This window comes from Triticum aestivum, chromosome 3B (assembly GCF_018294505.1).
Source record: "Triticum aestivum cultivar Chinese Spring chromosome 3B, IWGSC CS RefSeq v2.1, whole genome shotgun sequence".
NCBI lineage: Eukaryota > Viridiplantae > Streptophyta > Magnoliopsida > Poales > Poaceae > Triticum > Triticum aestivum.
Genome location: NC_057801.1, coordinates 718,818,146 through 718,890,234, shown reverse-complemented (window position 1 = coordinate 718,890,234; position 72,089 = coordinate 718,818,146). Strand labels below are relative to the sequence as shown.

Here is a 72,089-nt window from a genome sequence, read left to right as displayed (position 1 = left end):
CATGTCTCAATCTTTTCAAAAAAGAGTGAGTCCAAAGATCCATCGACATGGAGCTTCTTCATGCGTTTTATACCAATATGACTCAAATAGCAGTGCCACAAGTATGTGGTACTATCATTACTATCTTATATCTTTTGGCATGAACATGTGTATCACTATGATCGAGATTCAATAAACCATTCATTTTAGGTGCAAGACCATTGAAGGTATTATTCAAATAAACAGAGCAACCATTATTCTCCTTAAATGAATAAATGTATTGTCATAAACATAATCCAATCATGTCTATGCTCAACGCAAACACCAAATAACAATTATTTAGGTTTAACATCAATCTCGATGGTATAGGGAGCATGCGATGCTTGATCACATCAACCTTGGAAACACTTCCAACACACATCGTCATCTCACCTTTAGCTAGTCTCCGTTTATTCTGTAGCTCTTTTATTTCGAGTTACTAACACTTAGCAACCGAACCGGTATCTTAATACCCTGGTGCTACTAGGAGTACTAGTAAAGTACACATTAATATAATGTATATCCAATATACTTCTGTCGACCTTGCCAGCCTTCTCATCTACCAAGTATCTAGGGTGGTTCTGCTTCAGTGACCGTTCCCCTCATTACAGAAGCACTTAGTCTCGGGTTCGGGTTCAACCTTGGGTTTCTTTACTAAAGCAGCAACTGATTTGCTGTTTCATGAAGTATCCCTTCTTGCCCTTGCCCTTCTTGAAACTAGTGGTTTCACTAACCATCAACAATTGATGCTCCTTCTTGATTTCTACTTTCGCAGTGTCAAACATCGCGAATATTTCAAGGATCATCATATCTATCCCTGATATGTTATAGTTCATCACAAAGCTCTAGCATCTTGGTCGCAATGACTTTGGAGAAACATCACTATCTCATCTGGAAGATTAATTCCCACTTGATTCAAGTGATTGTTGTACCCAGACAATCTGAGTACAAGCTCAACGATTGAGCTTTTCTCCCTTAGTTTGTAGGCTAAGAAACTTGTCAGAGGTCTTATACCTCTTGACGTGGGCACGAGCCTGAAATCCCAATTTCAGCCCTCGGAATATCTCATATGTTCCGCGACGTTTCAAAAACGTCTTCGGTGCGTCAATTCCAAACCGTTTAACATTACTGAACTATCACGTAGTCATCAAAACGTGTATGTCAGATGTTCGCAACATCCACAGACAACGTTTGAGGTTCAACACATCGAGCGGTGCATTAAGAACATAAGCCTTCTGTGCAGCAATGAGGATAATCCTCAGTTGACGGACCTAGTCCGCATAATTGCTACTATCAACTTTTAACAAAAGTTTCTCTAGGAACATATCTAAAACATTAGAACTAAAACACGAGCTATGACATAATTTGCAAAGACCTTTTGACTATGTTTAGGATAATTAAGTTCATCTAATCAAATTATTTGATGAACTCCCACTCAGATAGACATCCCTCTAGTCATCTAAGTGATACATGATCCGAGTCAACTAGGCCGTGTCCGATCATCACGTGAGACGGACTAGTCATCATCGGTGAACATCTTCATGTTGATCGTATCTACTATACGACTCATGCTCGACCTTTAGGTCTCTTGTGTTTCGAGGCCATGTTTGTACATGCTAGGCTCGTCAAGTCAACCTAAGTGTTTCACGTGTGTAAATCTGGCTTACACCCGTTGTATGCGAACGTTAGAATCTATCACACCCGATCATCACGTGGTGCTTCGAAACAAGGAACCTTTGCAACGGTGCACAGTTAGGGGGAACACTTTCTTGAAATTTTAGTGAGGGATCATCTTATTTACTACCGTCATTCTAAGCAAATAAGATGCAAAAACATGATAAACATCACATGCAATCAAATAGTGACATGATATGGCCAATATCATTTTGCTCCTTTTGATCTCCATCTTCGGGGCGCCATGATCATCATCGTCACCGGCGTGACACCATGATCTCCATCATTATGATCTCCATCATCATGATCTCCATCATCGTGTCTCCATGAAGTTGTCTCGCCAACTATTACTTCTACTACTTATGGCTAACGGTTTAGCAATGAAGTAGAGTAATTACATGGCATTATTCAGTGACGCGCATGTCATACAATAAATAAAGACAACTCCTATGGCTCCTGCCGGTTGTCATACTCATCGACATGCAAGTCGTGATTCCTATTACAAGAACATGATCAATCCCATACATCACATATATTTCATTCATCACATCCTTTTTGGCCATATCACATCACACGGCATATGCTGCAAAAACAAGTTAGACGTCCTCTAATTGTTGTTGCAAGTTTTTACGTGGCTCCTATAGGTTTCTAGCAAGAACGTTTCTTACCTACGCCAAAACCACAACGTGATATGCCAATTGCTATTTACCCTTCATAAGGACCCTTTTCATCGAATCCGATCCGACTAAAGTGGGAGAGACTGGCACCCGCTAGCCACCTTATGCAACAAGTGCATGTCAGTTAGTGGAACCTGTCTCACGTAAGTGTACGTGTAAGGTTGGTCCGGGCCGCTTCATCCCACAATAACGTCGATACAAGATAGGACTAGTAATGGTAAGCATATTGAACAAGATCAACGCCCACAACTACTTGTGTTCTACTCGTGCATAGAATCTACGAATTAGACCTAGCTCTGATACCACTGTTGGGGAACGTAGCAGAAATTCAAAATTTTCTACGCATTACCAAGATCAATCTATGGAGATTCTAGCAACAAGAGAGAGGGGAGTGTATCTTCATACCCTTGAAGATCGTGATGCGGAAGCGTTGCAGGAACGCGGTCGGTGGAGTCGTTCATGAAGCGATTCAGATCGCGGCCGAATCCGATCTAAGCACCAAACAACGGTGCCTCCGCGTTCAACACACGTGCATCCCGGTGACGTCTCCCGCGCCTTGATCCAGCAAGGAGAGAGGGATAGGTTGGGGAAGACTCCGTCCAGCAGCAGCACAACGGCGTGGTGGTGATGGAGGAGCGTGGCACTCCAGCAGGGCTTCGCCGAGCACTGCGAGAGACAAGGAGGGAGAGGGGTAGGGCTGCGCCAGGAGAGAGGAAAACTCATGTCCTTGGCATACCCAAAACCCCCACTATATATAGGGGAAGGGGAGAGGGGCCGGCCCCTCTAGATCCCATCTAGAGGGGGGGCGGCCAGGAGGGGAGGCTTGCCCCCCAAGCAAGGTGGAGGCGCCCCCTTCCCCTAGGGTTTTCAACCCTAGGTGCCTTGGGCCCTTGGGAAGAGGCGCACCAGCCCACTAGGGGCTGGTTACCTCCCATATTCAGCCCATCAAGCCTCCCGGGGCAGGTGGCCCCACCCGGTGGACCTCCAGACACCTTTCGGTGGTCCCGATACAATATCGATAACCCCCGAAACTATTCCGGTGACTGAAACTGGACTTCCCATATATAAATCTTTACCTCCGGACCATTCCGGAACTCCTTATGATGTTCGGGATCTCATCCGGGATTCCTAACAACATTCGGTAACCACATACAAACTTCCCTTATAACCCTAGCATCATCGAACCTTAAGTGTGTAGACCCTACGGGTTCGGGAATCATGCAGACATGACCGAGACAACTCTCTGGCCAATAACCAACAGTGGGATCTGAATACCCATGTTGGCTCCCACATGTTCCACGATGATCTCATCGGATGAACCGCGATGTCGGGGATTCAATCAATCCCGTATACAATTCCCTTTGTCAATCGGTATGTTACTTGCCCGAGATTCGATCGTCGGTATCCCAAGACCTCGTTCAATCTCGTTTCCGGCAAGTCACTTTACTCGTTCCATAATGCATGATCCCGTGACTAACCACTTAGTCACATTGAGCTCATTATGATGATGCATTACCGAGTGGGCCCAGAGATACCTCTTCGTCATACAGAGTGACAAATCCCAGTCTCGATTCATGTCAACCCAACAGACACTTTCGGAGATACCTGTAGTGCACCTTTATAGTCACCTAGTTACGTTGTGACGTTTGGTACACCCAAAACACTCCTACAGTATCCGGGAGTTACACAATCTCATGGTCTAAGGAAATGATACTTGACATTAGAAAAGTTTTAGCAAACGAACTACACGATCTTGTGCTATGCTTAGGATTGGGTCTTGTCCATCACATCATCTCCTAATGATGTGATCCCGTTATCAATGACATCCAATGTCCATGGTCAGGAAACCATAACCATCTATTGATCAATGAGCTAGTCAACTAGAGGCTCACTAGGGACATGTTGTGGTCTATATATTCACACATGTATTATGGTTTCTAGTTAATACAGTTATAGCATGAGCAGTAGACAATTATCATGAACAAGGAAATACAATAATAACCATTTTATTATTGCCTCTAGGGCATATTTCCAACAGATGACTCAACAAAACAGTAAATAGGTAGGCCCTTCATAGAGGGAAGCAGGGATTTGTAGAGGTGCGAGAGCTCGATTTTGACATAGAGATAAATAACATTTTGAGCGGTATACTTTCACGGTCAACATAACAACTGAGAGATCTCGATATGTTCCATGTTACACACATTATATGCGGTTCCCAAACAGAATGGTAAAGTTTATACTCCCGACCACCAACAAGCATCAAACCATGGCTTGCCCGAAACAACGGGTGCCTCCAGCTAACAACAATCCTACGGGGAGTTTTGTTTAATTATTTTGATTTGATTTGAGTATGGGACTGAGCATCCCGGTGACCAGCCATTTTCTCGTGAATGAGGACCGGAGTCCACTCCTCTTGAGAATAACCCGCCTAACATGGAAGATATAGACAACCCTAGTTGATACGTGAGCTGTTCGAGCATACAAAACATAATTTCATTTGAAGGTTTGGAGTTTGGCACATACAAATTTAGTTGGAACGACACGTAGATACCGCATATAGGAAGGTATGGTGGACTCATATTGAATAACTTTGGGGTTTATGGAGTTTGGATGCACAAGAAGTATTCCCGCTTAGTACAAGTGAGGCTAGAAAGAGACTGGGAAGCGACCAACTAGAGAGCGACAACAGTCATGAACATGCATTAAAATTAATCAACACCGAGTGCAAGCATGAGTAGTATACAATCCACCATGAACATAAATATCGTGAAGGCTATGTTGATTTTGTTTCAACTACATGCGTGAACATGTGCCAAGTCAAGTCACTCAAATCATTCAAAGGAGGATACCACCCTATCATACCACATCACAACCATTTTAATAGCATGTTGGCACGCAAGGTAAACCATTATAAACTCCTAGCTAATTAAGCATGGCATAAGAAACTATAACCTCTAATTGTCATTGCAAACTTGTTTATTCATAATAGGCTGAATCAGGAACGATGAACTAATCATATTTACAAAAACAAGATAGGTCGAGTTCATACCAGCTTCTCTCATCTCAATCAGTCCATCATATATCGTCATTATTGCCTTTCACTTGCACGACCGAATGATATGGATAATAATAATAGTGCACGTGCATTGGACTAAGATGGAATCTGCAGGCATTCAATTCAAGGGAGAAGACAATGTAATATGGGCTCTTGGTTAAATCAACAATAATGCATATAAGAGCCGTTTAACATTTTCATCATGGTCTTCTCCTCTTGACCCCCAAAGAAAAGAAAAGAAATAAAACTATTTACACGGGAGAGCTCCCAACAAGCAAAAAGAAGAACGAGAAACCTTTTTGGGTTTTCTTTTAATTATTACTACAAGCATGGAAAGTAAACTAGCTAAATGCTACAACTATTTTTTTGTTTTTCTTAAGGTTTATCAAACACATAAGAAGAAAGTGAGAAAAAGAAAATAAACTAGCATGGATAGTAGAATGAAAAAGTATGAGCACCGACAACTAGAGTGAGTGTGTGAACATGAATGTAATGTCGATGAGAAATACGTACTCCCCCAAGCTTAGGCTTTTGGCCTAAGTTGGTCTATGCCCATGGATGGCCTGGCCGATATCCGAAGTTGTAACTAGGGTCATACTGAGATCCAGCAGCCATTGCCTCACGAGCTGCAACCTGGAGGCGAGCTTCCTCCGTCCTCCTCTCATACCCGTTCGCCTCCTCCCTGGTGATAACATATCTTCCTTTTGCTTGATAGTCAAAGAAGGCAGGAGCAGGGAGAGTAATATGGACAGCGCGACATCTATCAAAGATTAGTAGATACTGGAGGATTTGTTCATTCCTCTCAAGACAATGATGATTAACCATGGCATTATAATCTAAATAAGTGGGAGGCAACTCCCTATCATTTTCATGTGTGGGTATACCAAGATAACTAGCCACACGGGTCGCATAAATCCCTCCAAACAAATCTCCATCTAAACCATTATTATGCAACCTACGTGCAACCATTGCCCCCAAGTTATATTGTTTATCACCTAATACAGCACCCTTGAGAACACTAAGATCCGGGACACACATGTGACAAGCTTCATCTTTAGCGTTAATGCATCTACCTATGAAGAGAGCAAAATAGTGTAAAGCAGGAAAATGAATGCTCCCTATGGTAGCTTGTGCTATTTCTCTAGACTCCCCCACAGTGATACTAGCAAGAAATTCTTCATATTCAGATTTACGAGGTTCATTGACACTACCCCATTGCGGGAGTTTAGAAGCAGTGGTAAAATCTTCTAAGTCCATGGTATAGGATTTATCATAAAGATCAAACAGGACAGTGTGAGAATTGCTCGAAAATGAAAAATTAAATCTTCTCACAAAGGAATCACTAATAAAGATCAAATCATGCAAGTTAGAGTCCAAAACAAGGGCAAAAGTGTTTGGAAAAGTAGATACGACGAGGACGTGTCATTAATAAAGATCGAATACTATAGAATAATCTAGGCCACTCGCGATCCGTGAGGCGGGGGCGGTGGAAACCCAAAGAGAAGGAACCATCACAAGATCATAGCTCCGGTCATCTCCCCAAAGAACCTGCCAGGTATTAGAGAACCTAACGTCCATAGCAGCCATGTAGCGACGGACGTGCTCGTCCTCCTCCCTGACACGACAACCCACCACCTCCGGCGGGGTCGGCTCCCTCCGCACCGAAAGCGGCCCAGGCGAACGCCACTAAAGGAGCTCAGGGACGACGACGGGACCCGGGGGCGGGTTCCTCACCAAATGGCGAGCCCCTAAAGGTAGCACCTCCCAGTGCCAGCCCAGCGGAGCCCAGTCCCGTACATGGGTCCTCTGAAGCAGGACGTCGTCGCAAACGGGTCGACGGCAACGATGCAGGCCGGGCATCGTCGAGAACAAATACTATACGCTGCAAAAGTAACATTTTTTAAATGATTGGATTGTGATTTCTTATATGGAAATTCCAAATTTCTATAACTAAAATTATAAGAAACTACAAAAACATCGATCATCGTCTAACAATTTGAAATTAATCAAATTCATCTAGCTAAAACTAACATTTCTAAAATTTCTAACGTTTCTAAAATTTCTAACATTTCTATATAACTAACATTCCTAACATTTCTATATAACAAACATTTCTATAACCTTAATATATCTAAAACTTTGACATTATACTATTTGAAATAATACCTTTGTATAAAAAACAGAAAAAAGCTTTGACATTGTATCTAAAATTTCTATATACTATTTGACATTAATCTAATATTATTAATTAATTCATCTAAAACCTTTGTATAAAAACAGAAAAAACTAAAAAAAACTAAAAACTAAAAACTAAAAATTAAAAACAGAATCTAGTGCAAAAGATGAACAAATTGTGTGTGTGTGTGTGTGTGTGCGCGCGCATGCGGGTGCACCTACGGCGTCGGCGGAGCGGCAGCTTTGATTGGAGGAAGGAGAAGGGCCGGGAAGAGGGGCTCACAACGCGGGCGAGGTCGAGGTGACGGCGACGGAGACGGTGACGTCCAAGGCGACGGCGATAGTGAGGCGAGGGGACAGTGACGGGCCAGTGCGGCGACAGGGGCGGTGCGGAGTCGACGGGACCGACGCGATGAGAACGGGGGCGGCGCAGAGTCGACGGGGACGACGCGACAGGGGCGGCGCGACGGGGGCGACAACGGCGCGGGACGGAGCGGCGGCGACGGTGCGGGCGGAGCGAGCAGAGAGAAGTGGTGAGCAATTGAATTTTTTTGAAGAGTTGTTTATATAGTTGGGACCTTTAGTACCGATTGGAGCCACCAACCGGTACTAAAGACCCCCCCCCCTTTAGTACCAGTTGGAGCCACCACCCGGTACTAAAGTGTGTGCGCTGGCGCAGTTGCGGTGCGGAAGTTTAGTCCCACCTCCCCTAGCGAAGAGCGGACACACCTGTTTAAAATCCCCGGCGCGGGCGAGGTATCGAACTCCTCCGTATAGTAGGCTTCTGGGCCTAACTCTGCCGATCTTCCCTGTGAGCCTATTGGGCCTTGCAGGCCTGCATCATAGCCCAACTAGAGGTGGTTTCTAGTCATATGCAGGCTGCTGTGGCCCAGTAGGCGGGCTTTTTTATTTATTCATTTCCTTTTTTCTTTTCTGCTTTCTTTATTTTCTTTTATTTATGTGTGAATTTTTTTCTGCTGTATTTAGAATTTATTTGTGAATAATTTTCTTTAGGTTCAAAAAATTACAAAATTTCTATTAGTGCCAGTAGTTTTCAAATTTGAATAGTTTAAATTTGAATTATTTGAAATTTGTGTGAATCATAGTCGTTCAACTGTGGTATAGGAGCATACCACATCACCTTGGCAGGAATCTTCTTCCTGGGGTGCTCGCCCTCGACAACACTAGGGTCATCGTTGCTGATCTTATAGCTCAATGCACCGCATACCGGGCACGCGTTCAAATCCTCGTACTCACCGCGGTAGAGGATGCAGTCATTAGGGCATGCATGTATCTTCTGCACCTCTAACCGTAGAGGGAAGACAGTCTTCTTTGCTTCGTACGTACTCTTAGGCAATTCATTGTCCTTTGAAAGCATATTCTTTATCATTACCAACAACTTTCCAAATGCCTTGTCAGATCACCATTCTCTGCCTTCCATTGCAGCAATTCCAGTGTGGTGCCCAGCTTTTTCTTGTCAGCTTTGCAATTCGGGTACAACAATTTCTTGTGATCCTCTAACATGCGCTGCAACTTCTTCTTCTCTTTTCACTTGTGTAGTTTCTCTTTGCATCGGCAATGGCCCGACCTAGATCATCAGCGGGCTCATCTGATGCCTTTTCTTTAGCTTCTTCCCGTATTGTCGGCTCAACTTCTTCTCGCATTGCCGGCTCAACTTCTTCTCGCATTGCCGGCTCAACTTCTTCCCCCATTGTTGCATCATCATACTCAGGGAACCCATGGTCAGGATAGCTATCGTCGTCCTCTTCTTCTTCATTATCTTCCATCATAACCCCTCTTTCTCTGTGCTTGGTCCAAACATTATAGTGGGGCATGAAACCGGACTCAAACAGGTGGACGTGAATGGTTCTTGAGTTAGAGTAATTGTGATCATTCTTACAGCCAGCACATGGACAAGGCATAAAACCATCCGCCCGCTTGTTTGCCTGACCCACAATCAGAAAAGTATGCACGTCATCAACGAACTGGGGAGAGCATCAGTCATCGTACATCCATTGCCGACTCATCTTCATTACACACCACCGAATAGACCAAATTAATACAAGTTCATGCATAAAGTTCACACATAAAGTTCATACAACACTTCAATGCAACATACAAATAACTCTCTATCTAAAGCATTTAAATGCAACAACAAATGCGATCAAGATTGCAACTAAGTTAACAATTGATCCAACAGCATAATGATACCAAGCCTCACTATCGATGTCATATTTTCTAATCTTTCTAATCTTCAACCGCATTTTCTCCATCTTGATCTTGTGATCATCGACGACATCGGCAACATGCAACTCCAATTCCATCTTCTCCTCCTCAATTCTTTTCAACTTTTCTTTCAAATACTCGTTTTCTCTTGCAACTAAATTTAACCTCTCGACAATAGGGTCGGTTGAAATTTCCGGTTCACATACCTCCTAGATAAAAATATCTATGTCTACTTGATGGGCATAATTTGTCATAAACACGAAATGCAATAAATAGTTTTAAAAGAGAATATACCACATCCGAATAATAACACAGACGAGGGCCGACGGGGACGGGTATCAAAACCATGGCACTATGTATAACAAACAACGTACGGGTAAGATAATTATACAAGTAACTATATATCTAAATCACACAAACATGATTTTTTTTTTATATAAAAAAGATAAGAACAAGAGGCTCACCATAAGGTGGTGCCAGTGACGGGTCGGTGCGGACGATCGAGGTGGTTACGACGGAGACGGGAAGACACTAAGTAAACCACACCTATATATGCAAACTAAGAGTTATTTTGAGCTCAAATTGCACATAAATGAAATAAACTACCACATATAATTCCTCCCAAATTACTAGAACCCACAAATTAATCACTATATAAAGCATTGCAAGAGCTAATCTTGCAATGAGAGATAAAAGGACAAAGTTGCTAACCTTTGTGATCACTTGAATGAATGGGGGCCTTCAAATCTTGACAAAATTTGAGCAAATGTGTGATGAGCTCGAGGAAGAGGTGAAGAACAGAGAGGGGAGGGGAAAGGGGAAGAACAGAGCGAGCTCGATGGCGGGTGGACGAAAGGTTTATATAGGATGACCTTTACTACCGGTTCGTGGCACAAACCGGTGCTAAAGATGTTGGAGGGGCTCCAGTCTAACAACATCCTGTCACCACTCTCTTTAGTACCAGTTCGTGGCACGAACCGGTGCTAAAGGTTCGCCACAAACCGGTACTACTGAGATCGGCCCGCCTAGCCATTGGAACCGCCATTAATGGTCACATTAGTGCCGGCTTAAATACAAACCGGGACTAATGAGCTGAACATTAGACTCTTTTTCTACTAGTGGCTGCTTCCTCCAGCTCTGTGTCCATTTTGGTCGTCAAGTTGCCGGGAGACGACTTGACCCAGCCGCTAAAGAAAGACTCCACCTGGATGTAGAGGTCCGACGGGTTGGAGTAGCAGAACTTGTCGTTGGAGTGAGGGGACACGAAGACCTCGAGGACCGCATGATAGGTGCTCGATGGAATAATCACGAGCTTGGAGCACGAGTCAGGTGAGTTCTGGATGCGAAACTAGTAGCCGATGTCGCGGGTGGCCTCCGAGATCGGCAGTATAAAGACCGCCAGCTGGAAGTATGACGCCGACAGTGTCAGCGGAACCACCATCGAAGGATGGGGCATTTACCTAGGAGAGGTAAGATGGAGTCCCATGAAACTCGAGGGAGACGGTGGCATTATACACGCCGGTGTACTAGTTGTTGACGAAGTTCTCGATCATAATGGAGAGAACATCGTCGGGCAGGGAGCGGAGGAGGGCGGAGTAGCGGGTGACTTCCTTGCGCACTGTCCCAATGGCGCCCTCCGATGGGCTTGGTGATCCTAGGATGAGCTAATGGCGCCATCGCCCCACAAGCCACCACCGCCGAGCTTGGTGATCACTTCGACAGCAACAAGGAAAGAGCGGGTTGGAGGAGAGAGCACGGAGGAGAGCCTGGGCGTCTGGTCCGAGCCCAGCTGGTCTGGTCCGACCAGGTGCTGGCTGGTTTAAGTGCTGACAATTTTGCAAAAAAAAACCTCAAGTCCATGCGTATTACAACTAATCAACTATCGTGTCAAGTCAATGCCATAGTGTATTGCTCAGCAAATATGTATCCAAAATTGTATTAGGGACAAGTTTAATGACTGTATTTCGAGTATTTGGAAGTAGAGAGACGAAAGTGGATTCCGGCGCAAGTTTTGCGACCTCTGGTGATTTTTTCTCATTACAAAATTACTTCATTTGGTATTTGTTCAGTTCTGCTTTGCTTCCGATTACTCGGTGTTTATGTCCACCTCTACATTCAGTTCTAAATCTTATTTATCCCCTAAACTTATAAAGGTATTTATACTCAACTTATTTATTTTGTAAAAAATAATAACTTGAATTTATCTTATTTTTCATTGATATAGGCTTTGACATAAAAAATCCTTTATTGTGCAATGTAAAACTGTAATGCACTGTTAAATATTTGTAAACAATTGATTTCACACAATTGCAATGCCTATTGTTGCAGATAAATCTCATCAAAATTGAAATCATATTTTCTACTGAATTGTATTCATTTATCTCAAAATATAAATCTCCCATCAAAATGAATTCATTCTTAAAGCAAAATAAGATAGGCAAATAACAATTTGCAAAGACTTATGTTGCTGGCTGGATGTAGCTAGTATGGTGTATTTACATGTATTTAGGTCCATTCTAGCATCCTTAAATAGCATCGGAGATTTTTTAACACAAGTATCATAGGAGATGATTCTACAACATATGAACAAATACCATGATTGAGTATAGTGTACTTAAATAGAGAGTTTTATATGTGGTGTTTGATGAGAACATATCAGCTACACCGAAAGCACTAGCCAAAAACACTCCCTGGGGATAAAAGAAAGGGATAATTGTTTACCCCTAGTTTCCGAAAACACTTGTTCCTGCCCAAACCACTTTGCTCCTCTTATGCTTTTGCCCTTTGACCGTTTGACCATCACTTTGAAAACTTCATAAAAAAATTATACTAACTCAGAAAAATTCAAATAAGATATCAAAATGTTCAGAAAAGCATCACCTATATGTGCATGTGATTTGCATTCATCAAAAAAGTGTTGGCCAGTCCCCATCTCAGTTTTAGCTCATATGATCTTAGCATGAATAGTACAATCTAAAAAAATTCTAAAAATTCTAAAAAAAATTGGTGGCAAACTTTGACCAATGTTTTGAGTTCTTGCCAAGTTTCATAAGGGAATGACATTCGTGGAAGTCTTGGCAAAAAAATGAAATTTTGGAGCATTGATTTTTGTTCTTCTGCCACGACTTCCATGAATGTCCTTCCCTTATGAAACTTGGCAAGCACTCAAAACATTGGTCAAACTTTGCCACCAATTCTTTTTAGAATTTTTTGATTTTTTTAGATTTTACTGTTCATGCTAAGATCATATGAGCTAAAACTAAGATGGAGACTGGCCAACACTTTTTTCATGAATGCAAATGACATGCACATATAGGTGATGCTTTTCTGAACATTTTGAGAACTTATTTGAATTTTTCTAAGTTAGTATGAATTTTTTATGAAGTTTTCAAAGTGATGGTCAAACGGTCAAAGGGCAAAAGCATAAGAGAAGCAAAGTGGTTTGGGCAGTGTATGATGTGGGAATTACGTGTTGTATTCCTCATGTGCAAACGCACGTATATATGATGTACACGAGTAGGCCATGACCTCAACTATACAAGGAAACTAGGAGGTGGGCCCAATACACAAATATGCACAACATATATACTCAACACCCCCCCCCCCCCCCGCAGTCGAAGAGGCACCGCGGCTGACGCAAAGACTGGACCGGAACTCCTCAAATGATGCCGTAAGCAAGCCCTTGGTCATGATATCTGCAAATTGTTGGGAAGTAGGGACGTGTAAAACACGAATATGGCCAAGGGCCACCTATTCCCGAACAAAATGAATATCCAACTCAACATGCTTGGTCCGTCGATGATGCACCGGGTTAGCGGAGAGGTAGACCGCCGAGATGTTGTCGCAGTAGACCACCGTGGCACGATCAACAGGGCAAGAGAGCTCCTGAAGTAGCTGGCGAAGCCACAAACACTCGGCGATGGCGTTGGCCACCGCACGATACTCATCCTCAGCACTGGAACGAGAGACCGTAGGCTGCGGCTTGGATGACCACGGGATGAGTGAGGGTCCAAGGTAGACACAATAGCCCGAGGTGGAGCGACGAGTGTCAGGGCAACCCGCCCATCTGCATCAGAGTAGGCGGTGAGGGCGGTGTCGGCGGAGGCGTGAAGCGTGACGCCAAGATCCATAGTGCCACAGACATAGCAGAGAATCCACTTGACAGCAGCCCAGCGAACGTCACGAGGAGCATGCATATGCAGACACACCTGATGCACGGCATACCGGATCTCTGGTCGAGTCAGACTGAGGTACTGAAGAGCACCAACAATAGACCGATAGAAAGCAGCACCCGAAGCAGGAGAACCATCCATGGCAGAAAGCTTGGCCTTTGTATCAACAGGCATAGCAGCGGGCTTGCAGTTAAGCATGCCAGCGCGCTCCAGGAGCACATGAGTGTACTTCCGCTGATGAAGAAAGAAGCCATCCGAACGGCGCACCACCTCGACACCGAGGAAGTAGTGCAAAGGACCCAAGTCCTTGATGGCAAACTCAGCATGAAGACGAGCCGTGAGCTGACTGAGGAGACCAGCCGTACATGCCGTCAGGATGATGTCGTCGACATAGAGCAGCAACTAGGCTGTGTGTCACGCCCAAGATGCGACCCTATCCTAAAGGAACTCGAAGGTCCCATCAAGGATAGAAGCGCATCTTGAAGACGCTTTTGCAAGGTGGATATCATTACATCAAACAATTACATAATAGTTGGGGATAAATACAAGAGGAAAACAATGCCACATGAATACATCAATACAACAACCATAAGATCAACATCTGACTACGGATGAAACACAAACAAAAGCTCAAACGACATCCACCCTGCTAGCCCAGGCTGCCGACCTGGAACCTATCCCCTGATCAAAGAAGAAGCATAAGAAGAACTCCAAAACGAGCAAGCATCGCTCTCGCGTCATGATCATCGCAAAACCTATACCTGCAACTGTTGTTGTAGTAATCTGCGAGCCACGAGGACTCAGCAATCCCATTACCATGGGTATCAAGACTAGCAAAGTTTAATGGGTATAAGAATGGATAAGTGGTGAGGTTGCAGCAGCGACTAAGCATATATGGTGGCTAACATACGCAAAATAAGAGCGAAAAGAGAAGCAAAGGAACGGTCGTGAAGCTAGCAATGATCAAGAAGTGATCCTGAACTCCTACTTACGTCAAACATAACCCAAAACCGTGTTCACTTCCTGGACTCTGCCGAAAAGAGACCATCACGGCTACACACACGGTTGATGCGTTTTAATTCGAATCTGGTGTCAAGTTATCTACAACCAGACATTAACAAATTCCCATCTGCCACATAACTGCGGGCACGGCTTTCGAAAGTTTAAACCCTGCAGGGGTGTCCCAACTGAGCCCATCACAAGCTCTCACGGTCAACGAAGGATATTCCTTCTCCCAGGAAGACCCGATCAGACTCGGAATCCTGGTTACAAGACATTTCAACAATGGTAAAACAAGACCAGCAAAGCCGCCCGATGTGCCGACAAATCCCAATAAGAGCTGCACATATCTCGTTCTCAGGGCACACCAGATAAGCGAAGCGTACAGGTACCAACATAACCCAAGTTGCTAAGGGACGGTCCCGCATGGTGCTCTAGTTTGGACCAACACTCGGAGGAGCACTGACCCGGGGGGTAAATAAAGATGACCCTCGGGCTCGAGAAACCCAAGGGAAAAAGGCTTAGGTGAGGCAAATGGTAAAACCAAGGTTGGGCCTTGCTGGAGGAGTTTTATTCAAAGCGAACTGTCAAGGGGGTCCCATAAATCACCCAACCGCGTAAGGAACGCAAAATCAAGGAACATAACACCGGTATGACGGAAACTAAGGCGGCAAGTTTGGAACAAAACACCAGGCATAAGGCCGAGCCTTCCACCATTTACCAAGTATATAGATGCATTAAATTAAATAAGAGATATTGTGATATCCCAACATAAACCTGTCCATCATGGAGCAATCTTCAACTTCACCTGCAACTAATAACGCTATAAGAGAGGCTGAGCAAAGCGGTAACATAGCCAAGCAACGGTTTGCTAGGAAGGTTGTAAAAGGTTAGAGGTTGACATGGCAATTTGGGTGGCTTGATGAAACAAGTGATAGGAAGCGCAGCATAGTGATAGAACGAAGCAACTAGCATAGCAATGATAGTAGTGAGATCCAAGGTGACGGTCATCTTGCCTGAAATCCCGCTAGGAAGAAGAACGAGTCCATGAAGATGATGAACGGGCGTAGTCGAACGAATCCTCACAATCGCAACGTTATCGGAACTATCAAGAAGAATCAACACCGGAAAGAAGCAAACAACAAGATAAACACACAACACATAGACATGGCATGATGCACAATCAAGTATGATGCATGTGCGGTTTAAAGAGGCATGGCATGGCAAAGTGCACAAACAAAACTACAAGTTAAGTGAAGCTCAACATGCAACGAGTTGCATATTGCCGAAACTTCACAACAATTATTTAGTTCTCTCTCGTTTAAACTACTCAACAATATTAAATGTTTGTTAACATGGCAAGAGGTGAAGCGTAATAAAACTACCTATCTAGGCAAGTTTAAATGAGGCCGGAAACAACAAACAACAATTCCAGAAAGTCCTCATATGCAAAATTTTAGAGTTGATATTGTTCTTCCCTAAACCATATTTTATTGTTGTTAAACAGAAAAATAAAGTGCACCAAGTTAATCTATGCATTTTTCTACCCCATTTACATATAAAGTTTATTTAAAACGGAGCTACGGTTATCTAGATATGAATGAAACCATTTTAGCATGTCATTTGAGCAAATTTAAACAAACAGCATTTTAAACATTCCAAACATAGATGAAAGTAGCAGATCATGAAACTAGATGAAGAACTAAGCATTTTACATATAAAGTTTGTTTAATTTGGATGCACAGTTGTGGAGTTATTAATGCATGAACAACATGGGGCAAACTGTAAATATGCAGTTTTTTGAACAACTAGGTAAATGCCCGTGCGTTGCAACGGGAGCATATATTATTATTCTAATGGTTTAACAACAATCGTATCTCAATGCTACTCTTCTTCTTCGCCCATTCTTCATATCTCCACCTCTGTCAATGACGCGTCCGGCTCTCGATCCCTCCTGCACCCCATCCAAACACACATTTTAATTTTTCTTAGATGACAGTGCCTCATATTTGCTTTCTATATTGGGCATCCAACCAAAGCACGTCCCTGTATTACCAAAAGGATCATATACGCTATATTTGCCACCACAAAAGGGGGAAATAATGCCATGGAAATCGACCAAACCATGGTCACATGAGAAACCATGTTCCAGTAGCTTAAAGTTTAACTGCTTGATTGAGTCATTTATTTCCGTTATCCATTTTCTTTAATCATGGAAGAATAATTAATTTGACCTTGCTTTTTAAGCAGAATCTATTAATTTCGGGAGAAAAAAAATGTACACTATGTTGGCATGCTTCAAGGTAGATTTATAACAGATATTACCAAAATCTGGTAATGTATGTAGATTTGTTCTGGGGATCGAAAAGTAGTAAAATATAAAGAATAAGAGAATCAGCATAGTAATACACATGTATGGAGTTGACATAAGTATTAGCGGTCTAACTCCAGTATGGAGGCAGCGGCATAATCGAACATTTGTGAGAAGATTGCACAATATTGTCAAGTTTCTTACGGGTCATATTAATTTGACCTTTCTTCTTGGTTTTACATGTTTATAAACTGAAACAACTTGAACATTTGTTTCAAATGCATGGTATTCGATAGTCTACTGGATGCACAACAAAAAGCCACATTATATCGTCAATGCACTTTGATGGTTACCCAAAAATGTACAATGGTAGTCTGAAATTGCATTGGCGTTCGCATCACTCAGCAAATCCATGTAGGGATCCATTGTTCTGCCAAACAACAAGCACTACATAACACATTAGAACTCTCTCTCTCTCTCTCTCTCCCTCCCTCCCTCTCTTCCTAATTTATCTCATCAGCAACGTAGCATAGAAAATGTCATTTCATCTCTCAGCCTGATATCTTTCTCACTTCCGCTGCTCTATCTCACAACAGTACAGTAGTAGTAGCTGGACGCACAAAAGAATCTCTCTCTCCGCTCTCCCTTCCCATTTCCAACGCAGCGGCGTTCCTGCCCCGCTACAACATCGTGCTGTCCTGCCCCAGGGGCACCCCGTATCCCTGTCGTTCCCCACTCCAACGCCGCCCACTATCCCATGTTCCCCGCCGCACCCGTTTGGCACCTACGTGTGCGAGCAAAGGAGTCAAGTACTCCAGCAACCACGCCACCATGTGCAGCAGCGCGGTGGCCTACCTCGGTCGCGTCCTTGTACGAGGAGCAGCCGACCCACAACCCCGTCGAGCTCCTACGGAGGGAGCCGAGCTAAGGGACAGAGGGAGCGAGTTGGGTGGCAACCTTCGTTTGGCGCAGCGGATGGCACCACCAAGGCGAAGCGACGACCTCGTCTAGGACACATCTTGGAGGCGAGGAGGCTGGACTGTAGCTGCAGGAACGCGATTGCTCCTGTCTACTCGCTCGCCTTGTGGTGTCATGGACAGAAGGTGTCCTCGAAGACAACCAACCGGGCGTTTGCTGCCGCCATACCCATAAACCGAGCCACCCTGGGGCACACTGGAGCAACATGGGAAGAGAGGAAGAATATGGCCACGTCGCCGCTAGATCCACAACAACCACCGATGTCTTCCATCATTGGGAAGAGAGGGACGGAGTCACGGAGAGAGAGTCGCTGGTTCGGAGGGGGGAGCGGCGGCGGCGGCTTCATGAGTGGGGTATGGGAGGTGTACTCGGATGGGTATATGTGGCGGCTGTGCTGGGGCGAGGAGGCTGCGCCTACGACGAAGATGGGAGGGAGGCCGTCGAATCAGATCGGACGAGAGATTGTGTCCCGATAATTTAGGACGCGGTGATTGTGCGTAGGAAAAACCGGACGAGAGGACGGACGAAGGGACGACGTAAGAGGGGATACGGAACCTTACGATTATTTTAAGTAGTAGAGATTAGGAAAATCGCAGCGCACAAGAAAAAACATATGCGGGCTGGATCGGCTGGGCGTGGCTGGACTGCTCACCATGGGCCGAGTCCGATGTGCGGGGAGGAGGCAGGCCAAAGCAGGCGGGCTGGCGGCTGGGCTCCGGGCAGGGACGTGGTCGCGGCCCATGTGGACAAGGAGGTCAAAGGGGTGAGCGGCTTCGCTCGTTTCCTGCTCGATGCAGGGAGCTGCGGGCAGTGTAGTCAACGTGAGCGCTGCTCGTTCATCTTCAACGCAGAGGAAGCAGGACTTGGCGAGGCGATGCAGATGGTTCGGGGCAGGACTTGGCGAGGGCAGGGCGTCGCGAGGTGACGTCGCAAGAGGAACCGGGCGGAGGCGACCCGATCCGGGGGCAGGGAGCTCCTGCAGGACAGGCAGGACGGTGGCTGCGGCCATGGGAGCTCCTGCTCTTGTTGGTGGCGATGAAGACAGGCATCGGCGCTCCTGGCAGAGGTGGGGGAAGTCCATGGTGCTGGAGCCTTGTTGGTTCTCGCGCACGACGCACAGGCAGAAGGTTGCAGCGCTACAAAGAGAACCGAGAGAGGGGATGTGATGTGAGTGGAGGAGGAGAACGAAGGATGGAGAAGAGCGCGCTGTGGGACAGCAGAACTGACCGGATCCAGGATGAGGACGCGATCTCTGGCGAAAGAAGGTGATTCCCGGCAGCGGCGAGCTCCGGTGGTGGTGCCACAGTCTACTGCTGCTCCTGCGTGAAGAACACATGGAAACGAGGAGAGTTTAGCACCGGGAGAGAAAGGTACAACGAGGGGGAGGCAAGGGACGGCGAGGCTTGGCCTGGTCGTGGTCGTGGCGGCCGGCGGCGGGGTCGCCGGAGGGCGCGACCTACAGGGTCGACGAGGCTCGGGCGCGAGGGCTCCTGCTCCGCTGCTGCGGGCACGGGGACAAGGAGGTAGGCTCTGGTTGGAGGGAGTGGTTGGGCGGTGGCGCAAATCGAGGGAGGTAGTCTGAGGGCGAGCGAGGATCTGGATCGGGTGCGGGCTCTGGTTGGAGGATTTTTGGATCGGGAGCGATCCCAAGGAAGAGAGTGGTGGGGGCCGACTTGGCAGGGGAAGGATTTGATCGATGGGACAGCACCTAGGGTTTGACTATATATATATATATATATATATATATATATATATATATATATATATATATACGAAAGGGGATGATTTGGATCCTCCGATCACGATCGGGCGGTCCGAAATAAATAGGTTAGGGAGTCCAAAAGAGAAACCAAAGATAACTAGGGGATGTTTGGGGATGATCCGGACCCAACGGCGATGACTGTCCGGGTCGGGTTCGGGGGAGTTCCGGACGCACGCGCGAGGGGACTGCGAGCTGGCAAGAGAGGGTGGGCATTTAGCCGAGAGGGGAAAACAAAGACAATGGGGTCTGACGAAAGGCCACGGGGACAAGGGAGGGTTTTATTGGTCTCGGAGAAAGAGAGAAGAGAGGGGTCCAAATAGTCTGAGAGAAGGACAAGCGGTCTAACAACAGGGAAACGAAGACAAAGAGAGAAGCGGTAACTACGAACTGCTACGAGGTTTTATGAAAACATGCGGATGCAATGCGGATGATGTGATGAGATGAGATGCATGACATGAACAAAATGCAAAACAAAGACAAAAACCCAACCACGGAGAAAATAATATATCACATAGCCGGAAATGGCAAGAGTTGGAGTTACAAATATGGAAAGTTACATCCGGGGCGTTACAACACTCCACCACTACGAGAGGATCTCGTCCCGAGATCTAGGATGGCACCGGAGGGGAAAAGAAGAGGAAGATAAGAGGTAAAACTAAGTTGCTTCTTCGACAAAAGAGTGAAACCAAAGAACCTTGAGAGGTTGAAAAGTTGAAAGAAAGAACACAACGGAGTTGAACACAATTAAGAGCACTGCGGTAGAAAATAGAAACAAGGAATACCGTGTGAACCTTGGAGGTTGCAAAGCTATGAATGACGAGTACAATGCCAAGAAGGAATTGGAACCACTCTAGTTGAAACAAGATAAACAAGGAACAAGGAAGATGAAATTCGGATAGCACTCCGGTAGAAAAGAGCTGCAAGACTTGATAAGATAAAAAGAACTTGAAGAGATGACACAACACTCCGGTTAAATGGATAAGCAAGAAAAGAACACGATCCTCACAAAACAAGGTGATGGGTGAAGAGCACAACATCACAATGCCTCAGTAACGAAAGAATAGAAGTTAGACCGTCGGGATAAAGGGACGGAGAAGAAAATGACAACTTTTGCCACAAGAGAACTTGGAAAGCACCCTTCCAAGAAGGTTATAATGGAGTTGTTGGAAAACCAACTACGAAACGAATAAGCTTGTAGTGGGCTTATGGAAAACTTCTCAAAATTGAGGCGATATTCTGCCACTACGGAAACAAGTGATATAATTGATAACACCAACGAGATGAAAAACTTCTTCACCGAGGTGAGAAGGAGAAAATTGGATCATTGACAAGCACCACAAATATCTACATTCCTTAGGGAAGGCTTTAGGTGAAACCTGACACAAGATGGCTCCAACGAAGAGATTGGTGGATTTAAAATATCTCATTCTTGACAACATGTGAATCATGAAACACGAACTCAAATTGTCAAGAATGACATAACACCACCTCAAATGATAAGGTAGAACGAATTGCACTTTGGAATGCAAGATGAAGAATACTTTAACTCCTTAGAAAAAACATGTGTTGGGCACCATGTTTATTTATTGAGTATAGCTTGGCAGATCTTAACTCCGTGAGAAATCTTGATGAACAATTGAAGAATGAAAGGAATCCTTGATGAACCACCATGTAGAGCCTCCAGTAAACAAAAGGATGAAAAGAATAGGATTCAAGCCTTGAAATGATTTAGATGGATCTTTGCGACGAGATAATGCGGAAAACTTGGAACTCCAGAAAAGAAAAGATGAAACACTAGAACCGAGAATTACTTCATCATGAACAATCTCCAGAAGAAAAGAATTGAATCACCTTGAGGAAATAAGAATAAGATTTATTGTATGCTTATCCTTCATCAAATTAAATTGATGACAAGCAATGGATTTGGCATACTACTTATTCTTCTTGAGGGATTGAAAAGAGATATAGTGCCAACTTGAAGAAGTTATTGATGGGACCACCGGTGGGATTTGAAAACAACGAATATTTGATATGATAACGAAGGAAGTGAAATCTTGAACGAACCACCGTAAGAATTGAAAATGAAAGTAGTAAAGGCACAATTCACCGGGAAGAATTGGAAAACGAATGAAGATACTTGAGGGGATTTAGATACATGAGAACGAAGAGATCATGAACTGATTAGAGGATATTTGAACGATTCAGCGGTAAGATTTGGAGAACATAGCTACATGCTGAGAATGAAGAATTATTACATGATGGCCTTCGGAGGAAAAAAATGGAAACAACTCATGAAATGCTCCGGATGGTAAGAAAAGAATTCTCACAATCGAAAACAATTATGAGAGGCTGGCATAAAGCTAGAACCATGAATATCTGGAAGAACGGGTAAGCATTTAAGAGGAACCCTTCTTTGGTCTTCAAAATCCGAGAATGACGACGCTAAACACCACCATGAATTGTTGAGACACTCCAGAATGAAAATTAGAAAGGTTGAACCAACGACGAAAGAATTTGAAAGATCTTGGAGAAAGACATTTGACTGATGATAATTCATTCTTACATCAAACTTTGAAATGAATTTGGGAATAGCTCCGGGAAAATTAGGAGAGTCAGCTAAGATCCTGGAAAAAGACCTGTGGGTTAGGGCCCACTCAAAAGAAAACACCGTTGAACAATTTTAAAGAGAGGTTGCACCGGTTGAATTAAATGGCTTGAGTGAGATAACAACCTTGAAATATCTTGAACGGATTGAGAATGGAAACACCGGTCTTGTGAGATATCTTCAGCACTCCAGAACAAATGAATAGGAAGAAGTGAATGATTACGAGGTGCATCGGCATGAGAAAGCATTAGAAACGAGGAAAGGAATATGATGAATATCGAAAGCTTGAATTGGATCCACAAGAGAAGAAACAATAATGAAGGATGATGAACTTGAAACTGTTGAGCATCTTCATGGGAAATCACCAGATAAGAACATTGAAAGAAAAGAATGAAGAGACTTCCCACAAATAAAAGGATACATGATTAAGAAATCTGAGTCCTTGAAGAAAAAGGGTGGGAGGGCGGGAAAACAAAGACAACTTGGGGACGGATGAAACGAACAACGTTGGGAAACTAAGAGGTGATCTTGCGAATGTTAAAATGATCGGATCCACTTGAAGAGAAGCATGCCGGTTGGAAAAAATTAACATGACAATCTCGATGATCAAAAGGATTAGTACTCCCATAGAAATATGAGAACACCGCTTGAAAGGTATGGAATCAACACTTGACATTGAAGCAACTCAAATACCACAACTCAAAACAAAACAAAGGATTGGCTTGTAGAAATAAGACGGAACAAATACATATGATAGAGATTTACCCAATCCCATATCAGGCATCTGTCGGAAAGATATTCTAGGAGCTACTTGAATTCCCACCTATAAACTCCCGAAACTTTCTGGTTATGCAATCAGGTGTTGGGGATACAGGGGAAGCAATATATCTCACCCAAACTAACAATCCCTACATCTAGCTGTATCCATCCGTCAACACATAACCAAGAAAACTCCAGAAATTGTGTACCTCAACCTTCGAAAAGCATCCATTATACGAGTTATGGCAATACTCCCGAACTCCCCAGTACTGGGTGGCGTCGAGGTTATCTCACCAACAACTGCATAAAAGAGATTTTCGATGTCGGCAAAACTCAGGTATTCCAGAACTGCAACGATAAAATTGTGATGACAACACCTCGGAGCTCAACTCCCCGAGACACTGCCACAACCCCTAAATGTCAGGAGGCACCAAGAACAATGTTCTTGTCACAAGAATATCGGAACGATCCCAAGATACCTGCGTGATCCTCAAAAAAAATAGTGAAATTTGAGGCGAGGAAAGACAAAACATCTACGTCAGGAGACCTCACCAGAGCGACGAAGGGACTGAGGAGTAATAAGAATCCTACTCTCTGATAAATATAATCCTAAGACTCAAAATAGTTTTTTTTCTAGACTCAACAACGGCCAACAATCAAGGGGGCTCCTATGGTCAGTCGAGGCTCTGATACCAACTTGTCACGCCCAAGATGCGACCCTATCCTAAAGGAACTCGAAGGTCTCACCAAGGATAGAAGCGCATCTTGAAGACGCTTTTGCAAGATGGATATCATTACATCAAACCATTACATAATGGTTGGGGATACATACAAGAGGCAAACAATGCCACATCAATACATCAATACAACAACCATAAGATCAACATCCGACTACGGATGAAACACAAATAGAAGCTCAAACGACATCCACCCTGCTAGCCTAGGCTGCCGACCTGAAACCTATCCCTTGATCGAAGAAGAAGCAGAAGAAGAACTCCAAAACAAGCAAGCATCGCTCTCGCGTCATGATCATCGCAAAACCTGTACCTGTAATTATTGTTGTAGTAATCTGTGAGCCATGAGGACTCAGCAGTCCCATTACCATGGGTATCAATACTAGCAAAGTTTAATGGGTAGAAGAATGGATAAGTGGTGAGGTTGCAGCAGTGACTAAGCATATATGGTGGCTAACATACGCAAAATAAGAGCGAGAAGAGAAGCAAAGGAACGGTCGTGAAGCTAGCAATGATCAAGAAGTGATCCTGAACTCCTACTTATGTCAAACATAACCCAAAACCGTGTTCACTTCCCGGACTCCGCTGAAAAGAGACCATCACGGCTACACACACGATTGATGCGTTTTAATTCGAATCTGGTGTCAAGTTATCTACAACCAGACATTAATAAATTCCCATCTGCCACATAACCGCGGCCACGGTTTTCGAAAGTTTAAACCATGTAGGCGTGTCCCAACTTAGCCCATCACAACCTCTCACGGTCAACGAAGGATATTCCTTCTCCAAGGAAGACCCGATCAAACTCGGAATCCCAGTTACAAGACATTTCGACAATGGTAAAACAAGACCAGCAAAGCCGCCCGATGTGCCGACAAATCCCGATAGGAGCTGCACATATCTCGTTCTCAGGGCACACCAGATAAGCGAAGCGTACAGGTACCAAAATAACCCAAGTTGCCAAGGGACGGCCCCGCACGATGCTCTAGTTTGGAACAACACTCGGAGGAGCACTGGCCCGAAGGGGGGTAAATAAAGATGACCCTCGGGCGCCGGAAACCCAAGGGAAAAAGTCTTAGGTGAGGCAAATGGTAAAACCAAGGTTGGGCCTTGCTGGAGGAGTTTTATTCAAAGCGAACTGTCAAGGGGGTCCCATAAATCACCCAACCGCGTAAGGAACGCAAAATCAAGGAACATAACACCGGTATGACGAAAACTAAGGCGGCAAGAGTGGAACAAAACACCAGGCATAAGGCTAAGCCTTCCACCCTTTACCAAGTATATAGATGCATTAAATTAAATAAGAGATATTATGATATCCCAACATAAACCTGTTTATCATGGAGCAATCTTCAACTTCACCTGCAACTAACAATGCTATAAGAGAGGCTGAGCAAAGCGGTAACATAGCCAAGCAATGGTTTGCTAGGAAGGTTGTAAAAGGTTAGAGGCTGACATGGCAGTTTGGGTGGCTTGATGAAACAAGTGATAGGTAGCGCAGCATAGCGATAGAAAGAAGCAACTAGCATAGCAATGATAGTAGTGAGATCCAAGGTGACGGTCATCTTGCCTGAAATTCCGCTAGGAAGAAGAATGAGTCCATGAAGAAGATGAACGGGCGTAGTCGAACGAATCCTCACAATCGCAACGTTACCGGAACTATCAAGAAGAAGCAAACAACAAGGTAAACACACAACACATAGAAATGGCATGATGCACAATCAAGTATGATGCATGTCCGGTTTAAAGAGGCATGGCATGGCAAAGTGCACAAACAAAACTACAAGTTAGCTGGAACTCAACATGCAATGACTTGCATATTGACGAAACTTCACAACAATTATTTAGTTCTCTCCCGTTTAAACTACTCAACAATATTAAATGTTGGTTAACATGGCAAGAGGTGAAGCATAATAAAGCAACAAGTTAATCTATGCATTTTTCTACCCCATTTACATATAAAGTTTATTTAAAACGGAGCTACGACTATTTAGATATGAATTAAACCATTTTAACATGTCATTTGGGCAAATTTAAAAAAACAACATTTTAAACATTCCAAACATAGATGAAAGTAGCAAATCATGAAACTAGATGAAAAACTAAGCATTTTACATATAAAGTTTGTTTAATTTGGATGCACGGTTGTGGAGTTATTAATGCATGAACAACAGGGGGCAAACTGTAAATATGCAATTTTCTGAACAATTAGGAAAATCGCAGCGCACAGGAAAAAACATATGCAGGCTGGATCTGCTGGGTGTGGCTGGACTGCTCACCATGGGCCGAATCCGGTGTGCGGGGAGGAGGCAGGCCGAAGCGGGCGAGCTGGAGGCTGGGCTCCGGGCAGGGACATGGTCGCGGCCCATGTGGACGAGGAAGGAGGTCAAAGGGGCGAGCGGCTTCACTCGTTTCCTGCTCGATGCAGAGAGTTGCGGGCAGTGCAGTCAACGTGAGCGCTGCTCGTTCATCTTCAACATAGAGGAAGTAGGACTTGGCGAGGCGATGCAGATGGTATGGGGCAAGACTTGGCGAGGGCAGGGCGTCGCGAGGCGACGTCGCAAGAGGAACCGGGCGGAGGCGACCCGATCCGGGGGCAGGGACCTCCTGCAGGACAGGCAGGATGGTGGCTGCGGCCATGGGAGCTCCTGCTCTTGTTGGTGGCGATGAAGACAGGCGTCGGCGCTCCTGGCAAAGGTGGGGGAAGTCCATGGTGCTGGAGCCTTGTTGGTTCTCGCGCACGACGCACAGGCAGAAGGCTGCAGCGCTACAAAGAGAACCGAGAGAGGGGATGAGATGTGAGTGGAGGAGGAGAACGAAGGAAGGAGAAGGGCGCGCTGTGGGACGGCAGAACTAACCGGATCCAGGCTGAGGACGCGATCTCCAGCGAAAGAAGGTGATTCCCAGAATCGGCGAGCTCCGGTGGTGGTGCCACAGTCTACTGCTGCTCCTGCATGAAGAACATAGGGAAACGAGGAGAGTTTAGCACCGGGAGATTGAGGGACGATGAGGGGGAGGCAAGGGACGGCGAGGCTTGGCCTGGTCGTGGTCGTGGCGACCGGCGGCGGGGTCGCCGGAGGGCGCGACCTGCAGTGTCGGTGAGGCTTGGGCGCCAGGGCTCCTGCTCCGCTGCTGCGGGCACGGGGATGAGGAGGTAGGCACTGGTTGGAGGGAGTGGTTGAGCGGCGGCGCAAATCAAGGGAGGTGGTCTGAGGGCGAGAGAGGATCTGGATCGGGTGCGGGCTCTGGTTGGAGGATTTTTGGATCGGGAGCGATCCCAAGGAAGAGAGTGGCGGCGGCCGACTCGGCAGGGGAAGGATTTGATCGATGGGACAACACCTAGGGTTTGACTATATATATATACGAAAGGGGGATGATTTGGATCCTCCGATCGCGATCAGGCGGTCCGAAATAAATAGGTTAGGGAGTCCAAAAGAAAAACCGAAGATAATTAGGGGATGTTTGGGGATGATTCGGACCCAACGGCGATGACTGTCCGGGTCGGGTTCGGGGGAGTTTCGGACGCGCGCGCGAGGGGACTGCGAGCTGGCAAGAGAGGGTGGGCATTTAGACGAGAGGGGAAAACAAAGACAATGGGGTCTGACGAAAGGCCACGGGAACAAGGGAGGGTTTTGTTGGTCTCGGAGAAAGAGAGAAGAGAGGGGTCCAGTTGGTCTGAGAGAAGGACAAGCGGTCTGACAACAGGTAAACGAAGACAAAGAGAGAAGCGGTAACTACGAACTGCTACGAGGTTTTATGAAAACATGCGGATGCAATGTGGATGATGTGATGAGATGAGATGCATGACATGAAAAAAATGCAAAACAAAGACAAAAACCCAACCACGGAGAAAATAATATATCACATAGCCGGAAATGGCAAGAGTTGGAGTTACAAATGTGGAAAGTTACATCCGGGGCGTTACACCGTGTCAGAGCCCTGATGATAGATAAAGAGTGAGGCGTCCGAGCGGGTGGAGCGGAACCCAAGCTGGTGGAGAAATGCCGCGATGCGCTGTTACCAAGCGCACAGAGCCTGCTTGAGTCCGTACAAGGACCACGAAAGTAGGCACACGTGGTTGGGAAGCGCCGGGTCAACAAACCCGGTGGGCTGCTGGCAGAAGACCTGCTCCTCGAGGTGACCATGGAGGAAGGCGTTGGAGAGATCCATCTGGTGCACCGGCCAAGCACGGGAGACCGCAAGGTGGAGAACCGTGCGTATCGTGCCGGGCTTGACGACCGGAGCAAAGGTGTCGGTGAAGTCGATGCCAGCACGCTGTCGGAAGCCACGAATGACCCAACGCGCTTTGTAGCGATCAAGGGTACCATCGGGACGGAGCTTGTGTTTGAAGACCCACTTCCCGGTAATGACGTTGGCGTGCCGGGGACGGGGAACAAGCTGCCACGTCCGATTGCGCAACAGGGCGTCAAACTCTTCTTGCACCGCAGCCATCCAGAGCGGGTCACGAAGAGCGGCTCGAACGGAGGATGGCAATGGCGACGGCTCAGAGGTGGACGCCGCATGGACGTAGTCATCCGAGGCGTAGCACGAGCTCGGGCGAAAAACGCCCGTACGGGCGCGGGTGACTAGACCGGCCACAGGCGTCGGGAGGGCCGTGGGCGCCGAGGGGGCCGCGGGGGCCGCAGGCACCGGGGGCGCCACGGGGGCCGTGGGCGTCGGGGGCGCCGCGGGGGCCGTGGGCGCCGGAGGAGCCGCGGGGGCCGCGGGCGCCAACTCGGGGGTGCCGAGGGCGCTAGCGCCGCGGCTGTAGGAGGCGCTGCATGCGAGGGGCGCGCCTCAAAGCCAGGGGTGGGCCAAGAGAGGCGCGCGAGCTCCCTGGGAAAGGCGTCGAGGAGCCTGCATCATCAGTGGAGGGAGGAACAGCCGGGGGTACCTGGTGAAACGGAAACACATGCTCATCAAAGTAAACGTGCCGGTAAGTGAACACACGGTGGGAGATGGGATCGTAGCACTGATAGCCCTTGGAGTTGGAGGGGTAGCCGATGAAGATGCAAGCGACAGATCTAGGTGCAAGCTTGGGAGAGGCAGTGTCGACAGTGCTGGGATAGCAAAGGCACCCAAAAATACGCAAGTCGTCATAAGACGGGGGCGTACCAAAGAGAAGATGGTGAGGTGCGTAGTTCCATCGTGGGCGGCAGAGTCTAATGTTAAGAAGAAGTGATGAAGTGGCGAGTGCCTCCGGCCAGAAACGAGATGGTTATGGTGAATACATAGATAATTGTATCAACTGGAAACCGTAATACATGTGTGAATACATAGACCACAACATGTCCCTAGTGAGCCTCTAGTTGACTAGCTCGTTGATCAATAGATGGTTATGGTTTTCTGACCATGGACATTGGATGTCATTGATAACGGGATCACATCGTTAGGAGAATGATGTGATGGACAAGACCCAATCCTAAGCATAGCACAAGATCGTGTAGTTTGTTTGCTAAAGCTTTTATAATGTCAAGTATCATTTCCTTAGACCATGAGATTGTGTAACTCCCTGATACCGTAGGAGTACTTTGGGTGTACCAAACGTCACAACGTAACTGGGTGGCTATAAAGGTGCACTACAAGTATCTCCGAAAGTGTCTGTTGGGTTGGCATGAATCGAGACTGGGATTTGTCACTCCATATGACGGAGAGGTATCTCTGGGCCCACTCGGTAATACATCATCATAATGAGCTCAATGTGACTAAGTAGTTAGTCACGGGATCATGCATTACAGAACGAGTAAAGTGACTTGCCGGTAACGAAATTGAATGAGGTATTGGGATACCGACGATCGAATCTCGGGCAAGTAATGTACCGATTGACAAAGGGAATTGTATACGGGATTGCTTGAATCCTTGACATCGTGGTTCATCCGATGAGATCATCGTGGAACATGTGGCAGCCAACATGGGTATCCAAATCCTGGTGTTGGTTATTGACCGGAGAACGTCTCGGTCATGTCTGCATGGTTCCCGAACCCGTAGGGTCTACACACTTAAGGTTCGATGACGCTAGGGTTATAAAGGAAGTTTGTATGTGGTTACTGAATGTTGTTCGGAGTCCTGGATGAGATCCCGGACGTCACAAGGAGTTCCAGAATGGTCCGGAGGTTAAGATTTATATATGGGAAGTCCAGTTTCAGTCACCGGAATAGTTTCGGGGGTTATCGGTATTGTACCGGGACCACCGAAAGGTGTCCGGAGGTCCACCGGGTGGGCCACCTGCCCCGGGGGGCTTAATGGGCTGAATATGGGAGGGAAGCAGCCCCTAGTGGGCTGGTGCGCCCCTTCCCAAGGGCCCAAGGCGCCTAGGGTTGAAAACCCTAGGGGAGGGGGGCGCCTCCACCTTGCTTGGGGGGCAAGTCTCCCCCTCCTGGCCGTCGCCCCTCCCCTCTAGATGGGATCTGGAGGAGGCCGGCCCCCTCTCCCCTTCCCCTATAGATAGTGGAGTTTTTGGGGCTGCCAAGAACATGAGTTTTCCTCTCCCTAGCGCAGCCCTACCCCTCTCCCTCCTCGTCTCTCGCAGTGCTTGGCGAAGCCCTACTGGAGTGCCACGCTCCTCCATCACCACCACGCCATTGTGATGCTGCTCGACGGAGTCTTCCCCATCCTCTCCCTCTCTCCTTGCTGGATCAAGGCCCGGGAGACGTCACTGGGCTGTACGTGGGTTGAACGCGGAGGCACCGTTCTTCGGTGCTTAGATCGGATTCGGCCGCAATCTGAATCGCTTCATGAACGACTCCGCCGACCGCGTTCTTGTATCGCTTCCGCATCGCGATCTTCAAGGGTATGAAGATGCACTCCCCTCTCTCTCATTGCTAGTATCTTCATAGATTGATCTTGGTGATGCGTAGAAAATTTTGAATTTCTGCTACTTTCCCCAACAACGAACACAGTCATTCAGAGTGCGAAGGACACGTTCGGCTCGACCGTTCTGATGTGAAGTGTACGAGCATGTGAGGCGGAAAATGTGCCGTGATGCGACAAAAAGGTGCGGAAAGCGAGGTTGTCGAACTCTTTTCCATTGTCTGTCTGAAGCGCAAGGATGGGACGCCCAAACTGCGTGCGGACATAGGAGTAAAAGGCCGTCAAAGTAGAGAGTGCATCCAACTTTCTGCGCAAAGGAAAAGTCCACACATAATGAGAATAATCATCAAGAATGACCAGATAATATAAATAGCCCGAGTTACTGGGAACTGGAGAAGTCCACACATCGCTATGAATCAACTGAAAAGGAAAAGAAGCAATGGTGGTGGAATTAGTAAACGGCAGGCGAACATGTTTGCCGACTCGACAGGCATGACAAGTGTGATCCTCGATCTTATTGCAACTGAAACTGAAACTCCTAAGAATATGACGAAGTGTGATGGGGTTGGGATGACCCAAGCGAGCGTGCCAGAGATCGACGCTAGTGGAGAGAGCAACTGGTGCGGTTGTGGTGGATGAAGGCGAGTGCACCGGATAGAGCTCGTCGGGGCTGTCACACCGGTGAAGTACCATCCTGATTCGAGCGTCTTTGACACAAAAACCAAGCTCGTCAAATTCAACGGTAACAGGATTTTCACGAGTGAAACAACGAACGGAAATGAGATTCTTAATAAGATGAGGTGACACAAGTATGTTAGACAAAGATAATGGAGTAGAAGTAGAAGGAAAAGAAGTGTGCCCAACATGTGTGATAGAAAGTGTGGAATCGTCGCCGACAATGATGCGGCGGCCAGTGGAGATAGGAGTGAAGGAGGCAAGGTTACCAGGATGAGCAAACATGTGAGCCGTAGCACCGGTGTCCATGTACCAATCACCACCTCCAGTATAGTTGTTCGGCGTAGGAGCGGCATGCAGCCCGGTGAGGAGCACTGGGTCCCAGGGCGCCGGCGGCAAGGCCGACGAGGGGGACGGAGACGCCATAGGAAACCCATAGCCGCCGCTCAACGGTGGTGCTGGGTACGCTCCATACAACCCCGGCTGCCCCGGCTGCAACTGCGGTGCCGGGTAGGTCGGATGGCCTGTCGGAAAAACCTGCGGGCCCGCTGACAGATACGACAGGTATTGGGCGCCGTCTGGCTGCTGCCCAGCGGGTGAATGCTGGTCCGCTGACGACCCCCACCAGTACCCGGGAGACTCGTACGCGGACGGAGCCCCGTATACAGGCGGAGACCCGTCCGCCTCGTATACAGGCGGAGACCCGTACGTGGATGCGGGCGGAGTCCCATATGCCCAGTACGTAGGATACCCGTACGTGGGAACGGGCACGTCGTAGGTGGCGGCCGCCCCGTATGGCGGCGGGGCGGCAGAGGCAGCGGCGGATGGGCCTAGTGACGTCATTGCGCGGTTGGGCGGCAGTAGCAGGAGGCTTCGGTCAGCAGCGGCTAGCGTGCGATGCGGTCCCGACGTGAGGCCAATGGGATGAGTATGGACTACAGGATGCAAGCACGGAACTGTAACCTTGCTACTAGACGCATGCAAGCACGTGAGTGCAAACTACAGGATGCAACCATGCATCAACCAAGCCATGTAGGGGCGATCGGGTCAGCGGCGACTAGCGGGGCGATCGGGCTAGCGATGGCTAGCGGGGCGATGCGAGGCTAGCATGCAGCGCTGGCGATGCGAGGAAAGCGTGGGCGGGCGAGCCGCTAGGCAGCGCGCGCAGGGAGAGGAAGAGCGGCGGCCGGCGCGGGCCGCCGGCGGCGGCACGGAGGAGGCGCACGGGGCGGCGGCAGCGTCGGCGGCACGGAGGAGGCGCACGGGGCGGCGGCGGAAGGCTAGGGTTAGAATCCGGAAACTGATATCATGTATGATGTGTGAATTACGTGTTGTATTTCTCATGTGCAAACGCACGTATATATGATGTACACGAGTAGGCCACGACCTCAACTATACAAGGCAACTAGAAGATGTGCCCAATACACAAATATGCACAACATATATACTCAACAGGCAGGAACAAGTGTTTTCGAAAACTAAGGGTAAACCTGCCGAGTGTGATCTAACTAGGGGCATAAAATCAATTATCCCTAAGAAAAAAGATGAAATGTGATGGAACGACCCTGTCATGGACTACAATGGACGTGCGTCCACGTACAACATGCACCCGGAAAAGAAGGATAGGAGTGCACCCTAGGTGATCGCCAAGGAGAGGTGAGCAGAGTCACAGCGATGGACGTAGTTGACTGAGGTGGACACTGGCCAAATCCAACCCTAGCACACGGTCACAAGGTCCACCTCATTGCCTCCCTCCACCGAGATCAACGTGGATCAACATCATAACTAGCTCCGACCATGCGGCGTTGAGCAGCAAAGGGCATTTGGTGTGGGGCATGGTACGGGCTGTCGTCAAACACATGAGAAACAACTTGTTTTATCTCGTGATATTACGGTGGGAGAGAGGTTATAGATCATATAGGAACGCCAACTAACTCTTTGGTTGGTTTGGGCACAATTTTTTCATGCATCAGCTCCAAGCATATCCGCTAGATGCAATTTCTGGATGTTTGGTTGCCTATATGAGCCCTTGATCTAGGCACACATACTGCTTAAATCAGGCCCCGAGAAAACAATCGATTCAAGTTGTTGAGTATTATGTTTAGTTAAGAAATACGAGATAGACTAGGATATGTTCCGGCTTGTCTTGTACTCTAAGTTGACCATGTACTTCTATATATATGTCCACGAAGCTCAAGCAATAAAACAATTATTTCACCAAACCCCTCTCTTCCTTCTAACATGGTATAAGCCTTATCTCGATCCTAAACCTTAGCCGTCGCCTCCGCACCCGCGCGCCGCCCCCGGAGCGGTCGGCCTTCATGACCGCCGCCGGGGATCGCGCCATCCATACCTCGGGTTCGTTCGCCGGTTGTGTTGTCGTTTTGATTGGTGTTTCTTTTTGGTTTTTTGATCTAAGATCGGTTCGCGTCGCTCGCCGCCGTTCGTCATCTACACTGTGCCTCTACTTCATCATCGGCGTTGACTCCTATCGACAGCTTCGTTGTCTCGAACATCACGCAGCGCGACAACAGTGCGAGTGTGGCGGCCGGGTGCGTTCTCAAGCGCGTCCCTGGTTTCCATCCAGGCATGCTTTGCTCACGTCCATGCACATGTGCAAGTGCAGTTTGCTGCACGCCACATGCACCGTCCTGGACGCATGACGCGGAAGCAGTACCGATCTGCATCACGCGCCGCACTCTCGCCTCTCTCCCTTCTAACACAAGTGTTCCCATTAAACTAGGCAAGTTCGAGCTCGGATGTTCGAGGCTATGCTGATGAAGGCTGGATATGGTGGGGAGCCGCACATGATACGAATTGTGTTGTGCCTTATTGCAGTGAAATACTATGTAACAAATTATCTTAGTGAAGATGGTTGTGTGTATCTGCGGGGCTAGGGGAAGCTCCCTCATTTTCATAAAGAATATTGCTCTAGTGAAGAATACAAACAAGAGGATTTCAATGTAGACATCGCTGTATAGCATTTAAGCTCGAAGTTGCATATCTTCTATGTCTTCGTCGTCGTCGTCTGTCGTCCTCACCGTCGCAGGCAGGCACGCAGGCAGCCTCCATCGACCGCCTGTCCCGGCTGCACGTACGGGATCGCCGTGGCCGTCGGCTGGGACGACGCGTCTAAGTTCTTCTACCGGAGCCGGTACCTACCGGCTAAGAATCCACCACACACAGTTGCTTTGAGATTCGCGGCCACTGTTCACGTATAAGCAAGCCAATCTCTTTCACACTTCAATACGTGAGAATACAAACCTACTGTGAACCCCTGTGCATGCCATGCAGCTTTTGTCAGGAATCTACATGTGGGTAGTAGTACGGCGGTTAAACATTCACAAGTCTCTCTTCCAAGGAAAGACTAGTATTAAATTTGATAGCCAAAATTTTGGAGATTGATATATTTTAAACAATAAATTTAACTGGTGATATTTTTATATATTTGAATTGCTCGAGGCAAGACCTTTAAAATAAGATCAAAATTGGATACTTTTCGACTAATTTTATTTCACAGATTCCAAAAAACATGTTTCACTCAACTAAACAAAAACCGATTTCACTTATCTTGAACAAGAAAACTGATTTGAAATGTTTAAGTATTTTCTAAAATATGATAGTGTATGTTTTTGAAATGATTGAAATCTTCTTTTGGAGAGTTGAAATCAGTCCTTTGACGGTTGAAATAATCAGTTTCAACCATTGTTGAGTTGTGCAAAAAATGTGAAACTGGTATTTCAATGTGTTGTTGCAAGTTTAGAAAATAGAAAAGTAAACAGAAAAAGTTCTGAAAATGCAAATAGAAAATTTTCAGAAAAAGAAATGTTCATGAATTTTACAGAGAAAATAATAAAGTTCATGACTTTTTTCGGTCAAAGAAAAGTTTCTGCAAAGAGTAAAAGTTCGTGAATTTTTTATTCATGATTTGCCGCTGCGTAAATAAATAGTTAGTGCTCTTTCACACAGGATAATAAAAGTTTAGATAGAATTAAGTTTTTAAGAGCATGTTAAAATGATTATTAAAATGAATATGATTATGTTATTTTTTGTGACCAACGTTGTTAATAACATGATCATGTTTTATTATTGAAATTTAAAGGTGCATTTATTTCTAATATTTTATCCAAAGGTAATATAGATTTAATTGCATAGATAACTGTATGTTTAATTTGACCAACGTTAGACTCATGCATATGATTGTTATACTGATGTCACTTAAATTGTGATTTCAGGAGGCTTTCACTTGATGAGTTGCCTAAAAGAAGTTCCGACACTCAGAGGTGACAATCACACTGAGTGGAGGAAGAAAGTTGAACTCGCATTTGTTTGTGCTGATCTTGACTGGGTTGTGGATGAACCACAGCTGGTCAGACCAACAGAGCCAGTAAGAGAGGCCACTGATGATGATGATGCATGGTCTAAAAAGAGGAGGGACTATGCTCCTTTGGAGATGTCCTACATCATAGAAAACCAAAAGTGGGTCAATGCAAACAAAAAGTGCATGGCATTTATAAAGAATACAATCGAGAGCACCATTGTGGGCTCTATTGCAGAGTGCACTTCCGCAGGGGAGTTGCTTTCAAAGATAAAGAGCCAGTTCACTGGCTCTTCAAAGATATATGCCACCCAGGTGTAGTCATGAAATAAGAGAGCACATCCTTAGGATGAGCAATATGGCAGCAAAGCTAAAGCCCATGGATGAGGATCTGGATATCAAACCAAAGCTCCTGGTCCACCTGGTCATGGCTTCATTGCCAAAGGAGTTTGAAACTTTTGTTGTAAACTATAATATGTCACATGTAACATGGGACATTAAAAAGACAATAGCAATGTGTGTCCAAGAAGAGGACAGACTCAAAGCCACACATGGTGGTTCACTCAACTATGTGAAGGATCACAAGAAAAAGAATTACAATCAAAACAACAAAAGTTCTCCTTCAAAGCATGGAAAAGCTCCCTATCAGCATCAACATCCGCAACAACCTGTCTTAGTGGACAAAGACACTTGTCTCCACTGCAAGCAGAAAGGGCATTACAAGAAAGACTGCGTTGTTTGGCTCAAGTCCTTAATGGCAAAGCAAGGTAACAACATTGTTTCCTTAGTTAATGAATCCTTGTACACACAGTTTTCGAAATCTACTTGGTGGATTGACTCAGGAGCAACTGTCCATGTTGCAAATTGTTTACAGGGATTCCATTCGACCCGGACTACGCTAAGAAGAGAAAGAGGCATTGAAGTAGCAAATGGAATTCAAGCGGAAGTTGAAGCTGTCGGTGACATCTCCTTGGAGTTAGCTAATGGATTCAAGCTTCTACTTAGAGATGTTCTTTATGTTGCTTCATGTAATAGAAACTTAATTAGTGTTTCATGTTTAGACAAAGATAATTATGAATGTTATTTTGGACATGGCAAGTGTGCCATATGGTATAATAATGCTTATGTGGGTGATGTTTTACTACATGATGAGCTTTATTTGTTATCACTTCGTGAAAAAGTGTATTATGTATGCAATGTGAATGAACATGTTTCCGCGTTGAATAAAGAACAAAAGAAAAGAAAGAGAACATTCGACTCATCGAAATTATGGCACTGTCGCTTGGGCCATATTTCAAAGGGGAGAATAGAAAGATTAGTCAAAAGTGAAATTCTTCCTCCGTTAGAATTCTCAGACTTAGGACAATGCATAGATTGCATTAAAGGAAAGTATATAAAACAAATCAAAAAAGGTGCAATTCATAGCATAGGCACACTGGAAATCATTCACACTGACATTTGTGGACCATTTCCGGTGAAAAGTGTGGATGGATATGACTCGTTCATAACATTCACAGATGATTACTCTTGCTATGGATATATTTATCCAATCAAAGAAAGATCTGAAGCATTGGATAAATTTAAAATATTTAAAACTGAGGTTGAAAATCAACATGATAAAAGAATAAAGATAGTCAGGTCCGACCGTGGGGGAGAGTACTACGGTCGGCACACTCCATATGGCCAAGTCCCTGGACGTTTTGCAAAGTTCTTGCAGGAGACTGGCATAGGAGCATAGTATTCAATGCCGGGCGAGCCTCGGCAAAATGGAGTAGCTGAAAGGCGCAACCGTACACTTATGGATATGGTGCACATCATGATGAGTTATTCCAACTTACCATTGGGATTATGGATGGAGGCGCTTCAAACCGCCATTCACATTCTCAATAGAGTACCAAGCAAGTCGGTGCCCAAAACACTGTACGAGCTATGGACAGGAAGGGTGCCCTCCCTACAACACTTCAGGGTGTGGGGGTGCCCTGCTGAGGCCAAAATGTTGAATCCAAACATTGCAAAGTTAGATCCCAAAACAGTGAGTTTCCACTTCATTGGCTATGCAGACAGATCAAAGGGTTTTCGTTTCTACTGCCCAGACAGATATACAAAGTTTGTAGAAACGAGACATGCAGTCTTCTTAAAGGACAAAATGATGAGGAGGAGCTTGGTAGCTTGAAAAATTGATCTTGAGGAGAAGAGGGTGCATGCACCTAATCCGATGATTTAGGAGCCATTTTTCTCACTACCAGTTGCAACTCCACCCATGACAACTATGGGGGTAGACCCGAAACCTGTCCGTCAGGAGCCAACTGAACCTGTTGTTGAGCATGAAAGGGAGGTGCAGCCGCAAATTTTAGAAGAAGTGCCAGAAGTTGAGGCACAGAATGTGCCAGAAACTGAGGCCCTTAGAAGGTCTACAAGACCAAGAAAGTCAGCTATTTCTATTGACTTCAAAGTTTATAACACAGAAATGGTTCATATGGTAAAAGATCCCACCTCATATGAAGAAGCCATGAGAAGCCCTCATTCATCGAAGTGGATGAAGGCAATGGAAGACGAGATGAAATCGATGAGTCCAAAGATGTTTGGGACTTAGAGGAAATTCCTAAAGGAGCCAAAATTGTAGGCTGCAAATGGGTCTACAAAATTAAGTATGACTCTAAAGGGAGTGTAGAAAAGTATAAAGCATGACTCGTGGAAAAAGGATTTACACAAAGACAAGGGATAGATTACAATGAGACATTTTCTCCAGTCTCATGTAAGGATTCCTTCAGAATCATAATGCCATTAGTTGCTCATTTTGATTTAGAGTTACATCAACTGGATGTAAAGACGACATTTCTCAACGGAGATTTAAAGGAAAATGTCTACATGAAACAACCCAAGGGTTTTATCATGGAAGGCAAGGAAAATATGGGATGTCGTCTGAAGAAATCTGTTTATGGATTAAAGCAAGCCTCTAGATAGTGGTATTTAAAGTTTAATCAAACGATTAAAAGTTTTGGATTTAAAGAAAATATTGAGGATAACTGCATTTATGCAAAGTTTAAAAATGGGAAATATATTTTCCTAATCTTGTATGTGGATGATATTCTGCTTGCTAGCAGTGATGTTAGTTTACTACAAGAAACAAAGAAGTTCTTATCCTCGAATTTTGACATAACAGATCTTGGTGAAGCATCATATGTTTTGGGCATAGAAATTCACCAAGATAGAAACAATGGAGTCTTAGGACTATCGCAGAAAGCGTATTTAGAAAAGGTTCTTAAAAAGTATAATATGCATGTGAGCGAAGCCACACCTGCTCCTATAGTTAAGGGCGATAGTTTTGGGAAATTCCAATGTCCCAAGAACCAGTACGAGAACGATCAAATGAAAGCAGTACCATATGCTTCGGCAGTTGGCAGCTTACAGTATGCACAAGTGTGCACTCGCCCTGATTTAACTTTTATCACCGGGGTACTCAGTAGATATCAAGAGAATCCAGGCATAGAGCACTGGAAGATGGTAAAGAAGGCATTGCATTATGCGCAAGGCACGAAGGACTACATGCTAACATACATGAGATGTGATTTCCTAGAGATAAAAGGGTATTCAGACGCAGATTTTGCGGGGGACAAAGATGATAGAAAATCCATGCCAGGATACATATTCACCCTCGCTGGGGGAGCTATTGAAGGAAATATTCCCTAGAGGCAATAATAAAGTTATTATTTATTTCCTTATTTTATGATAAATGTTTATTATTCATGCTAGAATTGTATTAACCGGAAACATGATACATGTGTGAATACATAGACAAATTGAGTGTCACTAGTATGCCTCTACTTGACTAGCTCATTAACCAAAGATGGTTATGTTTCCTAGCCATGGACAAAGAGTTGTCATTTTATTAATGGGATCACATCATTAGAAGAATGATGTGATTGACTTGACCCATTCTGTTAGCTTAGCACTTGATCATTTAGTATGTTGCTATTGCTTTCTTCATGACTTATACATGTTCCTATAACTATGAGATTATGCAACTCCCGTTTACCGGAGGAACACTTTTTGTGCTACCAAACGTCACAACGTAACTGGGTGATTATAAAGGAGCTCTACAGGTGTCTCCGAAGGTACATGTTGGGTTGGCATATTTCGAGATTAGAATTTGTCACTCCGATTGTCGGAGAGGTATCTCTGGGCCCTCTCGGTAATGCATATCACTATAAGCCTTGCAAGCAATGTGACTAATGAGTTAGTTGCGAGATGATGTATTACATAAAAAGTAAAGAGACTTGCCGGTAACGAGATTGAACTAGGTATTGAGATACCGGCGATCAAATCTCGGGCAAGTAACATACCGATGACAAAGGGAATAACGTATGTTGTTATGCGGTTTGACCGATAAAGATCTTCGTAGAATATGTAGGAGCCAATATGAGCATCCAGGTTCCGCTATTGGTTATTGACCGGAAACGTGTCTCGGTCATGTGTACATAGTTCTCGAACCCGTAGGGTCCGCATGCTTAAGGTTTCGATGACAGTTATATTATGAGTTTATGTGTTTTGATGTACCGAAGGAGTTCGGAGTTCTGGATGAGATCGGGGACATGACGAGGAGTCTCAAAATGATCGAGACGTAAAGATCGATATATTGGACGACTATATTCGGACTTCGGAAAGGTTCCGAGTGATTCAGGTATTTTTCGGAGTACCGGAGAGTTACGGGAATTCGCCGGGGAGTATATGGGCCTTATTGGGCCATACGGGAATAAAGGAGAGAGGCCGAAAGGAAGGAGGCGTGCAGCCCCCCTCTGGTCCGAATTGGACAAGGGGTGCAGCCCCCTTTTCCTTCCTCCTCCCCCCCTCTTTCCTTCTCTCCTATCCAACAAGGGAAGGATGAGTCCTACTCCCGGTGGGAGTAGGACTCCCCCCTTGGCGCGCCCTCCTCCTTGGCCGGCCGCCTCCCCCCTTGCTCCTTTATATACGGGGGCAGGAGGGCACCCCATGGACACAACAATTGATCATTGATCTCTTAGCCGTGTGCGGTGCCCCCCTCCACCATAGTCCTCCTCGATAATATTGTAGCGGTGCTTAGGTGAAGCCCTGCGATGGTAGAACATCAAGATCGTCAGCATGCCGTCGTGTTGACGGAACTCTCCCTCAACACTCGTCTGGATCGGAGTTCGGGGGATGTCATCGAGCTGAACGTGTGCTAGAACTCGGAGGTGCCATAGTTTCGGTGCTTGATTGATCAGGCCATGAAGACGTACGACTACATCAACCGCGTTGTTCTAACGCTTCCACTTTCGGTCTACAAGGGTAGGTGGACAACACTCTCCCCTCTCGTTGCTATGCATCACCATGATCTTGCGTGTGCGTAGGAAATTTTTGAAATTACTACATTCCCCAACAGTGGCATCCGAGCCAGGTTTTATGCGTAGATGTTATATGCACGTGTAGAACACAAGTGAGTTATGGGCGATACAAGTCATACTGCTTACCAGCATGTCATGCTTTGATTCGACGATATTGTAGGATGAAGCGGCCCGGACCGACATTACGCGTACGCTTACGCGAGACTGGTTCTACCGACGTGCTTTGCACATAGGTGGCTGGCGGGTGTCAGTTTCTCCAACTTTAGTTGAACCGAGTGTGGCTACGCCCGGTCCTTGAAAAGGTTAAAACAGCACTAACTTGACGAACTATCGTTGTAGTTTTGATGCGTAGGTAAGAAAGGTTCTTGCTCAGCCCGTAGCAGCCACGTAAAACTTGCAACAACAAAGTAGAGGACGTCTAACTTGTTTTTGTAGGTCATGTTGTGATATGATATGGTCAAGACGTGATGCTATATTTTATTATATGAGATGATCATGTTATGTTGAATTTATCCGCAATGGGCAGAAGCCCTATGGTTGTCTCTTGGTTGCATACGATGCAAGCGCCAAATAATTGCTTTACTTTATCGCTATGCGATAGCAATAGTTGCAAGAGCAATAGTTGGCGAGACGACCATGTGACGACACATTGATATAGATCAAGATGATGAAGATCATGGTGTCATGCCGGTGATGATTAAGATCATGACGATGCTTTGGAGATGGAGATCAAAGGCACAAGATGATGATGTCCATATCATGTCACATATTTTGATTGCATGTGATGTTTATCTTTTATACATCGTATTCTGTTTTGTTTGACGGTAACATTTTAAGATGATCTCTCACTAATTATCAAGAAGTGTTCTCCCTGAGTATACACCGTTGCGAAAGTTCTTCGTGCTGAGACACCACGTAATGATCAGGTGTGATAGGCTCTACGTTCAAATACAACAGGTGCAAAACAGTTGCACACGCGGAATACTCAGGTTAAACTTGACGAGCCTAGCATATACAGATATGGCCTCGGAACACGAAGACCGAAAGGTCGAAGGTGAATCATATAGTAGATATGATCAACATAGTGATGTTCACCATTGAAAACTACTCCATCTCACGTGATGATCGGACATGGTTTAGTTGATTTGGATTACGTGATCGCTTAGATGACTAGAGGGATGTCTATCTAAGTGGGAGTTCTTAAAGTAATATGATTAATTGAACTTTAATTTATCATGAACTTAGTCCTGGTAGTATTTTGCAAATTATGTTGTAGATCAATAGCTCGCGTTGTTGCTTCCCTATGTTTTTATATGTGTTCCTAGAGAAAACTATGTTGAAAGATGATAGTAGCAATGATGCGGACTTGGTCTGTGATCTGAGGTTTATCCTCATTGCTGCATAGAAGAATTATGTCCTTGATGCACCGCTAGGTGATAGACCTATTGCAGGAGCAGATGCACACGTTATGAACGTTTGGCTAGCTCAATATGATGATTACTTGATAGTTTTGTGCACCATGCTTTATGGCTTAGAACCGGGACTACAAAAACTTTTTTGAAACGTCATGGAACATATAAGATGTTTCAAGAGATGAAATTAGTATTTCAGACTCATGCCCGTGTCAAGAGGTATAAGACCTTTTGACAAATACTTCGCCTAAAAGATGGAGGAGAATTGCTCAACTAGTGAGCAAGTACTTAGATTGTCTGAGTATTACAATCGCTTGAATCAAGTGGGAGTTAATCTTCCAGATAAGATAGTGATTGGAAGAGTTCTCTAGTCACCATCACCAAGTTACTGGAACTTCGTGATGAACTATAATGCAAGGGATGACGAAAACAATTCCCGAGCTCTTCGTGATGCTGAAATCGATGAAGGTAGAAATCAAGAAAGAGCATCAAGTGTTGATGATTGACAAGACCACTAGTTTCAAGAAAAGGGCAAAGGGAAAGAAAGGGAACTTCAAGTAGAATGACAAGCAAGTTGTCACTCCCGCGAAGAAGCCCAAAGCTGGACCAAAGCCTGAAACTGAGTGCTTACACTACAAAGGAAAGGGTCACTAGAAGCGGAAATGCCCTGAATATTTGGTGGATAAGAAGGATGACAAAGTGAACAAGGGTATATTTGATATACACGTTATTGATGTGTACCTTACTAGTGTTTATAATAGCCCCTGAGTATTTGATACTTGTTCGGTTGCTATGATTAGTAACTCAAAAGAGGGGTTACAGAATAAACAGAAACTAGTTGAGGGTGAAGTGACGATGTGTGTTCGAAGTGGTTCCAAGATTGATATGATTAGCATTGTACACTCCCTATACTTTCGAGATTAGTGTAGAACCTAAATAAATGTTATTTGGTGTTTGCGTTGAGCATAAATATGATTAGATCATGTTTTTTGTGATACGATTATTCATCTAAAACGTAGAATAAATTGTTATTCTGTTTACACGAATAAAACCTTCTATGGTCATACACCCAATGTTGATGGTTTATTGAATCTTGATCGTAGTAATGCACATATTCATAATATTGATGCCAAAAGGTGCAAAGTTAATAATGATAGTGCAACTTATTTGTGGCACTGCCGTTTGGGTCATATCAGTGTAAAGCGCATGAAGAAACTCCATAAAAGATGGATTTTTGGAATCACTTGGTTATGAATCATTTGATGCTTGCGAAACTGTGCCTTATGGGCAAGATGACTAAAACTCTGTTCTCCGGAACAATGGAATGAGCTACTGACTTGTTGGAAATAATACATACCGATGTATGCGGTCCAATGAGTGTTGATGCTCGTGGCAGGTATCGTTATTTTCTGGCCTTCACAAGATGATTTGAGCAGATATGAGTATATCTATTTAATGAAACACAAGTCTAAAACATTTGAAAAGTTCAAAGAATTTCAGAGTGAAGTGGAGAATCATCGTAACAAGAAAATAAAGTTTCTACGATCTGATCGTGGAGGAGTATATTTGAGTTACGAGTTTGGCCTTCATATAAAACAATGTGGAATAGTTTCACAGTTCACAACACCTGGAACACCACAGCGTTATGGTGTGTCCAAACATCGTAACCGCGCTTTATTGGATATGGTGCGATCTATGATGTATCTTACCAATTTACCACTATCGTTTTGGGGTTATGCATTAGAGACAGCTGCATTCACTTTAAATAGGGCACCATCAAAATCCGTTGAGACGACGCCTTATGAACTGTGGTTTGGCAAGAAACCAAAGTTGTCGTTTCTTAAAGTTTGGGGCTGCGATGCTTATGTAAAAAAATTCAACCTGATAAGCTCGAACCCAAATCGGAGAAGTGCATCTTCATAGTATACCCAAAGGAAACCGTTGGGTACACCTTCTATCACAGATCTGAAGGCAAGATATTCGATGCTAAGATTGGATCCTTTCTAGAGAAGAAGTTTCTCTCGAAAGAAGTGAGTGGGAGGAAAGTAGAACTTGATGAGGGAATTGTACCTTCTCCCTTATTGGAAAGTAGCTCATCACAGAAATCAGTTCCAGTGATGCCTACACCAATTAGTGAGGAAGTTAATGATGATGATCATGAAACTTCATATTAAGTTACTACAGAACCTTGTAGGTCTTCTAGAGTAAGATCCGCACCAGAGTGGTACGGTAATCCTATTCTGGAAGTCATGTTACTAGACCATGATGAACCTACGAACTATGAGGAAGCGATGATGAGCACAGATTCCGCGAAATGGTTTAGGCCATGAAATCTGAGATGGGATCCATGCATGATAATAAAGTGTGGACTTTGGTTGTCTTGCCCGATGATCGGCAAGCCATAGAAAATAAATGGATATTCAAGAGGAAGACGGACGCTGATAGTAGTGTTACTATCTACAAAAGCTCGACTTGTCGCAAAAAGTTTTTCGACAAGTTCAAGGTGTTGAATACGATGAGATTTTCTCACTCGTATCGGTGCTTAAGTCTGTCCGAATCATGTTACCAATTGCCACATTTTATGAAATCTGGTAAATGAATATCAAAACTTCATTCCTTAAATGGATATTTCTTCAAGAAGTGTTGTATATGATACAACCAGAAGGTTTTGTCAATCCTAAAGGTGCTAACAAAATGTGCAAGCTCCAGAGATCCATCAATTGACTGGTGCAAGCATCTCGGAGTTGGAATATATGCTTTGATGAGTTGATCAAAGCATATGGTTTTATACAGACTTTTGGAAAGGCATGTATTTACAAGAAAGTGAGTGGGAGCACTACAGCCTTTCTGATAAGTATATGTGAATGACATATTATTGATCGGAAATGATGTAGAATTTTCTGGAAAGCATAAAGGAGTGTTTGAAAGGAGTTTTTCAAAGAAAGACCTCAGTGAAGCTGCTTACACATTGAGCATCAAGATCTATAGAGATAGATCAAGACGCTTGATAAGATTTTTCAATGAGTACATACCTTGATAAGATTTTGAAGTAATTCAAAATGGAACAGTCAAAGAAGGAGTTCTTGCCTGTGTTGCAAGGTGTGAAGTTGAGTAAGACTCAAATCCCGACCATGGCAGAAAATAGAAAGAGAATGAAAAGTCATTCCCTGTGCCGCAGTCATAGGTTCTATAAAGTATGCTATGCTGTGTACTGGACCTATTGTATACCTTGCTTTGAGTTTGGCGAGGGAGTACAATTTGATCTAGGAGTAGATCACTGGACAGCGGTCAAGAATATCCTTAGTGAAGACTAAGGAAATATTTCTCGATTCTGGAGGTGATAAAAGAGTTCGTCGTAAAAGTTACATCGGTGCAAACTTTTACACTGATCCAGATGACTCTAAGTCTCAATCTGGATACATATTGAAAGTGGGAGCAATTATCTAGAGTAGCTCAGTGCAGAGCATTGTAGACATAGAATATTTTGCAAAATACATACGGGTCAGTATGTGACAGACCCGTTGACTAAACTTCTCTCACGAGCAAAACATGATCATACCTTAGTACTCTTTGGGTGTTAATCACATAGCAATGTGAACTAGATTGTTGACTCTAGTAAACCCTTTGGGTGTTGGTCATATGACGATGTGAACTATGGGTGTTAATCATATACAGATATGAATATTGGTGTTAAATCACATGATGATGTGAACTAGATTATTGACTCTAGTGCAAGTGGAGACTGAAGGAAATATGCCCTGGAGGCAATAATAAAGTTATTATTTATTTCCTTATTTCATGATAAATGTTTATTATTCATGCTAGAATTGTATTAACCGGAAACATAATACATGTGTGAATACATAGACAAACTGAGTGCCACTAGTATGCCTCTACTTGACTAGCTCATTAATCAAAGATGGTTATGTTTCCTAGCCATGGACAAAGAGTTGTCATTTGATTAACGGGATCACATCATTAGAAGAATGATGTGATTGACTTGACCCATTCCGTTAGCTTAGCACTTGATCGTTTAATATGTTGCTATTGCTTTCTTCATGACTTATACATGTTCCTATGACTATGAGATTATGCAACTCCCGTTTACCGGAGGAACACTTTGTGTGCTACCAAACGTCACAACGTAACTGGGTGATTATAAAGGAGCTCTACAGGTGTCTCTAAAGGTACATGTTGGGTTGGCGTATTTCAAGATTAGGATTTGTCACTCCGATTGTCGGAGAGGTATCTCTGGGCCCTCTCAGTAATGCACATAACTATAAGCCTTGCAAGCAATGTGACTAATGAGTTAGTTGCGAGATGATGTATTACATAACGAGTAAAGAGACTTGCTGGTAACGAGATTGAACTAGGTATTGAGATACCGACGATCAAATCTCGGGCAAGTAACATACCGATGACAAAGGGAAAAACGTATGTTGTTATGCGGTTTGACCGATAAAGATCTTCGTAGAATATGTAGGAGCCAATATGAGCATCCAGGTTCCGCTATTGGTTATTGACCGAAAACGTGTCTCGGTCATGTCTACATAGTTCTCGAACCCGTAGGGTCCGCAAGCTTAAGGTTTCGATGACAGTTATATTATGAGTTTATGTGTTTTGATGTACCGAAGGAGTTTGGAGTCCCGGATGAGATCGGGGACATGACGAGGAGTCTCGAAATGGTCGACACATAAAGATCGATATATTGGACGACTATATTCGGACTTCGGAAAGGTTCCGAGTGATTCGGGTATTTTTCGGAGTACCGGAGAGTTACAGGAATTCGCCGGGGAGTATATGGACCTTATTGGGCCATACGGGAATAGAGGAGAGAGGCCGAAAGGAAGGAGGCGTGCAGCCCCCCTCTGGTCCGAATTGGACAAGGGGTGCAGCCCCCTTTTCCTTCCTCCTCTCCCCCTCTTTCCTTCTCCCCTATCCAACAAGGGAAGGATGAGTCCTACTCCCGGTGGGAGTAGGACTCCCCCCTTGGCGCGCCCTCCTCCTTGGCCGGCCGCCTCCCCCCTTGCTCCTTTATATACTGGGGTAGGGGGCACCCCATGGACACAACAATTGATCATTGATCTCTTAGCCGTGTGCGGTGCCCCCCTCCACCATAGTCCTCCTCGATAATATTGTAGCGGTACTTAGGCAAAGCCCTGCGACGGTAGAACATCAAGATCGTCATCACGTCATCGTGCTGACGGAACTCTCCCTCAACACTCGGCTGGATCGGAGTTCGAGGGACATCATCGAGCTGAACGTGTGCTAGAACTCGGAGGTGTCGTAGTTTCATTGCTTGATCGGTCGGGCCGTGAAGGCGTACGACTACATCAACCGCGTTGTTCTAACGCTTCCGCTTTCGGTCTACGAGGATACGTGGACAACACTCTCCCCTCTCGTTGTTATGCATCACCATGATCTTGCGTGTGCGTAGGAAATTTTTGAAATTACTACGTTCTCTAACAGCTATTTCATGGAAAAGCTCCAAACAGTCGATAGTTGCATCATCCACGATGTATGCAGAATTCATAGCATACTTCGCAGCCACGGGGCAGGCGATATAGCTAAGGAAATTTTGACCCGACTTGAAAGTGGTAGATTGTATTCACAAACCACTAAAGATGTACTGTGACAACCAGCCAGCAGTATTCTATGCTCACAACAACAAGTCGAGTAATGCTGCCAAAACAATAGAGATAAGGTATTATGTTGTGAAAGATAAAATCCAGGATCAAACTATAAGTCTCGAGCATATAAGGACAAAGGATATGCTTGGGAATCCGCTAACGAAAGGCTTACCACCCAATGTGTTCAAGAAACACTTACCCGGCATGGGTTTAAGGGAAAGCCTTATGATTCCTAGATAGGCCCAAAAGGAACATAGTTTGTTTCTGAACAAAACATATGTTGTAGTTGAATGATTCTATCGGCAATCGAGCTGTGACGATGAAACATGCTTTATGTACCAATATGTGATGAAACAAATAAACTAGAAAGTATAAGGTTAAAAGTAAAGTTGAGATCAAGGGGGAGAATGTTAGGTTGATCTCTCTCCCGTTCGAACTAACGGGTCGAACGGGCCCCTGACTCGCGCCCTGATCGGGGGCGCCCAACCAAACCATGGTTGGTGGGCCCCTGTGACCCACGTTATATAACAGAGGTGGGGGCCGGGGCTCGACTCACGAGGTTGATCGCTGCCAGAAACCCCACCGAACACTCCCTACTGATCTAGGGTAAGCGCGGTGCTCACGGGAAGCACACCACCGCCGCCATCTCTTTGTTCACATCGCCTCCATCACCATATCATCATGGCCGGCGCTGGATTGAGCTCGTCCGCACCAGGAGAAGGTAGGTTCACCGGATCTAATCCTACCCTACACGATCCGATGGATCTATAAACCTCGACCCAACATGCATTAGAAATTCTTGATCTACTAGAAAAACATCTTGGCGCCCATGGTGCATCGGTCATGATATAATGAATCTGATGTTGATGACATGACTGACATTGTAATCTCCATAAGCATTTCTAATCTGTAAACTATTGTTCTTTATCGTAAATTAACAAAGAAACCATTTCCCATTTGCATCCAAAGGCAAAGTTCTGAAGCAATTTTGACACATTAAACAAAACAGATATTCAACTACTAATATACTGAGAAATTTAGCAATAGATATTAAATACACAAATTACAGTTGAAAGCATGGGTTCCGTACTGGGGCTTCTCAGGATAACAAAGTATATAACATTAGGCGGCGATAATTGTTCTTATGGTATGAGCCTTTCTGTACAAAAAATACTTTGCCACCATCGTTCGAAAGCAACCCGCAAAATTAACCGATGAAGCATGTATAAATCAGTGCCTCTCCTTCCACACTGCTAGTGCCTGAATTGACCTCTATTCCGTCAAGCTAGAGAATATAGAAGTGGTAAAAAGATCAATCAACCACCCAAATTTTGGTGAGCTTCAGAAACAGAAGTAGCTTAATGAGCAATAGAATGTTAAACAGAAGTTATTTTCATGTTTTAGTCTCTATATGGACTGCTAAAGATGGATGTCATGCCAATCTTGCATGTTGGAGCCTTGTTACTTTAGATTTAGAATTCAGATAGTGGCAGTTCTGCATAGGCACTGAAAATACTAATGTTGTTGTACACCTTTGATCGTGCCAAAGCAAATATGTTTTTATTTGTGTATAAAGCTTTGAAGTTTACCATGCTACAATTTGCTATTGCCAAAATAATGTCACACAGTAGCCATTAGCACTTTCAGAAAGGATGTTGTGGGCATTCGAACACAATACTCTCAGGTAACGAAACATAAAGCTGAAACCAATGCCTCACAGGCGCGCCGAGTAGCGGAACATGCGAACGGAATTGTAACTGACCCGCAATTATGCAGTAAAAACGTAAAGAAAAACAGAAAAAACAAACTCTACACCATCACGTATTGGTATATATGAGACGATTTACATTCCTGTTTCACTATTACTATTTATGTTGATGCAACAGTAAAAAGAAAATGAATTGAGCAAGGACAAAGAAAACAGCCATCGATCTCATGGCATGGACATCGTTCATGGTGATGGTGCCGGAACAGTATCACCTCCTGTGGCGACAGCGACGATGGGGCTACGCACGACATGCTCCTCCAATACCCAGCTCAAGGATCCCTCCATGTAGAGCTCTTTTCCCAGGTCATGGCCGCTCACGGACACACTGAAGGTCTTCTTCTCTCCGGTTTTGGAGAACGACATCGTCTCTGGGGCGAAACGCACCATCAGAGACCTCGGCACGTCCACTTTTGCCTTGAATGTTCAATCTGTTGGCCCGACGTTTGTCATAGTCCGGTTCACGGCGAACTGCGTCGATGTTAGCGGCACGGTTATCGTCGGGTAATTCAGCTGTACGTCCTGGACCTTGGGCATCTTCGCACAGGTCAAACTCGAGTTGCGCACTATGGTTGCTAGGCCGCTGTCACCAAGGAGCTAGCAGATGTAGCCAGCGTAGTAATGACACTGAGGTCATACACCAAGCTAGGGTCGGCAGCTCTCGACGGGTTTACATGGCCGGCACATGTGTCGTACACGCTGGCCTTTCTATGTTGCTCGTCCAAGATTGAGCCGCTGGAACCGTTAATGATGTCCGACATTGTCAGGATGGCGGACTTGATGGTGGCCGGTGACCAGTCAGGATGGATGCCTTTGATGAGCGCCGCGACACCACTGACATGTGGCGTCGCCATGGATATGCCTGATATGATGTTGAAAGGGCCCTGTCCATGGCCCGTTCTTGACGGCCAAGCAGCAAGGATGTTGAGGCCCGGTGCCAGTATGTCCAGCTTTATGATGTTGGGGGCGAGTGAGCTTGGTCCCCGGGAAGAGAACGAGGCCACGACTGGGGCAGGGCGGACGCCAAACTGTGTATCGTTGTACGCAAGAGACGCCACAGAGCTATTGTTTGTCGACGCAATGTAAGCTATGAGAGCCTCGCCATCGGCCGCAGTCACCTGTACAACACTGGAGTTGTAATCTGTAACAATGGTGGTGTAGCCGCTGATTTCGTCATTGAACAACACCATGCCTGCAGCGCCAGCGCCCACGATGTTGTGGATTTTGGACAGTTGAGCCCTCGACTTATTGTCCTTGCAAACGAGGATCTTACAAGTGATGCTACTGACATAGTCGTAATTGCAGTATCACCATTCCTTGGAGTAAAGGAGAGAGTGCAACTTTGAGCTTGGATTCGCTATCTGGGTAAGTGCTTCTCCGTCAATGCTCTTGCCATTGCCGAGATGGATGTTGGCGCCGAAGCTCCGGTCCACGGAGCTAGCGACGACTGTGAGCAACCAGGGTGCTTCGTTGGTGACAGAGCGCTGATTCGGACCGCTGTTGCCAGTGGCGCACACCATGAGGATGCCCTTGGACACGGCACTGAATGCGCCAATAAATATGGGGTCTTGATCAAAGTTGGGGCTTGTGCTGCTGCCAAGGGAGAGCGAGAGCACGTCCACCCCATCCTTGATGGCCTCTTCTAGGCCGGCCAGTATGTCAGATAACTTGCAATCACGAGCAACATATACCTTATACATGGCAATGTGGGCGCTCGGGGCAATTCCGGCCGCGGTGCCTGTGCCCACACCATTGTATGATGCGCCGGTTACGAAGTTTTCGACGGCTGTGGATGAGGTGTGTGTTCCATGCCCCTCTTCGTCATCAGAATCATCACCCGCAATGAGTGACTTGGCACCAATAAGTTTGTTGTTGCACCGGGCCGCGTCGCACGAGCCCTTCCACCTTGCGAGGGCGGGGGGTGGTGGAACACCATGGTCATTGAAGGAAGCGTGCGCCGCATAGATGTCGTTGTGGAGCAGCCCAATGATGACTCCCTTCCCATAGTCAGCCTGGCTCCGAAACCCGGTGCCATTCCTTAGCCCAAGGAACTCGGGCGTGTGGGTGGTCATTAGCTGCAGCGTTTGGTCTGGGAATGCACGCACAAACCCTGGCTTCTTGGACACCATGTCGAGTTCAGCATCAGTGAGCCTCACGGCAAAGCCGTTGAACACCTCGGTGTAGGAGTAGAGAAGGCGTGACTCGCTAGAGTCACCTGCCAACGAGATCGACAAGAAAGACTCATGCCACTCGTGGTGTGCGTCTTCGCCTGCATTCGAGGATGGTGGCTGGACGAGCACGATGTGAGCATGATAAGCAGAGGATTTTGTGGCATTTTGGTGTATGCTTGTGGTAGCTGAATTGATATAGCATAATGCGAATGTAGGAAAGAGGGTGGCGAGCAAGAGAAGTTGTATTGAGAGATCTGAAATGGCTCTCAGTAAGCTACAAAGAAGACAACCCAAGTCCGGAGTACATCGAGGTTCGAGCATGGTCGACTTCTGGGTGGTGGAGAATATTCGTCAAGGTGGAGTTTGTTATATTTGTGTCAAATATTATTTACACAAGGGGTTACAGGAACTTGGAGTTGTAATTGGTGTGGTTAGATACGAGTCGTGTAGGAGTCGAACACGTTGTATTCTAGGCCTCTTATATATCGAGGGGCACGACATGTTGTAACCCATGACGACTTGATAGCAGCAGCTACGCGGGGAGCCAACGGCTTGTGCCGGCGCCCGGGCGGCCGGTGTTGCGGTATCTTGGGGAGGAACGCCCGTAGTCATCTACCTCAGGGATGTAGCCATATCGATGAACCTCATTAACAAATATTATCCCTAGGTGTGTCGTCTATGATCTTGCATTAGTATTTTATTCTAACACTAGATGACCCATTGCGTCCATGGCGCAAAGGCCGAGAGCAAGCCAACTATTGAAAGAGTGTGCATCCAAATATGTAGACACAGAAGGAAACATACGGAAATAAGCACGGATTGATGATAGATAGATGGTTGTTGATGATACGTGTTTTCTAATAAGCTTATGAACGATCATTTACAATTACACCAAGAAACTTTTCATTAATAGTCTCTATCTATAGTACAACATTGAGAGCCCCAGTGAGGTGAAGTACAAAGGCAAACTCACACCGAATTTAATAATCCGGTGCATCTAGGAACTTGCAGCATCCCTTCTGAATAATGATTAGATCACTAAACTGTTGACAGAAGGATGTAAGTTTAGCACAACTGTGAAAGGACCACTAAGGATTAATAAGTAGGTTTATCCTTCAGGTTATACAAAAAGCATAAATATGTTGATATGGTGGCCTCTACGGCAGATCCCGACAGGGCACAGAGCAATGCCTGAACAAATGCTAAGTATACGTGAACTAAATATACTTAAAACTCGTCCAAGGGATAAGCTGAAACTATGCTTCTTAGCAAAGAGAGAAGGAAATGATCAGCAATTGCAAAAGCAAATCTACACATAGTAATGACCTGATAAAGTATAGAATTTATACTAAGTGAAACTGAAAGAAACGATTCACAAAATGTACAAACTTTACTCTACAGACTGTCGTAAGCTATGAAAAACAGAATATCCTCAGGTGCAGGTTCTTCAAAACAACTTCAATTGGTTGCACCTTAGTCATATCAAATACAAACCCGTAGTTGCATTGGTTCAAAATAAAGAATGAAGCATAAATAGCTTAGCCTTTGCTTCAGTTAAATAATATGTGCTATCTTGCTTGATGGCTGTGCATTTTGTGATGGGTAAGCCCACAAAATTCCGAGTGGGCAACTTGGAATCTGACTCAGACCAAAGATTAGATCACTAAACTGTTGACAGAGCATAAATAGCTTAGCCTTTGCTTCAGTTAAATAATATGTGCTATCTTGCTTGATGGCTGTGCATTTTGTGATGGGTAAGCCCACAAAATTCCGAGTGGGCAACTTGGAATCTGACTCAGACCAAAGAATAAATCATTGTCTTTTAGTGTGATTTAACCTATGTGTTTGTAATATAGACAACGTGACATGAGTAACAACTTGAATAAAGCTTATTTGAAAGAATAACATCAAAGAGTCCTCTCACCAAGTGCCCAGGCAATGGGAGGCACAGGCAAAAACCATTGATGCTTCTTTCCATAGGAGAAATAAGTGAATGGACAATCTTCTCATCTCTATATATTCTTTCGTACAATCCAGCTTGCAAAACAGGTGCAAGGAACAGATTGTTTTTGCGTAATAATATTAGCAAACTTTGACCATGAACAGTTTTCCTTCTCATAACCATAAGCAATGGATCTTCATAGCCCACGTGATAAAATCCAGCAACCATTGATCCCCTTCCACGCGCCTGGTGAAAAATAAATAAAGACATAAACCTGTAGCATCAAGTGAGGCAGGATTTGCGACTGTTACAACAGAACAGATATATACATGATCAAATAACAAAAATACATTTTGATACTTTGATACGTCTCCAACGTATCTATAATTTTTTATTGTTCCATGCTATTATATTACCCTTTTTGGATGTTTATGGGCTTTATTTTACACATTTATATCATTTTTGGGACTAACCTACTAACCGGAGGCCCAACCCATATTGCTGTTTTTTTTTCTATTTCAGTATTTCGAAGAAAAGGAATATCAAACGAAGTCCAAACGGAATGAAACCTTCGGGAGCGTGATTTTTGGAACGAACATGATCCGGAGAGCTTGGAGTGCAAGTCAAGAAGCTGCCGAGGAAGCCACAAGATAGGAGGCCGCGCCCCCCTGTCTCGTGGGCCCCTCGGGCGGCCACCGACGTACTTCTTCCTCCTATATATACCTACGTACCCCGAAAACATCCAGGAGCACCACGAAACACAATTTCCACCGCCGTAACCTTCTGTATCCGTGAGATCTCATCTTGGAGCCTTCACCGGCACTCTGCCGGAGGGGGAATCGACCACGGAGAGCTTCTACATCAACATCCTTGCCCCTCCAATGAGTTGTGAGTAGTTTACCACAGACCTACGGGTCCATAGTTATTAGCTAGATGGCTTCTTCTCTCTTTTTGGATCTCAATACAATGTTCTCCCCCTCTCTTGTGGAGATCTATTCGATGTAAACTCTTTTTGCGGTGTGTTTGTCGAGATCCGATGAATTGTGGGTTTATGATCAGATTTATCTATGGATAATAGTTGAATCTTCTCTGAATTCTTTTATGTATGATTGAGTTATCTTTGCAAGTCTCTTCGAATTATCAGTTTGGTTTGGCCTACTAGATTGATCTTTCTTGCCATGGGAGAAGTGCTTAGCTTTGGGTTCAATCTTGCGGTGTTCTTACCAAGTGACAGAAAGGGTTGCAAGACACGTATTGTATTGTTGCCATCGAGGATAACAAGATGGGGTTTTTATCATATTGCATGAGTTTATCCCTCTACATCATGTCATCTTGCTTAATCCGTTACTTTGTTCTTATGAGCTTAATACTCTAGATGCAGGTAGGAGTCGGTCGATGTGTGGAGTAATTGTAGTAGATGCAGGCAGGAGTCGGTCTACTAGTTATGGACGTGATGCCTATATACATGATCATGCCTAGATAATCTCATAACTATGCGCTTTTCTATCAATTGCTCGATAGTAATTTGTTCACCCACCGTAATACTTATGCTATCTTGAGAGAAGCCTCTAGTGAAACATATGGCCCCCGGGTCTATCTCTTATCATATTTGCTTTCAATCTACTTTATTTGCATCTTTACTTTTTGCATCTATATTATAAAATACCAAAAATATATTTATCTTATCTTATTATCTCTATCAGATCTCACTTTCGCAAGTGGCCGTGAAGGGATTGACAACCCCTTTATTGCGTTGGCTGCGAGTTCTCAGTTTGTTTGTGTAGGTGCGTGGGACTTTTGAGGAGCCTCCTACTGGATTGATACCTTGGTTCTCAAAACTGAGGGAAATACTTACGCTACACTTTCTGCATCACCCTCTCCTCTTCGAGGAAAACCAACGCAAGCTCAAGACGTAGCAAGAAGGATTTCTGGCGCCGTTGCCGAGGAGGTCTTCGCTCAAGTCAAGACATACCAAGTACCCATCACAAACTCATCTCCCTCGTATTTACATTATTTGCCATTTGCCTCTCGTTTTCCTCTCCCCCACTTCACCCTTGCCGTTTTATTCGCCCTGTCTTTCCCAATCTCCTCCTCTCTTTTCGCTTGCCTTTTTCCGTTGCCCGGGTGTTTTCTCGTTTGCCTCGTCATTATGGCTAGTCCTCCTATCCTTATTATCACTCCCGAACAAGAAATTCTCAATTTTAAGCGAAGGGAGGGAGAAAATTTAAAAGATGCTTGGCAAAGGATTTGTAATGCCCAATATAAATCTCCTAGGAAGCTTTCCACTTTCTTTCTTCTCCGCAATTTTTATGTAGGCATTACTCCTTGGAATAGATGTGTTCTTGATATTGCTACCGGAGGTGATTTCATGAGTAGCCATACGTTTGATGCTTATAATGCTATGTTAGATTTGTTTGGCCCACCACCTCTTTTGGTTAATGGAACTGTTTTAACTTTGGAACACGTTATGCAATGGCTTGATATTATTGAAAATAAAATTGCCACTGTTGAGTTGATTGAAAATTTGGATAAAAAGATTCATAATCTTATCACCCAATATGAATCTAGGGTTGGAGTTACTTTGAAAAATCTTAAAGCGAAAGAATCTATAGTTAATGAAAAAATAGATCTTGATTCTGGTAGAATTGGTAAACTTGAGGATATAATTACCAACTTAGGTTCGGCGTTTTCTCCCATGAAAAACACTCCAAAACCCCCTACAAAAACCACCAAGCTTATCTATGTTCCTAAAAATAAAGGTGAAACTTCTAGTAAGGGAGACACGGACCTCAAATCTATTTGTGTTCTCCCCAATGGTCTCTCTATCATTAAGGAACCTTTTGCTACCAATGAATTTCTTGAATTTTTGCCTAAAGGTTTAGCCATTACTAAAAAGGGAGAGATCCCTAGAGATCACAATCTCGCTACTTATGAATTTAGTGCCAAAGATGGCACTCGTTAGATCTATCTTCGCTTTTTATGCCTAGCTAGGGGTGTTAAACGATAGCGCTAGTTGGGAGGCAACCCAATTTTTTTTATGTTTTTTGTTTTTGCTCCTGTTTAGTAATAAATCTTGCATATACTCTCTGTTTAGATGTGTTTTTATCTTTTAGTTAGTGTTTGTGCCAAGTAAAACCTATAGGATAACCTACGATAATAGTTGATTTGATTCCGCTGAAAAACAGAAATTTAGTGCTCACGAGAAAAAATTCAATAAATCACAGAAACGTTCTTTTGTATTGATTCTTTTTGCTGCTGATCAATAAACAAATTTTCCAGTACGTACTATTTTGGTATGATTTTTAGAGTTCCATAAGTTTGCGTTAGTTACAGATTGCTACAGACTGTTCTGTTTTTGACAGATTCTGTTTTTCGTGTGTTGTTTGCTTATTTCAATGCATCTATGACTAGTAAATTAGTTTATAAACCATAAGGAAGTTGGAATACAGTAGGTTTAACACCAAAATAAATAAATAATGAGTTCATTGCAGTACCTTATGTGGTGGTTTTGTTTTCTTTCACTAACGGAGCTTATAAGATTTCCTGTTGAGTTTTGTGTTGTGAAGTTTTCAAGTTTTGGGTAAAGCTTTTATAGACTATGGAATAAAGGGTGGCAAGAGCCTAAGGTTAGGGATGCCCAAGGCACCCCAAGATATTCAAGAATAGCCAAAATCCTAAGCTTGGGGATGCCCCGGGAAGGCATCCCCTCTTTCGTCTTCGTTCATTGGTAACTTTACTTGGAGCTATATTTTTATTCGCCACATGATATGTGTTTTGCTTGGAGCATCGTGTATTATATTAGTCTTTGATTTTTAGTTTACCACAATCATCCTTGCTGTACACACCTTTTTGGAGAAGCCTATTTGATTAGAATTTGCTAGAATACTCTATGTGCTTCACTTATATCTTTTGAGCTTGATAGTTTTTGCTCTAGTACTTCACTTATATCTTTTAGAGCACGGTGGTGTCTTAATTTTGAAGAAATTTCTAGTCTCTCATGCTTCACTTATATTATTTTGAGAGTCTCTTAGAACAGCATGGTATTTGCTATGGTTACAAAGTTGGTCCTAGAATGATGAGCATCCAAGTTGGGTATAATAAAAACTATCATAGAAAAAGAATTGGATGCTATGATCAACTTGATGCTTGATAATTGTTTTGAGATATAAAGGTAGTAATGTTAGGGTCATGCTAGTGGGTAATTATGAAATTGAGAAATACTTTTGTTGAAGTTGGCAAGTCTCGTAGCATGCACATATGGTAAAAGTTGTGTGGCAAATTTGTTGCATGAGGTGCTCTTTTGAGTGTCTTCCTTATGAGTGGCAGTCGGGGACGAGCGATGGAATTTTTTCCTACCAATCTATCCCTCTTGGGGCATGCATAGTAGTACTTTGCTTCGAGGGCTAAGTAGACTTTTGCAATAAGTATATGAGTTCTTTTTTGACTAATGCGAGTCCATGGACATATGCACACTTATCCTTCCACTTTGCTAGCTTTTCTTATTACCGCGCAACTTTTGCCGGTAGCATGAACCCTTTATTTACCTTCCTCAAAACAGCCACCATACCTACCTATTATGGCATTTCCATAGCCATTCCGAGGTATATTGCCATGAAACTTTCCACCGTTCCGTTTATTATGACACGTTGCATCATTGTCATATTGCTCTTTTGCATGATCATGTAGTTGACATCATATTTGTGGCAAAACCACCTTCATAATCTTCATACATGTCGCTCTTGATTCATTGCATATCCCGGTACACCGCCGGAGGCATTCATATAGAGTCATATCTTGTTCTAGCTTTGAGTTGTAATTCTTGAGTTGTAAATCCATTTAAGTAGGATGATCTTCATTATTAGAGCATTGTCCAAGTGAGGAAAGGATGATGAAGACTATGATTCCCCCACGAGTCGGGATGAGGCTTCGGACTTTATAAAAATAAAAGAGGCCAAAGAAGCCCACCAAAAAGAAAGAAAAAAAAGAAAAAAAGAAGAAGAAGAAGAAGAAAAAGAGAAATAAAAAGAGATAAAAAGAGAGAAGGGACAATTGCTAATATCTTTTTTTCAACACTTGTGCTTCAAAATAGCACCATGATCTTCATGATAGAGAGTCTCATATGTTGTCACTTTCATATACTAGTGGGAATTTTTCATTATAGAACTTGGCTTGTATATTCCAATGATGGGCTTCCTCAAAATGCCCTAGGTCTTCGTGAGTAAGCAAGTTGGATGCACACCCACTTAGTTTCTTTTGTTGAGCTTTCATATATTTATAGCTCTAGTGCATCCGTTGCATGGCAATCCCTACTCACTTACATTGATATCTATTAATAGGCACCTCCATATAGCCCGTTAATACGCCTAGTTGATGTGAGACTATCTTCTCCCTTTTTGTCCTCACAACCACCATATACCACCATAGTGCTATGTCCATGGCTTGTGCTCATGTATTGCGTAAGAGTTGAAAAAGCTGAAGCGCGTTAAAAAGTACGAAACAATTGCTTGGCTCGTCATCGGGGTTGTGCATGATGGGAGTATTTTGTGTAATGAAAATGAAGCATGGCCTAACTATATGATTTTGTAGGGATAAGCTTTCTTTGGCTATGTTATTTTGATAGGACATGATTATTTGTTAGTATGCTTTGAAGCATTATTATTTTTATGTTTTATAAGCTTTTATTTTGAATCATTTGGATCTGAACATTCATGCCACAATAAAGAAAATTACATTGGGAATTATGCTAGGTAGCATTCCACATCAAAAATTTCTTTTTTATCATTTACCTACTCGAGGACGAGCAGGAATTAAGCTTGGGGATGCTTGATACGTCTCCAACGTATCTATAATTTTTTATTGTTCCATGCTATTATATTACCCCTTTTGGATGTTTATGGGTTTTATTTTACACATTTATATCATTTTTGGGACTAACCTACTAACCGGAGGCCCAGCCCATATTGCTGTTTTTTTTCCTATTTCAGTATTTCAAAGAAAAGGAATATCAAATGGAGTCCAAACAGAATGAAACCTTCGAGAGCGTGATTTTTGGAACGAACGTGATCCGGAGAGCTTGGAGTGCAAGTCAAGAAGCTGCTGAGGAAGCCACGAGATAGGAGGCCCCCCCCCCCCTATAGGGCGTGCCCCCCTGTCTCGTGGGCCCCTCGGGCGGCCACCGACATACTTCTTCCTCCTATATATACCTACGTACCCCGAAAACATCCAGGAGCACCACGAAACACAATTTCCACCATCGTAACCTTCTGTATCCGTGAGATCTCATCTTGGAGCCTTCACCGGCACTCTGCCGGAGGGGGAATCGACCACGGAGAGCTTCTACATCAACATCCTTGCCCCTCCGATGAGTTGTGAGTAGTTTACCACAGACCTACGGGTCCATAGTTATTAGCTAGATGGCTTCTTCTCTCTTTTTGGATCTCAATACAATGTTCTCCCCCTCTCTTGTGGAGATCTATTCGATGTAAACTCTTTTTGCGGTGTGTTTGTCGAGATCCGATGAATTGTGGGTTTATGATCAGATTTATCTATGGATAATAGTTGAATCTTCTCTGAATTCTTTTATGTATGATTGAGTTATCTTTGCAAGTCTCTTCGAATTATGAGTTTGGTTTGGCCTACTAGATTGATCTTTCTTACCATGGGAGAAGTGCTTAGCTTTGGGTTCAATCTTGCGGTGTTCTTACCCAGTGATAGAAAGGGTTGCAAGACACATATTGTATTGTTGCCGTTGAGGATAACAAGATGGGGTTTATATCATATTGCATGAGTTTATCCCTCTACATCATGTCATCTTGCTTAATGCGTTACTCTGTTCTTATGAGCTTAATACTCTAGATGCAGGCAGGATTCGATCGATGTGTGGAGTAATTGTAGTAGATGCAGGCAGGAGTCGGTCTACTTGTTATGGATGTGATGCCTATATACGTGATCATGCCTAGATAATCTCATAACTATGCGCTTTTCTATCAACTAGATGACTCGTTGCGCCAATGGCGCAAATGCCGAGAGGGAGCCAGGTATTGTGAGAATATTTAGACACCCAAGTCAAAAACCAAATGTGGCCAACACTCCCGCATCCTCTGCTTGGAAGCCGCCTTTTCGCACCAAATCTAACATGGGACACATGATTCTTCAAGAGCAAATTTCAGAGAAAATGTAAAGCATGGAAAGCTTTAAGTTGTACTATTGAGACCATACCACCATATCTTCATTTAGTTTCTTTGAAAATCTAAAGGTCTAAGAGAATGGTACATGTGAGAAGCTCAAAAAACTAAACTAACTTCCAAAAAACATTTCAAGTTTGGAAGCCACAAAGAAGCAGTCCAGATCACTCATTGTAGTGCAGGTACATGTCCTTAATCCTGCATCCACAACCCATAATTTTTCAACACCTAAATCCACGAAATCCAACTGAAGTAAATCATCGCAGAAATATGCGCCGTGGCTTACGTCTCGAAGAAGGACTTCTTGGCATTATTGTGCAGGTTGGACACAACAATCCTCGCTGCGAGCCCATAATTTTAGTCTTCTTCAATCTCTAACTGAACCAAATAACAAAAGATTAAGCTTAAGCATCCACACACACAGAAAATGCAAAACAAATCTCACATAAAACTGTCCCAAGTCAGATACAGGGGAAACCAAGGTGAGATGATCATGTTTCTTATAGGAAACAATAACCATAGGTAAATACATACATCATTGTCATGTCAAAAGGTACTTAGTTGTACTTCAAGTGGTACTGGGACATGAAACTAAGCCATTGAAATTTTTGAAACAGAATAGATGATAACACGAGTGTAGGCCATGAAAAAAAATACAAAGAACATAATCAAGCATAACCAACCTTGACCGAAGCAACGGTTGGTCAACAGCAGTTACCTGAACCTCGTGATGCTAGACCATATATCTATGGTCACCCTTTTTATTTCTCCCGCCTAACCTGAAGTAGCTATCTGGACAAAATAGGGAGCCACACTTCAACAAATCAGTTCTTAGTAATTATAGAATGCCATGTACTAAAGGAAGTAAAATCAAGCATGTGTGTGCTCTAACTTCCATAACTGCATGTAAACTCAGCAACTAACTTTATATACCAAAGTGTACAATTCTCAAGTTTAGCTACAGAGACGAAAACAGGGACAGAGGGCGTGCACCTGAAACCTGATGGAGTTTGCTTCGGCCTCCCTCTCAATGGCCAACCCAGAACATAATCATCAACCATGCGCGCCCCCACCGTGTACTTCACAAGCATCTATAAAGATGGAATTGACATAAGCCATAAATCACAAGTTCTTGGCACCAACGGCAATAGGGTGTCGTTTTAAACGATGTTCAGAATGATGGCTCTGAAGAATCTATTAATGCCTACAGAAGACACATCTAAACTGAATTTTGTTTGTTTTTTCTGTAACTAAGAAGTTGGAAATTGATAATCATGTATATAGATTAAGGAAAAGTAGAGTAAAAAATCGATCACAATTATGCTAGCAGCAAAGTATTCTGGAAATGAAAAAAAGAAGAGAAACGCAAGTTAGATCATTCCAGTCAAGTGTTGCAAGTATATCTTTCAAGCTTCGAAAAAATAGATACAGATCAATAGAGGCTATCGCATCATCATGGTCATTAACATCAGAACCATAATTTTGGATTTCTGAAGTTGCAAAATACTTTCTGGAAGCTGTTGTACAATTGTGTTTCAAGCTTCAAAAGAACCAAACTTTAAATATTTCATATTTTCCTAGGCACGACAACCGCAACAAAAGAGGAAACAGATCAGCCATAGTACAATTGTGTTTGTATAGGCCTACTAAAAGAACACATGAGTAATAAAGTCCACGAACTGAAATCTAAATAATTCCAGAGCAGCCCAAGCATAATGCAAGCAGCACAACTACGGCAGCGAGTTGCGGCCATCGTTGTGCGCAGCCTTCTACCGTGACAGTCTATTTTCACGTGTGGAGCTTAATGCCCTAGTAATCCGGTGGGGAGCCAGCGAGACATCTAGATTTTCAGATGGGCCACGGTCAACCACCATAAATGATAAATGGCTACTGTTGTAAAGCCTACACATTTGGTACAAAAATATGGCAACGAAGCTTAAAAAATATGTGCATAAGCTCATAGCATGTACCTGACATAGGAGACAAATGTTAGACTTGCGAGCATGTACAACAAGACTCACCGAATATGAAACTTACAAATTAATTGTCATTTAATAGTTTTACTCGAGAAGGTGGGGAAATACATTAGAAAAACATTCTCCAAGGGCATCTTTTCAGCTGAAGTACCAAGAAAAAGGCCTCAGGAAGGACAAAGAATAACTATATTAATAGTCTATAGATACTTGACTAACCAGTTTGCTCCAACTAATTGCAATGCAAATCCAAATTTAAAATGGGTTCAATTTATATTAGCCTCATGCTTTCAGTAGCTAGAAACAAAAATATCGCATCCGGAACAACTGAGATATCACAAGAGAATAGCTTACAAAGACATTAAAATAGAACCCACATAAGAACTCTTTTCAACAGTGAGACGTCGATAAGAAGATCATGACCTGAAACATAAACAAAGGAGGAAAAATCCATCAGAAAAAATCGTCCTAAGATCTTCCTAAATTTGTATAAAAGAGATATTCTAGAAAAAGAAAGAGAAATATTAATGCAGTATCACTTATCAATGTTGGTAACTTGTATGAATTACAACCTTTTTATTGCAATGTTTGTAATCTTAGTCTAAAAATTGAACTCTTATTTTTTTCAGCTTCCTAATTTTCAAGTGCAGTTGGAAAATATCCTACAACACTGAATAATGGAAGAGATAAAAGTTTTAAACGATAAATTTCCTCGCAGAGTAACAACGAAGCTCTAACTAAGTGGATTTGCTCTTCTTTGGGGATATGCTAATTCATCTATCGCGGAAAATAACTCAAATCATGCTAGTGTGCACTATTTCAAAATAGCTTCAATATCACTGGAAAATACCTGTAGTCGCTTGAATTTCCCAAAGGTGAATGCCACTCAAGATACAAGAGCTCTGAATCAACCGATTAATGTATAATCCAGTTCACTGTACGGATATACCTGTGGTTTTAGAGAAGAATGAAGCAGTCAAATATAAATGACAGATTTCAATTTAATGAAACATCATAGTTTTACCTTCCCGGGAGCTTTTTGCATTTAGGAAGCTGCACTATCACTGGTAAGGAACAAAATAGGAGCGAAAAAAACATGAATTCTGATTTAAGGGTAAGATGGTTCATGGCCTAGAGGTAAAGAAAAATAAGATTCACAATTAAAATAATGGTCTCAGATAGCAACAAATCAGTTATATGTGCATCTATATAACTGGTGCAGTTGCAGGTTAGGGCGAATGTCTCTTCCATTAAGTATGCCAGTTATCTAGTACCTCAGTTTGGACACTTCTTAAGTGAAACCTTCCATCATACATATAGTGCACATGCAATAGTTTTAGAATTCGGGCAAATTCACAGGATAGCACCCTCGTTGGATTGGCGGGTGCAGAGCGAGAGCCCGCCAGCCTCTGTGTCCCAGAGGGCGTTGAGCCAACACAATGATTTGGGTGGACAGTTATTGTGTCTCACTTGGCTTTTCAATGATTTTTTTCCATGTAGGCACCTTTTTAATAAATAGAATGTCAACCCAGAATCCATAACATTTCTTGCAAGCTGAAGAAACCAGGGGGGATTGCTTTACTGGGCCTAAAATACGTGTAAATGTGGATGTTATCATGCAGCGCAGTAGGATACCAAATAAAAGTGTAAAACCTTCAAAGTGTGTGACTGACATTGATTATGGCTACTGGAAAATAAATGCAGGAACTTCTGATAGATATGAAATGAACAATGTGCATTTACTCAAGCCCTTTCTTTTTACTGTGTACCAGCTAGAAAAGTATGTACAGCTAGTAGGTTGTTGTCAACCTGTACTTCAGAATATAATTCACATAGGGTACGGGGTAATTGAACGATGATGAATCGTATACGCAATTCGTAGGTAGTGATTTGAAGCTGTGAAAATTGGAGAAATGCAACCCTGCTAGAAGCAGGCAGGCAGAGGCGAAAAAGTGTAACTACTCTAGATTGGAATTTGAAATAAACTTGATCAGATTCATCCGCATGAAGGAGGGTAAAATGGTCCTGCTTTGACTGACGACCTGTCGAAGTGGATGTAGGTGCAGAGGTTGATCTGTTGCTAAGGCGAGGCATGCGGCAGCGGTCCGAACGGGTTTCTTCGCGCTGATCCGATCGGTGGCCTTTGTGCGCCTGGAAGCAAAATCTGTTCTGAATGACATAGGTAGGTCCATTTAGAGAAAGGAACACATAGTGGCATGCTAGCATCATTGTCAGACTGAATTCCTTTAACTCACCACCCAAGATAAAGACATACTGTAAGACCTATGATCCCATCTTTACATAAATTGAGAGACATGTACCTATGACATAACTACAAGCTCTACATTCGAGATGACTGCTCAGAGTTTCTTCCATTTCATCGCAATTGTTTTGAATACGAATAAGAGAAACTTGTTGCACTCTCTTTTTTAAATGAATAGAAGAACTCGTGCCATTCGATAGAACAGAACCTAAATAGTCAAATTTGATTGGTACTTACACTTTTCAGTTTCCAGAGTCGTCCATGTTCTGGACAACATTGTCATAGTGGATGCTAAGACCATCTCCCTTGATCTGTCAGCAGAACGGATTTTCAGATGTGGGCCTCTTCATGCCTTCTCCACTACTGTTGTTGCCACCTTGTGCTGGTCAGACCTAAACTGTCATACACAAAATAACATGGATTAACAGAGCAAGCTCCAAAAATCTACAGCAGGAAAGCATAGATGATCAGAGCATTGAATCAAAGCGGATTTTGCTGCCACGACGCGGTTCGGTCAGAAGGCAGCCTTAGAGGTACAGATGAACTGGATCTCCGCCGTCGCTTCATGGTTAGTTGCTGGAACTGCCTCCGACTCCTCATGGATTTGGCTACAAGGTCATGCCTGATAGGAAAGTCCCAGCTTCACATTGCCTGGAGTACACCACTGTCAGGCTTTACTTGCACAAGAAAAACCAGTGCCATTTACAAGGACTAAAGCATAACCCATTTCTCCGGTATCCTGATAACCTCGCAGTCTATTTGCTTTAGCTCCCGCGTCTTCATATGTCGATCTAGCTCTGCATACAAAGTTATGTTACCCTTCTGTATCCATGTAAAAATTAGACAATATCATGGTAATAAGTGATCTACTCGATGGTAAAACGTAGCTCATATAATAAGTATGAACAGACACCAAAGGATGCATCCTTTTAAATAATTCCGAGGGCATCATGAATATTGCAAAAGCATGTACAAATAAATACATAGCTAAGAGGAATGAATATTTCCTATTGGGAGTTTCATACCTCTAGTTCTTTTGGTTCATAGATATAATGTGACTTTCGGGATGTGAGAAATAAGGAATTAAAATGCATTATGTGCAAGGCGGTACAACTCCTCTCCTCTAATTATAATATGGATATACTAACAAAGGAAACCTTATTTAGAGCTACAGCTAGGAAATTAAAACTCCAATTGACCATTGAACCTTACAACATAGGCCTTAAGTACAGGGAGACAGATAAAAACCTGGATCTGTTACAAAGATGGTTCTTGTATGATTAGCTGAATATATAGTAATATAAACACCAAGTGTAACTGTGCAAGCTTTTATCTACAATCACAAAAATAAAAATGGCAAACTAAATGATATTAAGAAAAAAAATGAAGAGTTCATGAAGGGGAGAAGTAGGAAACTTGTTTGGTATGAAATTTCAACATATCTAGAACATGACAGTACAGACTTTACAATGTTCATTTGAATAAAATCTGGCACAACCTTATTCCAAAATAGAATAGGTCAAGAGGAGCATTTACCCTGCACCTTGCTATGGCATAAATGCTATGAAACTGAATCACAAAATACAATGATGCTCTATCTCATGCATAAGCTTTGTCAGTGTCACTATGAAAAAACCTTATTTACAGTACAAGTATGTGTTTTATTCACCTTCGTTGCCATGGCTTGCTGCTCCAAGCCTGTGCAGCCCCCATATCCAAAACTGAGCAGCCCCCAAATCCTCCCATTGTTAACTGCTTTGTGTGTTTCTTCTGTGAGAAAAGAGGAGAAACAACATAGAGAGCTACATACGGGAGAAGGGGAGAAAAGGGACGTGGTCACCTATAGACTGTAGTCAAGCCGCCCTAGAAGCCAGGTCGCGCCCGATCGCGCCGGTGCAGGCCGGCGCCGGTGGAGACCCTCTCCAGTTAGAAGCCACACCTTCCTCTCTCTCTCTCTCTCTCTCTCTCTCTCTCCTGCAGATCGAATCCAGTGCCACCGCTATCGCCGGGAAGGTCGCATCCGCACCCGGGGCAGACGAGATGCGGGAGGGGGGTGGGGGAGAGGGTAAGGGGGGAGGGGGGAGGCGGCTGAGGTGGGAGGAAGAGGAGGAGGCGGCGGGGGCGGCAAGGAGGGGAACGAAGGCGAGGCCGGTGTTGGCCCTTGCGAGGGCGTCGGTGTCGGGGATGGCGAGGAAGGGCTTGACGGTGGCGGCGGGGTGAGGAGACGAGGGAGGATTCTGGGGAGGGGGCGGAGGCGCGCGGGTGGCGGCCCTTGGTCTTGGCCCAGACCAGCTCCCCGGCGGCTAGGGCCTGGGGCTGGGGCTCGGGATCCTCGGTCTCCGTCGCGGGTGCGCGGCCAAGAGGAGGGGATTGGGATTGGCGGAGGATGGAGGAGCGGTGGCGGCGCGGCAGGAGGAGGAGAGGTGATCCAGCACGGGGCAGAGGAGAGCGGTGGCGGTGGCAGCAGGCGGATCTGGCATGGGGCAGAGGGGAGGGGTGGCAGCGGCAAGGGGGCTCGGGGGGGCACGGGTCGCTCTCGCGCGGGGGGCGGGCGACGGCTAGGGTTTCTCCATGGCAGCGGGTAAGTTTTATACACCTGTACGTGAAATTACTAAAATGCCCTTGGCGGGGCATTGAATTAACAGGCGGTGGCACGAGCGATTTAAAGGCGACGTGGCCACCTTGGTCCTGCCTAGCGGTTCTCCAGGGTTTATAGGTTAAATTGCTCGATAGTAATTTGTTCACCCACCGTAATATTTATGTTATCTTGAGAGAAGCCTCTAGTGAAACCTATGGCCCCCGGGTCTATCTCTTATCATATTTGCTTTCAATATACTTTATTTGCATCTTTACTTTTTCCATCTATATTATAAAATACCAAAAATATATTTATCTTATCTTATTATCTCTATCAGATCTCACTTTCGCAAGTGGCCGTGAAGGGATTGACAACCCCTTTATTGCGTTGGTTGCGAGTTCTCGGTTTGTTTGTGTAGGTGCGTGGGATTTTTGAGGAGCCTCCTACTGGATTGATACCTTGGTTCTCAAAACTGAGGAAAATACTTACGCTACACTTGCTGCATCACCCTCTCCTCTTCGAGGAAAACCAACGCAAGCTCAAGACGTAGCATACTTCTCAACAGATACCCCTATATTCTCATAAAGTAGGTGATACATATAAGATATGTCTAATACCTTCAATGGCAGGGAAAGCATGACTTCTGAATTTTGATAATGGAAATTGAAGTGTTATCCCCTCTTGTTTAAAAAATAAGAGAAACCAAACTATAACAAGGAATTATTGATCCAAATGAAAATAACAATCTCAACGACAGAAAAATCATATGCAACACATTCTAAAAATATATATCATATGCAACACATCAGCTCTTAAGAGCAAACCTAGGGGAAAAAATTCCCCAAGATTGTAGCATGACAACATTCTTACCACATTGAAGCATCCACACCTACAGAAATCAAACATGAAATTGATGGCTTTGACGCTCCGCTGAGCTCCTATCATACATATGGCATGGTCTAATTGGTGTGTTTCTGTGTAGCTGATCCGTGTATCAGGGATCGGCAACCTACCAGTGTGGTTTGAACCAGGCGCCATGAAATTTGACTTTGCCAACACCACAACACTCTTCTTTGTCCAGCTTCTCTTGATGGGGTAATTCAACATCCAACTGAAACGAGTAAATTGCATGAAACCACCACTTTGAGGGCTAGGTTTGCAAAAAATACTAGGATACATTTTCTCTGCAGAAAGCAACACATCTTGCATAATGGTTTTGCAAAAACCACTGATCGGCGGATCTGGCTCTGTTAAGTGAGATTATGACAGATGGGCCCCTTTTTGCCTTCGTGGCGTAACATTTGGTGCCAGATCAATTTTAGTCTAAATTTACAAACTAGTCCATAGATTTTGCACAGACACCCCTATATAAAAAGAAAAAAGCAATCAGGTCCTCCTTCCTCTCTCTTTCCCCAGCAGGCGAGGGCCTGCAGCAGCCCACCTCGCCCTTCAACATCCCTGCCAACCAGCCTGTGCCGCACATGTGCACGGGCGCGAGCAGCGGCGGCTGCTGCCGCACACGGGCGTGAAAAGTGAAGTACACGTGCGCGCACCGGAGCAGGAGGAGGTGAACTGGAGCGAGCATAGTGGCCTCTGAGCACGGGCGCGAGTAGGAAGGAAGCCGGGCGCGCACCAGAGCAAGCAGCGGCAGCGGAGCTCACGCACACCCACCTCCCGAGCTCGAGATTGATCCAGGGAGACCGGGGAGGCAATGCGGCGATGGCACGGGTGTAGCAGGGCGGCGGGCGCGGCAGGCAGAGCGGCGAGCATGGGTAGAGCAGGGCGGCGGGCGCGCGGCCGGACAGGGGCGGGCGCGCGGCCGGACAGGGGCATGTGCGGCCGGGCAAGGAGGTGAGCGCGGCCAGGCAAGGGCACGCGCGGCCGGCAGGGCAAGGGCGGGAGCACGGCGGCGCTGACTATGGTCGCTGGACAGGGAAGCCCTGGGCGGCACAGGAAAAAAATTGTTGGGGTGGTTTCGCTTTTTTACCCATCTACCATTTTTTTTTTGATAAACGTTATGCCACGTCAGTAAAAAGTGGGAACCATATGTCATAGACGTAGTTGAACGAGCCAGATCCGCCGATCAGTGGTTTTTGCAAAACGATTACGCGAGATGTGGTGTTTTCTACAGAGAAAATGTATCCTAGTGTTTTTCGCAAACCAAGCCCTCAAAGTGATGGTTTTATGCAATTTACTCAACTGAAACATTTACTCAGCTGTATAAGAATTCGTCCAGTAATTCAGAAGTTTCAGATGGTGTGGAGTGTAATCTACACTTCTACACTACTATTAAACAAGAGAACTTCGGGAGCGCGGATGAAAACTCTGCCCATAGAAACAACCCACGCCCGCCTCTATCGTTCCTACGCGAGGACGTCGCGTCCATATAACCCCGCCTATGTCATTCCTATCGCCCCTCCCTCCGCCGCCGCCGCTGCTCCAGGGAGGATCGAGCCCCCGCCTCTGCCGTTCCCCACCCCTCCCTCCTCTCTTATCCTCGCCGCTGCCATAGGATGCCGTCGGGCGAAGCTCGGCCTGCGTCGGTAGCGTCGGGTCCCTCTCCTTCCTCGGGCGGCGGCGGCGGCGGCGCGAGACTCATCGGGCTCGTCCTGCTCCGGCGACGACGGGGTCCCTCTCCTTTCTCGGGCAGCGGCGGTGGCGCATGACACAGCGGGCTCGGCCTGCGCCGGTGACGGCGGGGATCCTCTCCTCCCTCAAGCAGCGACGGTGGTGCGGCATGCAGTGGGCGGCCACGGATGCAATGCTTGGTGCGTGGAGTGGCGGCTCTTGGGGCACAGGCGCGCGACGGTGCCATAGCGGCTGCCATGCCCGACGCTCTGGACTGGAGGCAGAGTGGTGCCGTCACCTGCCCAAGGACCAGGGCAGCTTTTCGAGTGGTGGAAAGTCTTCGTACAGCACGAGTGAGGTCGTGTTTCCTCTGCGTTGTACATTTGGATCCCGGAGTGTACGGGGATAACCTTGATGTTGTCGCCAATCTCACATCTTGTTTCTTCAAATTGTGTTCTTTGAAATTTGAAGCGTGCATCTGTGAATGATAGTTCTTACAGCGCGTGTGGTTAGGGGCGACCAAAACGTATCGGGATGTACTGGTTGACAAGGTTTGATCTACTTTGATTCCGGTATAGGCCTCTCTTTCTTCAATCATTTATTGTTGCTTTCTTCTCATTGCTTTGGCAGATTTCACAGCTCGCAAGTTCCAGTGCCCAAATGTTGATTTCAAACTTCAGATCCACAAAATTGGTAAGAAGTGCAATATTCTTTCTGCACACCTGCCTTGAGGTAGTAACAAAATCATTTGTGGCATGTTTAACTCAGTTGTTTGTGTTTACATAGGAGCGGAGTTCCAACTCTGCCAGTAAAACAAGATTAAGTGGGAGGGGCTGAAACTCTTTTGCATGTAAATGTTTAACTGAATGATTTAAGATGGTCTAAACTTCTTTAGCTTGCAACTATTTAATGAAATTATTTTTAAGTGGGCTATCACAGTGACACCATACCTTGAGTACCACTTAGTACATATGAAAATTAAATTATGATAATTGACCTTTCATGATCAGATTTCAGACAATCATGATATTGTATTTTGCAGTTTTAATAATTCTGACTGGAGGGGTATTTCGTGACTTTGTCAGGTTCGATGCATAAAAAATCGTGGTCTATTTGTTATGTGCCATTCTGCGAAAGAACTTCATCCTCATTATGCATTTTCCCCCCTTTCATTTGAGTTAGTAAAGTGGTTTCTGCAAGACCAATATAATCTGGTATTGCAATGCCATTGAAATTTTGTCGTGCTCATCAAAATCTTTGACCTTGCAGACTATAAAATATAAATTTTATTA

At 44.5% G+C, this 72,089-nt stretch overlaps 1 long non-coding RNA gene and 1 pseudogene across 14 annotated transcripts; both read right to left on the bottom strand.

Moving 5' to 3' along the window:
* Positions 1–50,304: 50,304 nt before the first annotated feature.
* Positions 50,305–52,610, bottom strand: LOC123067748 (subtilisin-like protease 1; annotated as a pseudogene).
* An 8,738-nt stretch (positions 52,611–61,348) lies between these two features.
* LOC123071977 (uncharacterized) lies at positions 61,349–68,191 on the bottom strand. Of its 14 annotated transcripts, none has more exons than XR_006434698.1 (9): positions 67,321–68,191; positions 65,889–66,448; positions 65,431–65,557; positions 64,413–64,452; positions 64,239–64,337; positions 63,743–63,811; positions 62,409–62,506; positions 61,702–62,207; positions 61,349–61,613 (listed from the first exon to the last, which is right to left on the bottom strand). It is a non-coding gene; the product is annotated as an uncharacterized lncRNA (long non-coding RNA). The 14 variants fall into 14 exon arrangements; XR_006434701.1 differs by having other exon boundaries at positions 64,413–64,441; XR_006434699.1 differs by having other exon boundaries at positions 64,239–64,441.
* Positions 68,192–72,089: the final 3,898 nt, after the last annotated feature.